The sequence below is a fragment of the Eptesicus fuscus genome, chromosome 14, assembly GCF_027574615.1.
Source record: "Eptesicus fuscus isolate TK198812 chromosome 14, DD_ASM_mEF_20220401, whole genome shotgun sequence".
Classification (NCBI taxonomy): Eukaryota; Metazoa; Chordata; class Mammalia; order Chiroptera; family Vespertilionidae; genus Eptesicus; species Eptesicus fuscus.
Genome location: NC_072486.1, coordinates 13,265,617 through 13,325,175, shown reverse-complemented (window position 1 = coordinate 13,325,175; position 59,559 = coordinate 13,265,617). Strand labels below are relative to the sequence as shown.

Genomic DNA, 59,559 nt, shown 5'->3' with positions numbered 1-59,559 from the left:
GCCTTGCAGAACATTGATGTTTCTCTTCTGCCTTCATAGGCTCAAACGTGCCATAGCCAAATACCACCAACCCCGTTTTTTAGCCCATACAACAGCATGAAGTGAACACAGACTGTGAAATATTCTCTCTCCAGCCCTTTCCTGATGGGCCCCCCACCCCGCTCCATCAGCGTTGCTAGTTCCACGGGGTCCCCGACAGCACTCCCGGCCTGCTTTGGAATACAGTCTCCCCCCAGGCCACAGCATTTGCTGATATTCCATAAACAAAACCTTCTTTTACTGGCGCTTGGTAAACTGAATGAACAAGTACTACTCAAAAGATGTAGCGAGAACTTATTGTAACCGCCAGTCTTGTTTCCAAAGGGCTTTACACACACTGCACTATTGCACTGGTAAACATTTGTTTTAAAGACTCGGTCTTACCAGAAGCAGCCTTCAAAACAGAAGCAGGAATGGTGTACAAGTTGTAGTCCCTACCTTGTAACGATTTTGCTTTTCCGAAACCTAATTTTTTTCTAGATCTGTATACATTCGTTATTCTTTATGCTGCCACAGTAGCACTTTATCTCAGCCCCAACTCCCATTTAATCAGGAGATTCAGAAGAGAGGAGTACAAAAGGAAAGTGGTTCAACGTGAAACAAAATGTCCAAGTAACGCTTGAAGCAGGAGACCAGCTGGTCTCCTTACCAAATTTAGAAGGCGGAATCCGTATGCAAGTGTTTGCTGACAGTGTGTATGGAGTGTGTCCGTCTATAGTAATGTGTGTATGTACACCTGACTCTTTTAAAGGACAGGTTCTCTAATCCCCCAAATCCCACTGTAGCCGACACTTTCCCGGGCAGCCCTATGAGAGCCAGGATCCTTCCGGGTGTCCGAGTGCGGCACATCACCACTGGAGGTACGTGAGATGACTTTAGGAGGTACGCAAGCATGGTTTTTGTGTGTGTTTCAGTCGATTTCTAATATTTATTTTACAATTGGTTATTTTTCTTTCTTTTTTCTTTTTTTTTTAAATATATTTTATTGATTTTTTACAGAGAGGAAGGGAGAGGGACAGAGAGCTAGAAACATCGATGAGAGAGAAACATCGACCAGCTGCCTCCTGCACATCCCCCACCAGGGATGTGCCCGCAACCAATGTACGTGCCCTTGACCGGAATCGAACCTGGCAGACTGACACTCTATCCACTGAGCCAAACTGGTTTAGGCACAATTGGTTATTTTTCTATAGAAACATTACAGTACATGGTTTTTTTCTGTATTTACTAGAGGCCTGATGCACGAAATTCATGCAAGAGTAGGCATTCCTTCCCTCAGCTGGTGGCACCGGCTTCCCTCTGGCACCTGGGACTCGGGCTTCCCTTGCAGCCCAGGCTTCGTCCGGAAGGACGTCTGGTCTAATTAGCATACTATGCTTTTATTATTATAGATATAAAAAAAAGTATAGCATATCAAACTCCTGAATTCACGGGCACTACTGTTTAGAATGAGATTAAAGTATCGCTAGTAGACTCGAAGATAAACATTCAGTAAAAACGATGATAAAATGGACGTGGAGCTGACCAAAACCATGAAGGTGGTACAGGAAGGACTGAAGCTGCGAAGGCCCTGCCCTCTCGCGCGCTGGTCAGGGCGTGGTGGTGCTTCCCCCGCCTCCGCCCGGATGCCTGATCCTCATCCTTTCGTCTTCCTGCCGCATTTCAAACCAGCCGCCACAGGCCGAGTGAGCTACCTCGGTGTCTGCACAACTGGTGGGCTGATCATGTTGCATTTGGGTGTAGGGCAGCGGTCGGCAAACTCATTAGTCAACAGAGCCCAATATCAACAGTACAACGACTGAAATTTCTTTGGAGAGCCGAAAACCGACTTCTGCGCACGGGCCACGAAGTTTCAATCGCACTGTACGTGCGCGCCCGCACGTGGTATTTTGTGGAAGAGCCACACTCAAGAGGCCAAAGAGCCGCATGTGGCTCGCGAGCCGCAGTTTGCCGACCACTGGTGTAGGGCATTTCTCCGTTCAGGAGACAGTGAGTTGATCTGGATTTGGCTTACTGATGAGAAAGAGGAAGAGGGCGGTCTGACCTCCCCAGGAGCCCTGGGCAGCTGACGGGATGTCATGGGGCTCGCTGGCCTGCAGGCATGTTAACAGCAGGCTCAGGCCCTGGCAGAGCAAACCCCATGACTCCATGGGGCTGCGGCGCCACCCCTCCCCCCCCACCGCCCCATTGGCACTGTTGTGCCAGAATGCCCTAGTGAATAATACTGCTTCAGTGAGCAGGTCCTGGAAAGTCTTTAGTTTATTGGGATTAGAGGGCACTTGACCTTGTAGGATTTTACTTATTTTAACAATTGTCATTTATTTCCTGAGTTATAACTTTTTTCTAGAAAGGATGTGAGAGGACTTACAAAAACACTTACAGTAAGGCCCGGCCTTAGGTGTTTCTAAGTGGTTAGAGCGTCGGCCCGCACACCGAAGGGTTTCAGGTTCCATCCCCGGCCCTGGTCGGGGCGCACGGGGGAGCCAACCCATCGATGTGTCTCTCGCGCATCCACGTTTTTCTCTCCCTCACTCTCTCTCCCCACCTCCCTCCCTTCCACTCTCTCTAAAAACCAATGGAAAACATACATACAGGAAGACAGACATTTAAAAGAATAAATGAGGTAACGGGGGCAAAAGCAAAGTGAGGGCAGGAAAAAATGGAGCCAAGAAGGAGAACCCTCCCTACAACGTCCCCGTACGAGCGCGACACTTGCTCGCGGTGGGGGCAGCGTTTGACCCTTCTTGGGGCCTCCGAGCCACGGGAAGCAGGAGCAATGGGGAAGGAGAGGGAGGCAGGTAGGAGGGCCACTGCCTTGTAACTCACACAGAAGGCTGGTCATTATCACAGGACACCTCAAGGGAGGCCACAACAACCTACTGCATTTGCAACAGCCTTCCCCTCTCCTCCCCCTTCCTGGCCAAAGTCCCCCCCCCCTCCGGGGCATTAACTCCCCGATACTTCCACCTCCTCAGCCCACCTGGTGAAGGGGTGGGCTCTGCCCTTAGTGCTCCTGTTCTGTGGTGGCTGCGTCTGTGGCCAGTGGCGGCGGCGGGGTGGCGGGGGGGGGGGGGGGGGGGGGGGGGGGACAGAGGGGGGCGGCCTTCACTCTGACCACGCAGGCTGGGAGGAGAGGGAAGCAGGGTCAACAGATCCAGGGTAGAATTGGGTGCCCTCAGTCTGTGCACAGAAAGCTCCCCACATCTGGATAAATCTGGACTTTCCAAAAGAGGTTGAGGGGACCGGGGCCGCAGGATCAGAGATTGCACTGGGGGGGCTCTGGGGTTGTGGGACAAATGCTTTTCCGTTCCCAGCTTCTCTGCCCAGACCCCTCGGCAGAAATGAAAGCATCTAAGGATCACCCCGGATTTCTGGGCTGCGTCCCAAGTTCAAGCAGCAGCCTCGCCGTTAGTGAAGCTTGGGGCTGGCACTCTTCATTGCCTACCTCAAAGCCCTTCCCTTACTCCTCGTGTTCTGATGTGTTCAAGTTTTGGGTGAAAATCTCTAGTTCTCCAGGGAGGAGGTCCAGGCCCTGGTCTGAGTGAGCACGGATCATTGATTTCGTGTCTCCTGGCCATCTGTGCCGGTTCTGGCTTTGACCACTAGGGGACGTCTGCTTCGGGGGCCTCGGGAATATTTTCCCCTCCTACAAGAGGAGGGTGCAGTAGGTCAAGTTCTTTGCCCATGTTGCTGCCAGTTCTCTGCCTTTGAATGTGGTCAGTGAGGAAACTATTGAGGAGCCGCTATACTATCTTGAAACCTTAAGCGGACAGGGGAAGAGACCTTGCCCCAGGGCCCTGAGCAGACTTCATTGAGCTGTTGAATCAATGGATTTCTTATGTGAGAATTAAAAGCCCTATCGGTCGGCTATTCTGTTAGTTGAAGCCAAACGTAGTCCTAAGTCCTTGTGATTAGCACAGCAAGGCTCTGTGTGGAGCAGTCAGAGAAATAGAAGGTACACTGGGTGTGGTTTCATCCTCAAGAGACACTCAGTCTGGTTGAGGAGCTGGCAACGTTTCTCAGCAAAAGGCTGGAGAGTGTTTTAGGCTTTGTGAGCCTTGCAACCTCTGTCACGACCGCTCAAGTCTGCAGGGGTGACAGAGCCACAGAGACAGTGCACGAGTGAGGGGATGTGACTGTATTTCAATAAAGCTTTATTTGTAGACACCAACATTTGTATTTTGTATACTCTTGTTCAGGTGTCACTAAATGTTATTTTCCCCTCCACCATTTAAAGATGTAAAAACCTTTCTTAGCGGGCTGTACAAACTGTGAGGTGGGCTGGATTTCATTCATGGAATACTGACCCTGTGCGGGCAAGGAGAAGGAAAAAAATGTTATCTTTTCTATTTACAGAAAGGAAAAAAAAGGAAGTAGGGAAAACACAGGTTTTGAAATCTCACTGTTCTTTCAGTTTTGTCCTTAAATAAAAGAAAACCTCTGGGCAGTTGCCAAGGGCTGACCCCAGTTGAGCGAGGACAGGACAACCAATGTGAATGGAAGAAATAGTCAAGGACTTTTATGCTTTTGGGGTGTAAGTGTATGTCACAGAGACATTCACCCACACTTTTCTCTATTAACCCCATCGTGCCAGCTTCCAAATGTTGGCCTTGCATGGGTCTAGAGCTCACTCTGTATGTAGCGTTATGTGGGGATCTCGTTTTATCTTTATCCACATAGTAGCAAGATTTCCCAAAACTATCTTTCGAAAACCCCTCTTTTTCCTGGGGTGTTATGGTGGATGGTTGGGGGCAACCTGAGTGTCGTCACCTGGAGAAGGGGAGGGTCACATGTAAGGATGTGCACATGGCTACCCAGCAGCAGGGAGAAGCAATGCCTGGACGTCCCCATGGCGACATGGATCCTAAGACTTTAGGGAGAACGTTACACATAACACGTGTGTAACACAGAGACACGGGCACTCACCACCACAGCACCCCTCCACACAAACCCTGGGGGCAGAGAGTCACTGCCAGCACCGGATGCAGGGGTGGGGACACGGGAGTGAGGAAAGTGAAAAAAAATAAATGAAATGTAAAGCAAGGGAACGGGCTTATGTGGAGACTAATGATGAGGATGTGCTCCAACAGAGGAATAAAGTCAACACTCTTCATCTAGGTTAACGTCGTAAAAAAATTTATTAGCATCTCGATAAACCGGATCTGTTTCATGTCGTGGCCTGGGGTTTCCTGACCATTCTTGCCTTCTGAGCGAAAGCTTGGTAATGTGTCACGCTGCAGCCAGATGACTGCCTGCCGGGAGGTGTGGCAGCCACATGATGAGGGGAACATGCCCGTGGTTGTGTCAGGTGTGGGTGGGTGTCAGGGAGGAAGAGTGTGAGAAAGGATTGGAGCAGCGTTTTGGGAAGACCAGCCGGGTTGTGAGGCGGGATCAGAGGGTCGACGATCATCCACCAGTGATGATTCCTTTTCTAGGCCGGACAGTAATCTCAGTGCTTCGCATCCTCACAACTACCCACTGGGGGCAGACACTTCAATTGTTCTGGGGTGTTTTTTTCTGATGAGGAGACTAGGGCTCAGAGAAGTGAGGTAATTTGCCCAAGGGCACACAGCCAGTAAGCAGTACTGGCACTGGGGTTGGGACCCTTGCTGTCTGGTTCCAGAACCTGCCACTGAATCCTCTCACTCGGTGCTGGCTGTGTCTGGGGAAGCTATATCACCAGCACCACTTAACTTATGCTCTTGGTATTAATGGTTTAATACTATACAGGTTGTTTGGCCTTAAAAACCTTTTTTCAAGAATATTTTCCCCATGGTTTTATTTCTCAATAAATTAATATGCCACTGACTATTTTTTAAAATATATTTTTATTAATGACTAGAGGCCCAGTGCATGAAAATTCATGCACTGGAGTGGAGGGGGTCCCTCAGCCTGGCCTGCCCCCTCTCACAGTCCAGGAGCCCAAAGGGGAGGGAGGCGACCCGGCGATCAGGGGGAGGTGACGCCCTATCACACCTCTGCTGCTGCCACTGCTGGCAGTGCAAGCCTCGGCCGGCCCTGGTTACCTGCGCCTTGGGCCAGCCCTGGGCGGCTGAGGGGCTGAGGGGAATGGGAGACTCTGGAGGCCTTGCCACACACCTGCTGTCCTGGCGGGGCTGAGGGGACTGGGCGCCACCATCTTGTGACTGTGGGCACTGCCATCTTTGAGAGCGGGGCAGTCAATTAGCATATTCCCTCTTTATTAGATAGGATTTCAGAGAGGAAGGGAGAGGGAGAAAGAGCTAGAGACATCAATGACGATAGAGAATCATTGATTAGCTGCCTCCTGCACACACCCTGCTGGGGATCCAGCCCACAACCCAGGCATGTGTCCTGACTGGGAACTGAACTGTGACCTCCTGGTTCACAGGTCAAAGCTCAAACACTGACCCACACGGGCCTGGCACCACTGATTAATTTTAAATAAAAAGTAGTGAGGGCCGTGTTCTGTGCTGTGCCATGAACTATACTGTGATGTGTCCTTCCCGGGCCTGGACACTATGAGAACAACGAAGGTGAGAAGGGGCCATTTTGATGGTGACACAACGATGACAAGTTAACTGGTTAACGCAACCTTTTCATCTCTAATTGTGTTATTTGTAACCTAGTCAATGGAAAAGACTGTGGCGTGTCTTCATTTGCCTCGAAAATAAATGGTTACATTTTACACAGCCAAACAGATTGAAACGCTGTCCGATAAAAAGAAGAGGAGAGGAAACAATGAGGATGATGTCAGTGCGCTTGTCAACGGGGAAGTTAAAGACCCGCATTCAGGGCTCTCCGGTGGCACACTGGTCTTTCAGACCAATGTGTTGGAGTGCGTTCAAGCCCAGAAGAAAGAGCAGCAGTCTTCATTAGCCGGAGACAACAGAGGCGTTTTCAGTGGGATTTAAGGCTGGGTCGAGGCTGCAGCAAGCGGGGAAATAACTACGGCTGAACTCATTGAACGGATGGGTGCTGTTCACTGATGTCCAAAATGAAAAGGCCCCATTGATTCGAGTCCTCGGCCCCCGATTCCCTTCATCAAGTGTGCAAGGAATTGGCCTGACACTCCCGGCCACAATGAAGGACACCATGAAAAAGAGACACGTGAAGGAAGTGGGCTTTCCTGGCAGGAATACCCCAGCGCCCGTCAAAGGAAACATTGACTGACCGCGGGGCCAGGCCAGGGGCCACAGCTGTCAGATGAGGCCGAGGGAACACGTGGCTTCTGCCGAGGAGTCGGTTCCGAGAGAGAATGAAGGCCGGGGCTGGGCCGAGTGGCAGCGCGCTCAGAGGGGTGAAAAAGACAGCTGGGTGGGCGCGGGGCGGGGGGGGAGGGGAGGAGCGCACAGGCCCCCTGAGAGGCAGCCCTGCGGGGGATCAGGGCCACTGTTCCCTGTCTGCAGCCCCCGGGCTCCGCCAGACCTGCCGAGGCGAGGTGGCCGTCCCTGTGGGTCAGCTCACCCTGGACTGCAGCACACATGGGCGGGAGTTTAAAGGTCTAATCCACCTTTGAAGAGGAGAGGATTATGACAATACGTTTTAACAGGTACATCCTTCAGAAAGACAGCAGGACAGAAGGGGACTCTCTCGTGAGGCACAGGAAAGCGACAATCAGGAAACAACATACAGAAGGAGGAGGAGGGGCTTCAGGACTGAACTCCTCCTCCCTACACACATACCTTTATATAATTTTTCATCCTATTATAAAAGAAGTTTAGACGCATCTAAAAACAAAACAGTGCAGGGGAGGGTGGGTGGGTGAGAGGCAATCAACCAAAGACCTCATATGCATATATGCGTAACCCATGGACACAAACAATAGGATGGGAGACAGGGGGTCCATCGGGGGGAGGAGAGGGGGACATATGTAACGCTTTCAACAATAAAGATTTAATAAATAAATAAAAACAAAATAGGACAAGCTGCTGCATGTAGAAAAGAAAGCCCAGGGTGTGAGCACACAGGCTCCCAGGAGCCGCGAAACCAGTGCCCAGCGTGGCACGTGAGTCAGAGGCACGGGCTCGCTGAGCGTGCCCCAACAGACGGCTCCTTTGATTCGCAGTCTCGGAACCTGTTACACGTGCTGATCATGAACACCAGAGTCATGATCGGACGGGCACCTGAAGGCACAGTCGGACAGGGACTAACAGGAAAAGTAATGTCACTTTTAACCTCGGGGAAGGAAGAGGTGTGATACGGTGGCTTTTGTAGACTTCGTTAGCATGTGGCTGCCCCGCTTGCTCCGAATCCGTGTTTCCCAGCATTTCCCCCCGACTGTGACTTTGGTGGGGTCTGTCCCCGCACTCTTTCCCTGCCCTCTCTGACAGGCCCGTGTGCCTTTAGGACCCAGGCATGAACATGCATGAATCAACCCGCGCAGTCCTCCCCACGGCAACGTGGAGGAATTATTATTTCTCAGGCAAAGACAAGCACCGTATGATTTCGCGTATAGGTGGAATCTAAATGAATAAGCAACACAGAAACAGACTCATAGATACAAAGATCAGACAAGGTTGCCCGAGGGGAGGGGGGCTGGTTGAAAAGCTGTGGGGATTGCAGATGGAACCTGTAACCAAGGCAGGTGCCCTTGATCGAACCGCAGGCTAACCCTCTCTCCCCTCAGCCAAATCCGCTAGGGCTCTCGGTACTCTTTAAAAATGTGGCTCCCTCTCAGGAAGGTTACGTGATGTCTGTGCCTCACGTTACATTGTATTGTACAGGGCTCCCTGTGCCCTCGCTGTGCACCCTGACAGAGCATCTGCATGCCTCCTCATCTGGCCACTGACTCCAAGTGGGCTGTGAGCCCAGTACCATGTTCTTCTTCTTCTTCTTCTTTTTTTAATATATTTTATTGGTTTTTTACAGAGAGGAAGGGAGAGGGGCAGAGAGCTAGAAACATCAATGAGAGAGAAACATCTATCAGCTGCCTCCTGCACACTCCCTACTGGGCATGTGCCTGCAACCAAGGCACACGCCCTTGACCAGAATCGAACCTGGGACCCTTGAGTCTCCAGGCCGATGCTCTATCCACTGAGCCAAACCGGTTAGGGCCCGTGTTCTTCTTTTCATCCTCACTTTCTAGCACCGTGCCCGGCATACCAGACAAAGGGTATTGCACAGTTAATCATTATGTTATTTTTTATTTTTTTAAATATATTTTTATTGATTTCAGAGAAGAAGGGAGAGGGAGAAAGAGAAACATCAATGATGAGAGAGAATCATTGATAAGCTGCCTCCTGCACGCCCCCTACTGGCAATGGAGCCTGCAAACTGGGCATGTGCCCCCAGCCGGAATTGAACCCGGGACCCTTCAGTCCACAGGCCGACATTCTATCCACTGAGCCAAACCGGCTAGGGCTTTATGTGTTTTTTTTAAATCCAGATGAAATTCTCATAACATCACATTAACCATTTTGAAGTGAGCAACTCGGTGGCATTTAGCACTTTCCCATGTTGCGGGGCCTCCATCATTACCTACTTCCCAAATGTTTCCATCGCACCAAAATAAACCCCTCACCCACCAAGCACGCTCCCCATTCTCTCCGCCCTGCGGCCCCTGCAGTCACCAATGTGTGTTCTATGGATTTGCCTACGCTGGATATTTCATTTAAATGGAGTCATACGACAAGTGGCCTTTTATGGCTGGTTTCTTTCAGTTAGCATCATGTTTTTGAGGTTCACCCACACATTAGCATGTATCAGCACATTTTTTTAATGTTCCTTCTTCTATCCAAATTATTCCTTCCCACCTGGAATGCACTCTCGCCGTGCCTCCCCTGGGCTCAATCTAATCATCAGGCTAACAATTTAACAGCCACTGGCGCTTTGTGATTGCAGAGGTGAGCGGAAAAGGACGCGCTGACCTTCGTAATCCATTTTCTCCTCTTTCCCTAAAAAGCTAGGAGAAATAGGTTGGTTGACGTATAATTTCAAACCTTAGTAACCCTGAAAACAAGGCCATTTTATTACTTATTCACGCAGAGAGCGCCCAGACAGAGACTGGAGCTCTAGACGAAAACAGAAGCCCGTGAGTCACTCGTTAATGCTTAAATCTGAAAACCGTGATGCTGATTATCACACGTTCAAAGGCCCCCGGGCGGCCAAAGCACATCACATGAGCTTTCTCTCGCTTTGAACTGATTACTGTATCTTCAGTTTATTCTTGCCTTTCTGTGCTGCCAAGTATCAAAGGCTTTGTTTCAACAAGTCTTGAAACCTTGGAGAGGTACTTCGCATCGCTGTTCTCATCACATGCTCTTCTCCACAAATAGCCTTTTTTGCTAAATCACCTGCTGTATCACTTTAATAGGCAGAATAATGGCCCCCAAAGCTGTTCCCATCCTAATCCCCGGAACCTGCGAAGATGGTAGGTGGCAAAGGGGGGGATTAAGGTTGCAGGTGGACTGAAGGTTGCTGATCAACTGATTTAAGACAAGGAAATGAATCTGGATTATCCGGGTGAGGCCCAGGTACCCACCAGGGACTTTCTAAGGGGGAGAGCAGGGAGGGAGGGTCATCATCAGGTGGGATGTGAAGAAGGCCCCAGGGGCCAGGCTGGCGTTGCAGGTGGATGGGGGCGGCGAGCCAGGACTCACAGGGAAGCCGCTGGAAAAGGCAAGGAACCAGTCCTCACTACAGCTTCCCTCTAACACGTTGATTTCGGCCCCGTGAGGCCCATGGTAGATCTGACTTCCAGAACATAAGACAATAGATCTGTGTTGTTTTAACCCTTGGAGTTCCTGCCATTTGTTACAGTAGCAATCGGGAACAAATACAGCAGCTGTTTACAAAAGTGGGGGAGAAAAGAACCTTCATTTTTATTTTATTGCTTAAAAACGCCAGTTTGAACTGAGCAATTCCTGAAATAAAAGGTGTTAACTCTCTCCCCCTCCCCCGTCCCCCCCTTTTCCAGGTGCTGCTCCTCAAGCAGGGACTTTGGCCACCACGAGGGGTGTGAGGACCCAGGAGGCTTAAAGGTAATTTAGTACATTCTCAACAGCTGACTCTTTTCTCAACATCGTTTCCAAACTGAATAATCATGTCGATGATACCAAGTAATTGAGATGGGTCTCTTCTTTCAATGAACAATTTCAAACTTAATTTACAGTATCAGTTTATCTAAAAACAAACAAACAAAAAAACTTGAGGATATTTCTTGTCCAAAATAGCCCTGTGTCTGGTCCTGTGACATAAACGACTTCACATGTTGTCAGCTGCTCAAGGCACCCGTGACCCACCTGGCAGTGCTTTGAAGGAGGAGCTGGTGTCCTCCTCACCTCATTCACCTGCCTTCCTTTTCACCCGCTGCCCTGTTCATCGCCCCTGGACGGGACAGGGAAGGAGGGAAGACCTAAAAGAAGACTTGATCCCGGGGTCTGTCTCCCTATTTGTTTAATATATTGTTTTAATTGATTTCAGAGCGGAAGGGAGAGGGAGAGAGGGGGAGAAACATCAATGATGAGGGAGACTCATGGATTGGCCGCTTCCTGCATGCCCCACACTGGGGATCGAGCCGCAACCCGGGCATATGCTCTGACCAGGAATTAAACTGTGACCTCCTGGTTCATAGGTCGACGCTCAACCACTGAGCCATGCCAGTCTGGCTCTGTCTCCCTATTAATGAAGGTTTTGTTACTTCCAATTTAGAGAGAGTTCGTCTGGCCAAAAACACAAGCCAGAACGAATTATCAGTAACAAGGGGCAATCATGCTTAAAAAATGAATCCACAGTAAGTTTGTCCTAAACTGGAGCTGTTTATTAAATTCTAAACGTCATGTTTGTTGTAAAAAGCAAACAGAATTGTATAGATTATTCATATACCGTAAGCACGTGCATTATTTATTTGTGTGTGAAGACGCTGTTGTTTCTAGCATGAACCATGTATTCCCTCTGGTGCTTTCCTTCATATTTGCCCCTCAGGCTGTCACAGGAGCACTAAAGAGCCGCGTGTGGCCTTCGGGGAGGGAGTTGGCCACGCCCGCTCTGTGGATTTCTATTCCTTGTTAGCGCAGCTGGAACACAAATCAATACCCCACATCTCACCCTCACCCCCTCAGGACGTCTGTGTCTGCTGAGCGTGGTTATGTGGCTGTGACTTGGAGATCACACGCAGGGAAGCGTTCACGTCGCCACATCTCCTGCACATTCTGCGACCTGAGCTAATCCGATCGTACACAATCCGTGTTCCAGACGAGCTTGTTTTGACAGTTAATGCCTGCGTACTGTAACGCGACGTACATATGCTGTGCCGTTTTCTGCAACTGACCCCGAGCGCTACCACAAAATACCTTGAGAGCAGTTACCAAAAAGTATGCCGGTTGTTTCCAGATTTAGATGGAATTGCACAGAGATCACAACGTGTGCCTTTGAGTAAGTTTCTCAGCCACTGGAGGTCTGAGCAGCTGTTTCAAGCACCTTCTGCACAACATGTGTTATCCATGTACCTAATTCAAGTGATCGAAGATATACAGCCCCCTCCGCCCCCCATCTTGGCAGCACTGGCCAGCACTGGGAGGAGCTGGTCGCCTCACTTAGAGCAAAGGAAGCCCAATTGTGACATTTCAGCTCGAGCTGGGTGAGTGAGTCCGTAAAGGCACAACAGCAAGTGGAGCAATCAATGAGGTTGGAGATGAAGGTTTTATTTGGCGAAGGGCCTTAAAACAGGGTCCAAAGGAGAGGAAGTTGCTAGGAACCTCTTTGGAACTGTGGAATCGCAGCCTTGAAAGAGTGCCTCTCGAAAGTGCATAAACACGCTGAGAGCGAGTGAGTCAGAAGCACATGAATTGTAAGAGGTTGAACCCAAGAGGCCACATCGGGCAACGCTGCTTAATACCATCACATGATCCGCCCCGAGGCCCATATTTAATTAAAAGAAGGAGCGGGGCGCAGGAGAGGCCAGAAGAGGCTGCTGTTCTTCGCAGATGGAGCCAGGGGAGTTGGGAGCTAAGCCGTGATTGCTGGGTCCGGAGAGGAGAGCACGGTCAGCATGGAATGTGCCTACTGCTTCCTGGGCTGTCTGCTTCTGGCTGCAGCAGTGCCCCTGGACGCCGCCAAACGTGAGCCATTCTCCGTGTCTGTGTTTAGCCCGTTCTCTGGCTAGGGGCTGGCGTGCGGGGCTGTCTGGGGTAATGCCGTCTGAGCCAGAGCTGGGCTCCACGCTCAGTCATTTCTTCTGGAAACCGCTGGGAATGTTGGAACCACAGCAAAATGCCTCCAGCTCCATTCTTTGCTTCGGGCTCATAGAAACTAATAACCGTGCAGCCTCTCTCTTATGGAGCTTTCCCTCCCCCCCACCCCCCCATCACAGTTGGGGCCTACTGTCTTGCCAGACAGGGGAGGGTGGGGGTGCAAGGGGAACAGTCTCTGGCCTGAGAACAGAGGGACGCTACCCACTGCACTTTGGTTTCGATCCGGTAGGGTAAAGCGCTCAGGGGCCCCAAATCTGGAGATGAGCTCTCTAACAATCCCAACCCAGAAGCGCACCCCGCTGAGATTTCTCCCCAGAGCTGCGTGAACGGCCCGGCCGCTTTGGTGAGGTTACTGCAAGAGAGCTGAAGGCCAGGCCTCTATTCTGGTTCGCACTGCAGGTTGGAGGCTTGTTAACAATGCCCAAGCCCAGATCCCTGAAACAAGAATCTTTGGAGGTGGGTCCGTGCACCCTTGTTTAAAAAGCTCCGCCCTAGCCGGTGTGGCTCAGTGGATAGAGCGTCGGCCTGTGGACCCAAGGGTCCCGGGTTCGATTGCAGTCAAGGGCACATACCTCGGTTGCAGGCTCCTGCCCGGGCCTGGGCCCAGGTCAGAGGCGTGCAGGAGGCAACCAATGGAGTTTGATGTTTCTCTCCATCTTTCCCTCTCTCTTCCACTCTCTCTAAAAATCAATGGAAAAATACCCTCGGGTGAGGATTTGAAAAACAACAACATAAAAAGCTCCTCCTGTGAGTGGAATGCAAAGCCGGAGTTTGAGCCGTTGAGGTCAGAGGCAGCCCCCTTGTCCAGTCCCGGGGCCCCCGGGTGGCGATGGGCCGCGCGCTCCAGCAGCCAGCGTGGAGCAGGAGTCAAGTGTGCGTCACCCAGAAGGGCCGCCCACCTGGCTCCTAAAGGCGTTCACTGGCTGAAAAGTCAGGGATCCCGGTTCTGCCCGGTGACTTCCCGGGGCCCAGGGGAGGGAGGCGCTGAGAAGGGACCGCCTCTGTGTCCCCACCGGCAGCCTGTGTGCTGGCTGCTTCCCTCCGTGGCTCAGGTCATCCCCACAGCACCTTCAGCACCTTCGTGGGGCAGCCGGTCCTGGCCCAGTTAACAGGCGGGGACACAGAGCTCGGCCTGCCGCTCCCCTGCTCGCCTCAGGGAGCAGCATCTCAGACCCTTGGCCCAGGGGCCTGCGCACACATCCTTCCCACGCCTCCTGGCGGGAGAGAAGTGTCTACAGTTATGTTGTCCTTGCAAAGTGGGAACCAGAGAGGAAGGCGCAGGAAACTGCTGGCAGCCCCGGAGGGCAGAGAGCGTGTCCCTGGGACAGGGAGGCCCAGGCGGGGCGGGGCGTGAGAAGGGGGTGCTAGGGGTACAGGAGCCCCAAAGTGGGGGCAGGGAGCGACCTTTGGGGGGAAATGGAGGGAAGTGGCCAGAGGCACGTCCAGTTCTGATCAGGGCTGGGAAGACCCTGCCCCGCCATCTCCTGGGACTGGGCGCCATCTCCTGGGACTGGGCCCGGTGTCTTTGACAAGGGACTGGGTAGGTGCCAGGGTCGGAGAGCGCGGGGGAGGCTGGCATTGTGATGATCCCGTTTCCCAGGCCAGGAAACAGGCCACAGAGAGGGCAAGAAACTGGCCCCAGGCCACACAGCGGGCAAGAGGAAGAGGGCCGCTGCCACGCCACCGTCCTTCCTGCGGCTGCACAGCCGTGGGCCCCCTGCCAGCCGTGGGCAGGAACAGTGACTTGGCTCCATGCAGCTTTCATTTCCTCCTTTGCCCAACTGGGTAAAGGGGTTCTTGCGAGATCAGCCAACGGCAGGTGCTTGGAGTGGGAGACCTACAAGGTAGCGATCGTCTTCCTCAACCAACCTCCTGGGTGACTCCCCAGGAGGCCTCGGTCCGGGAGGTGGAGGGACTGAGAACTGACAGGTCAGTGGAGGCCTGCGCCCAGTTCTAGCCTCCTTTCCACCCGCACCCCTTTGCTTTGCTCAGTAAAACGGGGTTGGATCTCTCCGTTGATTTGAGAGGAGCCCATTAGGCAACGTAACAAAACCCTGATGTTCCTGGCTCCTCCCGGCCCTAACGCAGAGCTGCTGGCCACAGGAAACGGGATGGGTAGGATTCACAGTGTTGAACACACTAAGGGATCCTTACCGCTGTCCAATCACAGCCCTGGGAGGAAGGAGGGAGAGGAAGGTGCTGACAAGCTAGTTAAGGATCAGCCTCAGCCACAGGTGGTGATGGGCGAGCAGGGAGGCCAAAGTGCCCACAGGAAAGCCGGGGCTGAGCTGGGAGTGACTTCATTGACCTTCACACGTATCTCTGCCCCCAGCACACCCCTCTTTTCCCCCTTCTAGTCTGCTTACTATTGGGTGTTGTTTTTTCCTTCTGCTTTTATTTATTTTTTTTAAAAAATGTATTTTATTGACTTTTCACAGAGAGGAAAGAAGAGGGACAGAGAGCTAGAAACATCAACCAGCTGCCTCTTGCACACCCCCCACAGGGGATGTGCCCTCAACCAATGTACATGCCCTTTGACCAGAATCGAACCTGGGACCTTTCAGTCCGCAGACCAACGCTCTATCCACTGAGCCAAACCGGTTTCGGCTCCTTCTGCTTTTAATTCAACTTTTAATTCGGCGGTCATTGTAGATTCATATACAGTTGTAAGAAATACTACAGCCCAGCCGGGTGTGGCTCAGCGGTTGAACGTCAACCCAGGAACCAAGAGGTCACTGGTTCGATTCCCGGTCAGGGCATATGCCCAGGTTGCGGGCTCGATCCCCAGTGGGGGGCGTGCAGGAGGCAGCCAATCAATGATTCTCTCTCATCATTGATGTTTCTATCTCTCTCTCCCTTTCCCTTCCTCTCTGAAATCAATAAAAGTATATTTTTAAAAATACTACAAAATGATCCCCCTGTACCCTTTACCAGGTTTCTCCCTCTGGTAGCATCTTATAAAACTAGTGTATAATATCACAACCAGGATATTGACATTGGTACAGTCAAAACACAGACTGTTCCATCGCCACAAGGATCCCTCATCCCTTTAACAGCCAAACCACCCAGCCCCAGCCCCTGGCAACCACCAATTCATTTTCTATCTTTATAATGTTATGTAAATGGCATCATTACAGAATGTCATCTTTGGGGATTGGCTTTTTTTTTTTTTTTTTAACTCAGCGTACCTTACTGAGGATGTTGCATGTATCAGTAGTTTGTTCTTTTTACTACTGAGTAGTAGTATTCCACGGCATGGATGGACCACACCTTAACCCTTCGCCCAGGGAGGGATATCTGGGTTGTCTCAGCGTGGGCTGTTTTGAATAAAGCTGCTAGGAACATTCATGCCCAAGTTTTTATGTGAACATAGGTTTCCTTTTCTCTGGGATAAATGCCCAAGAGTTCAATTGCTTGGTTGCATGGTAATTACATGTTTAGTTTTACAAGAAACTGCAAACTGTTTTCCAAATTGTGACTGTACCATTTTACAGTCCCACCAGCCATGTATGAGTGATCCGGTTTCTTCCCATCGTCACCTACATTAGCTGTGTCCCTATTTTTTATTTTAGTAATTCTGAAGGGTGTATAGTGGTATCTCATTGGGCTTGTAATGTACATGTCTCTACTGGTTGGCGATACTGAACATCTTTTCATGTGTTTCTGTCTGCACAACCTGTTTTGTGAAATGTCTGTTTAAGTCTTTTAATTGGGTTGTTTGAGTTTTAACATTGAGTATTGAAAATTCTTCATATATTCTAGATATTAGTTCTTTCTTAGAAATGTAGTTTGCTAATATTTTCTCCCTGTGTTTAATTTGCCGTTTCATCCTCTTCTCATGGTATTTCACAGAGCAGAATTTTTTTTTTTCATTTTAATGAGGTCTCATTTATCATTTTTTTTCCTCCCATGGGTCGGATTTTTGGTGTCACATCTAAGAATTCTTGTCTTGCCTGGAGCTTGAAGCCCTCTCCTGGGCGTTCCACATTTTTGTAGCGCCATTTGCTGGCCTTCCTCCATCAGATTGCTTTTGCATCTTTGTAAAAAATCGGTAGGGCGTGGGATGGGAATGGGGGGATGAGGACAAATATGTGACACCTTAATCAATTAAGAAATTTAAAAAAATAAATAAAATAAACTTTAAAAATAAAAAAAAATCGGTAGGGCATTTTTGTGTGGATCTATTTCTGGGTTCTCTATTCGGTCCCATGGACCTACGTCTATACCTTGTCACTCTCGTTTTAATTTTGTATTTTTCCTTGACTTCTGACATTTAACATCAGAAGAAAGATCTGTTTTGATGATGTTTCTGGAAACACTGCCTTTCTCTCAGGAGCTGAGGAAAAGGAAGACTCTTGAGAACAGTGGGGCAAACTGGTTCTTGGGCTCAAAAGGTGTGAATCTTCATTTCTGCTCAATTAAAGATGATCCTGAGTGGATCCCATCACTTCTCTGGGCCTGAATCTCTTCATCTATAAAACATTCTTTCCAGATTGAACATCTTGCCATTCTGTGACTCAGTTCGAGTGACTTTCCAGTTACAAACATTTATTGATAAGCATGCCATTTCCTGCCCTCACTTAGGAGTATCATTTTCCCAAATAGGAACAATCTCATAGAATCACAGGACATTTGGTTTTCGTCTGATTTGAAGGCCCAGAGAAGACATGGCCTGGGGTCACCCAGCCTGGTTAGTAGCTGAACCAAGACTAGAAACCAGATTCTGTGACTTCCAGTTCAATATTCTTTCCTATTCCATCTGCCTCCCTTATAAGAAGGGAACAACATGCCGCTCCCTCCTCCTTCCGGGAAGGAGGAATAGAAGACAGAGATTAGTGGCATCCACTCCATACGGCTTCTCTGACTACCTACCAAATACCACCCCTCACGGAAGGCCTCTTCCAGGGTTTAAGAGAAGACAGCATTTCTGGCTGTAAGAATCCACGACCACACCAAGAAATAAGACCATATGAATTGATGAGAAAACAGTTTATGATAATGTATAATCAGGGGCTGACAGAGTTTGGGGCTGTAATAGATTACTTAAATAGATTGAGTAAGACACTTAGTATCTCAATAAGTCCAAAGGTAGGCAAGACTATCGTAAGAGCTCAGCAATATCACCAAGAACTGTTCATCCTTACATTCTGAAATCCTTGAGGTGTTGGCTTGCTTCCTCAGATTTGTGACCCCATGTTAAATAGGGCTACCCCAGCTCAGGCATCACATCATAGCCCTACCATCTCCAAAATCTATTCTGAATAGAATTACCTAAACACACCAAGTAAAAGATAGAGTGGATTTTTTAAAAAAAAATCAATATGGCCGAAACCGGTTTGGCTCAGTGGATAGAGCGTCGGCCTGCGGACTCAAGGGTCCCGGGTTCAATTCCGGTCAAGGGCATGTACCTTGGTTGCGGGCACATCCCCAGAAGGGGGTGTGCAAGAGGCAGCTGATCGATGTTTCTCTCTCATCGATGTTTCTAACTCTCTATCCCTCTCTCTTCCTCTCTGTAAAAAAAATCAATAAAATATATTTTTTAAAAAAAACACCAATATGCTATCTATAAGAAATCCACTTGAAAAATAAATACATATATATATATATTTATATGTATATACACATTAGTGTGTGTGTATATATATATATATATATGTATATATATATGTGTGTATATATATACACACACACACACACACACACACACACACACATATATATGATGGAAAAGGATGTGCCAGTTCAACACTGGGCATTAATATCAAGGTATTCTCAGAACAAGGAGTATTACCAGAGATAGAAGTCAATTCCTCATGATAAAAGGATTAATTTATGAAGAAGATTAAACATTCAGAGCTTCAAAATACATAAAGCAAAACCTGATAGAACTGAAAGAAGAAACTGGCAAATCCATCATAATAGTTGAAGATTTCAACATTCCTCTCTCAGGAACTGAAAAAACAAGTACACAGAAAAGCAATAGGAACCTAGACGTCTCAAAAAACACTGCCAACCAGCCTGACATAAATAACATTAAAATAACATTTGCTCAACAACTGCAGACTATACAAGTGCCTATGGAACATTTACCCAAACAGACCATCTGCTGGGCCACAAAAAACGTAGATTGTTCAACCGTGGGCTGTCCAGTATGCATCTCGGAATCCTGGAGGCATTCCTGAGCCTAGCATTCCTTTAGCCAAGTAAACAATTCAGAATGGGAAAAGATGCAAACATTGATCTGAAGATTATTGGTATCCGTGTTTTCCTGATGACATTGTGTAAATCAAAATACTCGGAGGAGATGTGTTGAAAAAAACAAATGATGGCTAAGAAATGCTGACTTTCACATTTTTCTTTGATTCATCTAAAGTACATGAAGTGATAGTGTCTGAATACGTGTATTAAAGGCATTTCCAGTGGAGATTAAAAAGAAAACGTTACTTGTTTGACATATTGGAAATATTATGTATGTTCTTTCTAACCTTATGAAATGCAAAGTGACTTTAACCATTGTTAGGTAAGTACTAAACGAGGAATAGAGTTGACTAAATAATTGGTTTTTCAAATATTGACACAGGATTTCATGATGTGCTGAGCAATGGAAGAACTTCTGGTCATATGAGGGAGCACAACCAATTAAATGGTTGGTCTTCAGATGAAAATGATTGGAACGAAAAACTCTATCCAGTGTGGAAAAGAGGAGACCCGAGGTGGAAAAACTCCTGGAAAGGTAAGCGGAATGATTCAACCCAAACAACTGTCATTTCCTATTTAAGTTAGTCTCAGATTATAGACTTGGAAATCACGTGGCTTATGTTTCTTCTGTGAATGACAGTGCTCTAGGCATCTGGATTTGGCAATCTCTCCTTTATCTCAACATATCACTTTCTAAGTCATACACACACACACACACACACACACACAGTTTGATCTCCTTAGAATTTACAAGTTTATGGTTTTTGGAAGACTTTGGAGAGTGAGCAGGTTTGGTCTCAAACCTATTTAACTCATGTGTGAACGGTCCTCTCCAGAAGATCTGAGACTCCAGAGTAGTTTTTGACCATCTCAACACTGTGGCTTGTCAGGAAGTGAGTATCTTTCTATTCACATGAATGAATGACTTCTTCAGTCATTGGTTTTGAGTTAAAAAAATATGAACTTTTAATACTTGGCTTCTCCATCCAAGTAAGCAGATTTTAAAACTTATTTTAAGTGAATGTTCTTTCTGTGTTTAGAGAATTCTTTAACTGGTCTGACCTCCTTTTATTATTTATCTTCTAGAATGTTGTACTCTGTAAACAAAATTAGGAATCCAGAAAATAATTTATTGTAAAGAGGCATAAGGATCCTCTGGCTGATCCTTAGAATTAGATTTGACTTGATGTCATTCATCAGTGAAAGGAAAGAGATGCCTAATCATGGAGCTCCGTTTTTCTTTGCTCTAGGAGGCCAGGTGCAGGCGGTTCTGACCAGTGATTCCCCAGCCCTGGTGGGCTCAAATATAACATTTGTGGTGAGCCTGGTGTTCCCCAGATGCCAAAAGGAAGATGCCAGTGGCAACATAGTCTATGAGAAGAACTGCAGAGATGGTAAGGAATGTTATTCACATCACAGGAACACGCTAGTTCTCCGAACTACTGGAGACCCATCTCAGAAACCTCGATCCTAGCAGGAGCTTCTCCCATGAATGCAAGATGCTGCTATCATCCCAAGTCACCCTCTCAAGTTGATGATGGGGAGGGTGAGAGTGTGATTCCACTCAGTCTCTTCGCCAACATTAGCCAATGACCCTTCAGCAAACGGATGGCTCTCTGCTACTTGGAACCCTCTTTCAAAGCTGCATTGTCAAGCTCAGTTTTTTCTTAGTGTCCAGGTGATTGGACAGAGAATACCTTTTTGATTCTCAAATTTTGGTTTTATGACTTGGAATTCTTTTGGCTACTCAAGGAATAGCCAATTTGACAGATGTTTGTTGCTTAGAGTAATTCTGCTCACAGGTATTTCTTAAGCAAGTGCTGTGTAGCTAGCACAAATGACAAAATATATTTTGGATTTGTCTTGCTCTTAGTTAAAGCAGGTAAGTTCTTTGTTAAAGAGTAAAATTACAAATACATTAAGGAAAATTATCTTGTTGGAACTGTACATTCTTAAAAATGCCTAGCTAATTACTGAAATTCTTCAATCAGTGACAAGGCTATTAAATGCACCTAATGATCTAATTTTATTATTTAGAACTTCAATTAAACTGTCAACAGGTTCATTCCTTATTAATTTATCATATTCCTATGAGGAAAACACTAGATGCTGTAGAGAACGGGTTTGATAGTTCAGAAGTGTTGTATTTAAATTCTGTAGCATTTTTCTCTTTTTTTCCAAAAAAAATTTTTTTTAAAAGCTGCCCTAACTGGTTTGGCTCAGTGGATAGAGCATCGGCCTACGGACTGAAGAGTCCCAGGTTCAATTCTGGTCAAGGGCATGTACCTTGGTTGCGGGCACATCCCCAGTGCGGGGTGTGCAGGAGGCAGCTGATTGATGTTTCTAACTCTCTATCCCTCTCCCTTCCTCTCTGTAAAAAATCAATAAAATATATTTTAAAATTTTTTTCAAAAAAGCTGATTTTTATGAATGTTTCAAATGATAATCTGAAACATTTTTTGTATGAAAGAGATCTTGTGACTTATGAAAATTCTAAGAAAATTTTGATCACCACTACAAAGACCTGGGGATCGTTGAAGAAATGACTCCGGGTGTAGGGCAGGGTTGCAGGTGAGTTGGGGTATCTCCCAGCATGGGGGGTGCTCAGAGACTGATGGGGACCTGTCACAAGGACACAGAAGCCAGCTTGAAGGGGCTCTCACGGGCCGTGTCTGAGTCTATTGAAGAATAAAAATACTAATGGCTGTAATAGATTGATAAATAAAAAGCTCAATAAATGTCAGTGACGTAAAATGCCAAGAGTTGTTCTAGATAGAAAAAAAAAATACTGATTGTGACTTATTTAAAACGAAAAATGTCATACGTACAGAAAAGTAGAAAGTAGGGTACATTGAGCAGCCAAACACCCTACCTAGCTTCAGCAATTTAAACATTCTGGATATTTGTTCTCTCTCTCTCTCCCTCCCTCCCTCCTTTCTTCCCTCTTTCTCCTTTCTCCTCCCTCCCTCCCTTCCTTCTTTCCTTTCTTCCTTTCTTTCTAAAACAATATAGCCAAATGTAGGATGTGACCCTGGATTACTGTGGTAGGGTGGTAATGCATTGTGCCTGTGTAAGAGAATACCCTTCTTCTAAGGAAACGTGTGCTGAAGTCTTTAGGAGTGGGCATTCATGATGTGCAAGGAGTCGGGAGGAAAGGCTACCGATAGAGTGTATCCAAATAAGAAGACAAAACTACCCTCGGTTTGGTTTGAATACAGTTGTGATTTGGAGACTCGGTGTGAAGATAAAGTATGTTAAGCGAGATCTCTAGATCAAGCAGGTCAAACTCAAAGGCTAACATGGGCCAAATAAACGAGGCATGTGGCCCACGGGCCGCGAGTGTGACATGCTTGCTCTAGACTGAACGTTCCTGAGTGTTTGTTCTACATAAAACTTACTGAAATTGAACATGTATAACACACCTACAGAAAAATGCACAGATCATAAATGCACCATTGGATGAATTCTAAATATTAGGGCTGTAGTTGTTCAACTATATTGAAAAAAATATGAAAAGTGTCTAATTCAACGATGAGCATTGAGCAGTCTGATCCGGACGACGATCACGGTTTTTCTTTCTCTGCTTAGGAACAGGCCCCTCTGCTGACCCGTATGTTTACAACTGGACAGCGTGGGCCGAGGACGCTGACTGGGGAAATGACACCAACCAAAGCTACCGCGTGTTCCCCGACGGCCGGCCTTTCCCGCACCACCACCGGGGGAGGAAGTGGGGCTTCGTCTACGTGTTTCACACGCTTGGTTGGACTTTTACAAACCCCTTTAGCTTCTCCTTTATCTTTCCTTAAAATTTAAAATTTTTCTCTCTTCTTATTCTATAACCAAGAATTAATAACACTGAGTTTAATCATAGTTAATCTGTTAACTTTCCTTAGCCGGGATGTATATTGCTTAGTCTTGCCAAATTTCCAGGACACCAAAGAATTAAAAGGTAGGCGGGAAACCCCTGATTCAGCTTTCTTTGTTAAAACAAAACTCCTTTTTTTCTGGTCTAAAACAGTAATCTAAAAAAATACTAATATTTATTTATTTGAATGGCACACAGATGGGCATTTGTTGATTTATTCTTTAATTTTTTATATTGTCAAATGAATTTTTAAGAATTAAAGAAACGTGTTCTTTTTAGGAAATTTGGAAAATGCAGAAATGTACAAATGAAAAATCAGCCACCCATAATTAACACCAGAGGTTATCACTGTTAACACAATGGTGTTTTCTTTACTAATATTTCTTGATTAGGATTATACACATTTTTTTTCTTAATGTCACGAGTATTTGACTATATCATTAAAATTCTTTATATACATTATTTTAATGATTATATCACATTCCATTGTGTAGAAATAACATAATCTAACCACAGCTCTTCTTGGGCATAGCCAACCTTGTTTTCTTTTTTCACCCACAAATGGTATCCACTTTGCTTTATTGCTGGTGAAGTGATTACAGTTAGGAGGAGCAGATGTAGGTAGGTTATTTCTAGCAAAGCTGCTAAGTCCTTAGTTAAAATTGTCACCAGATGCCACCTGGCTCTGCGGATTTGACAATTGCTACCGATAGTGCAGCCTCCAAATTCCTAAATGCTTTGTCTTTCATTTCGTAAATGTGAGAAAGCTGCTCTTTCTCCAATTAACTATTTGCAAATCAAAACCAAGTATTAATAATGCCTTCTGATTGAACAAAGTACAAAATACATGTCAAATATTATGCCATCTATTTAAATGAGTTGATTTACAGCTGACTTTTTTCAATGCATGTCTGGCCCTTTGTCTGTCACCTCACCCCGTGTCATGATTTCTTTGACCTGACATGGAGTTTTCACGGAGTCTCTTACGCTTACTGACACTCAAGAGTCTGTTTAGCCTAGTTAACATCCATTAACTTAACTAGTTACAATGTCTTTATTTGCAATCAGCTTTTAGCCAGGAATTTTTGTTTTTCTCACAAGACTACTTTGAATTCCCATCTTCTGCTGAGGTCTTAGCGTTAACTGATATTGTCCCGCAACTAAGCATTGCCCCTGAGGTCTCTCTCTCAGTGCCAGAACTAACATTTTCCTCGCATATAACGAACCCCCTCAGGGACTCCATCAGAACTGTCTCTGAATGCCCAAATTACACATCCCTGAGAAGTCTAGTGTATTTTCCTAACACCTTTGAACAGGTGATAAACATGGTCTTTCAACATCCCCATCTCACAAGCATCCATCTTACAATACCTGTTGTTCCAATGACACATCTATACCAGGCGACTCAAAAGGATGAGAAACATCCTCGTGCCCTGAAGGAGAGGAGTCACTTTCACTGCTAGACAGCGGCAGCTAGATTTTAGGATAGGGTTCAAAAAGAAAAAGAATGGCTCAAGGGTGTCCTAGAATGCTTTTATAGAACCACCCCGTTCCTTTTTATACCCACCATACCATCCATCACTTACTGCCTGTTTGTACGCAAACACTATTAGAAAGTGGAGGATTCTAGTCCCCTTAAAAAAAAAAAATCTTCTTCTTAATGATATAGCCAGAATAGTAATATTATTACAAAAATAAGGTTGATTCTTGGGTACATTTTTTAAAATGCCATTGGCCACTTCACCATTACATTAAATGTATTTTCTATGGGAGATATATCTATTTCAAGTGCCAAGTCACTTACTTATAAGAAGTGTTTATTTATGAACTAATGACTGCATTATCCCACCAAACAGCTCTGTTGGTTTTACCCACGCAGTTACGTCTATTCAACTGTAGGTTTGTTTTTATAAGGTTTCATGTCACATCCCTTTCTGGTGCTCCCTCCTCAGAGCAATCTCAAAATGACCGTGGCTTGTCGTGAAGAAACAGCTTCCTATAATGGTCATGGAATAGTAACCAACACCTAACCATTTCCACCCTCTCACAGGTCAGTATTACCAGAAATTGGGACGGTGTTCAGCAAGCATTTCTATCAACACAACCAACGTGACGCTTGGCCCTCAAGTCATGGAAGTAACTGTCTATAGAAGAGACCGCAGGGCGTACGCTCCCGTCGCAAAAGTGAAAGATGTGTACCTGGTAACAGGTGAGCGGCGTGAAGGCTCCAGTGACTGAGGGGGAGGCCCTTAGGTCCGATGATGTTAGTGGGCTGAGAAGGAGTGAGAGCCGAGGGTTCTGGTTTGTGTTACCGTTCATCTGGACTCCTCCCCTCACACTTCTGTCCAAGGATGTACTCCCTCTGTTTTCCAGATTAACGTGGGGAAACTCTAGAAAAAACTTACACAGGAAAAAGAAAAACGATGCTGAATTATCCCTAATTTAAATGTTCGACTTAAAAAGTCTTATTGAATTCGTCCACTTAAAACCAAGCAATCCCGCATTCTTTCTATACATCTATGTCTTTCAGATCAGATTCTTGTGTTTGTGAATATGTCCCAGAAGAATGATCGAAATTCCTCGGATGAAACCTTCCTTAGGGACATTCCCATTCTGTTCAATGTCCTGATTCATGATCCCAGCCACTTCCTGCGCGAGTCTGCCATTAACTACAAGTGGAACTTCGGGGACAATACTGGCCTGTTTGTTTCCAACAATCGCACTTTGAATCACACGTATGTGCTCAACGGGACTTTCAGCCTTAACCTCACTGTGCAAGCGGCAGTGCCTGGACCTTGCCCTTCACCGACACCCAGACCTCCAAAGCCCACTCCTTCTCTCCGTAAGTGTTTTCCAGGTGATCTTTGGGGGTGGGGAGGTCCTTAACTGCTAAAAAACGGCATGTAAGTTAGAGTGTAACAGCCCTAGTTAAAAGGGTTGTGTACAGACTGCAAAAATCTGTTGGTTTTTAAAGCCATTTTATCACTATTTTAAGCTATTAGAATATGTTTAAAGACTTTGCAGGTAAACGTTGGTGACTTGTAAACCGCTCTTTGACCTTCCTGGTTTTCACTGGCCTCTGTCACGTGTACAGGTGCTTCCCCCTTCCAGCTCACACATTCTTGTTCGTCTCACGGTGTTTGTCGCTATGAGAAGACACGCTGGCGCCTTGTACCAAAACATTCAGGCCCTCCCACTTTCCTTCCTCCCACACACTCTTCTCTCCACTTCCATTCTCCTCCCTGCACTGCCCACATCCACTCAGTGTCCCATGAAGACACAGCCACACCTAAAAGCACTTTCTAAATGGCCCCAAAGGAATGTACCTTGAGAATATTTCTTGGCCAGCAAGCTGGAAAGACTACAGACATTAAAAATGTTCCGGATATAAAGCTTAATTAATTAAATCCCACCCTCTACTAATAGTATATGAGGACATTCAAGAAGTTCTTAAGCATCTACCTTAGCTTCCCTTCCCCACACAGCCATTAGCACATCTTAGCACCCCAGGATCCAGGGGGTTGTAATAGGTTGACATCCTCTCATTGGACACAAGAGGGCGCCATCACCAAGCCCAGAGGGACCATGCCATCATGATGTCTAACCTTGTCATTGTTTTTACCAAAAACCTGTTTGTTATAAATAATAAACTATCATAATAGTGTTATTAATAAAATGAGATATTATTAAACCAAACATATATAAATAAAGACACTATAATTTATTACTAATTTTATTCTTTAAAATATATGTTTTTAATTGTTATTAGAGAGAAGCGAGGAAGGGGGGAAGAGAGAGAGAGAGAGGTGAAGAAACATCCATTTGTTGTTCCACTTATGTATGCATTCATTGGTTGAATCTTGCATGTGCCCTGACCAAGGATGGGGCCCACACCCTTGACAAATCGGCATGATGCTCTAACCAACTGAGCTATCTGGCCAGGGCCCATCTGTCTGTTAAAGTGTTAGTTTTTCTCCATTAGCCCTTTAATCATACCTTGACTTTATAAATATAGACCCAGAGATATAAACTTGACTTTAGGTATGTCTGCAAAGCAACATGTGCATTTTTATAAGCATTCTACCAATGATAAAAGCGACTTTTATTATTTGGTCATTTTTTAAAGTTTTATTTTGAAATATAGCAGAGTCACCATTCCATGCTCTAACTTGACAGCTAAATTCTGCCTGCCAAGTACTCTAAAAGAAGTTCTCCAGTTTCCTGGAAACAGCCAGCCATCTTTAATACCCTGTACACACAAATCTATTGCTACAGAACACAGCGGTTAAATCTCAGGACTAAATGAGTAGGGATTATCCTGTAACTCCCGCAGGACCACTGCGAGACTCAGGGGGCATCCCCAAGAGTCTGCCACAGACAATCCTGCTGGTAACCCGCTGCATTTGAACCCAACATGGCATCGGAACCTTCCAGGCTTTACCCAAGTGGCATTTCCCAAAGTGTGTGCCATGGAACACTTGCTTCCAGAGATGCTCTGAGAAGGCCCCTCAGAGCAAAGGAGCTTCACGCTCAGTCCCCACTCACGGCTCCGAGGAGGCCTGGAGAGCTCTCCCACAGGGCTTCGTGCCTACGGGTCCCTGTGGTAAAAAGGGGGCCTTCTGAATGAAGCTTCGGTGCCCTTCCCGCAAAACTGGGTCCATTTCATGCCTTCTTAAATTTTAGAGAAAGTAGTGTTGCATTTTTACTATCATACTTTCTTTCCAGTCTTTTTGTCTTGTTAAAGGAATACCAACACCTTAATTAGAGCCTTTGAAATTATAACTAATTATCTTTTTACTGGGGTAAAATTGATGTATCACATTATATTAGTTTCAGGTGTACAGAGCATTACATTCATTGTTTTAATCCTACTCAAAGGGTTATTTTACAAAAGCATCTTGTGCCCACTCCTTTTCTTCCCCACATCTCTGCTCGCCAATAACTGAGGACGCTTAGAGTGTAAGGTTAGCAGCTATGAGACAGCCAAACAAGGGAAAAATTGCCTCCTTCCATGTTGCTTGTTTCTTAATCTATGATGCACCTACCTTACTATTTAAAATTATGTATCTTATATATGCTGTAGCATACCGTATTTCATCATGACTGTTGTATCACATATTTAAAATGGCTTCTACCTTTGATTTGCTTCCTATGTTTAAGCAAAATATGAGATTGCGTTTACTTACATAACCTAACAATTATAATGCCTTGCAGCTCTCACATCTATATGCATCATTACACGTTTAGTTCACATTTCGACAGCAATTTAAAAGTATAGGGTTCTTGATGTTTTTCTAAAGAGCAGGCAGACAGGTGTCTAGATTTTTGGTTCTATCATGTACATCTTTTACATCCTCAGCAACTAACCTAAACTCTCTTATTCAAACTCTGCAGCACCCGCGGGGGACAGCCTGCTGGAGCTGAGGGAGGCTCCCGACGAAGACTGCCGGATTAACAGATACGGCCACTTCAGAGCCATCATCACAATTGTAGGTAAGACCAGCAGGTGAAGGATGTTGGCGTCTACCGCAGGCCACCCACTCACTTCATTGACTCTGGTGGGTGCGGGTGGGGAGCAGGGGCACCCACTCTCTGTCCAAGGTGATGCCGCGCATACACGAGCCAAGACTCTACTGGTGTCTAGATTCCCACCTGCCTACCCCAGCCTTCCCACCACATCCTAGTGGACATGAGCTTCCGTGAGGCCCACAGACTGAGGAGCCTGCCCAGGCCCTGAATCTCCGGCCCTGTGCATCCTGGGAACCTGAATGAATGAGCCTTGAAAGAAGGCCAGTGACAAGTTCCCACAACTTCCGCTTTCTTCCCTCGCTGATTTCACAGTCACACTTCTTGTATGTAAGAAGCGTGTGTGAACAGGGCCACCACACACATTTGTGCATGTCAGGCACAGCCCACAAGCACCCAAACAGAGAAGACAGGTGGGGTCTGCAGCCAGGCCATGCACCCTGGACCTGGGGGTGGAGGTAAAACCCACGCTGTGTGCCCTGGGGCTGAGCCCCTCACGAGAGAAGCTGGCCAAGGCCTGCCCCTGGGGCAGCATCCCCCCCGGGACACCTTTTCCTGGAACACCTGCCCAGAGCGAGTACTACCTTCTAACACGGACACGGGATCAGAAATGAAGAGCGAGGGTGGGCTGAAGAGCCGTTCAGTTTGACTTTGAAAATGCTGCAGGGGCACGTATGCGAGGCGATGGGGTGGATTCCCGGATCGGGGTGTGTGTGGTGTCGGGTGGTGAGAAGGCTGTCTCCGTTTTGCTGGGCCTCCTGATTTGTAGTTTGATTCGGGTTGGTTTCCATTGTGTGTTGATGTGTTTTCCCCTGGGGGGTCGTTTTGTCAGAGGGAATCCTAGAGGTGAACATCGTGGACATGACAGAAGTCCTGACGCCCCTGCCACAGCCCGAGGACCCCTCGATGGATTTCCTCGTGACCTGCGAAGGGACGTGAGTACATCGTCTCCCTCAGAGGGCGGCCAAGTGAGGACCCCAGCCCTGAGCAGAGGCCTGACTCCAGTCTCCCCGACGAAATGGACTCATAGTCCTAGCTCATCAGTAAGCCAGGACAAGGGAGGACCCTGCGAGGCCTTCTCAAGGATGCATTTGTTACCTAAAGTAGAGCAATGCTCATTACCTTTAACTGTAGGTGACGTTGAATAATCACTATTGATCGAACAGTTACTATGTTCTTACCATTGCCCATCTGTGTTCACATAATCCTGTGAGTCCCCTCATTTTACAGATAGGGCCACGGTAATTATAGAACCTGCCCCCATAGACAGTGGGTCCCTGACAGCACAGTCCACAGGTGAAGATCTGGCTCAGAAACCCACTCTTTTTTTTCCAATGTTTTTATTGATTTTAGAGAGGGAGGAAGGGAGAGGGGGGAGAGAGAGAAAAACATTGATGTAAGAGAGAATCATGGATAGGCTGCCTCCTGCATGCCCCCTACTGGAGATCAAGCCTGCAACCCAGGCATGTGCCCCGACCTGGAATCAAACCTGCGACCTTTTGGTGCACAGGACGATGCTCAACCAACTGAGCCACACTGGCCAGGGCAGAGCCCCACTCTTAAGCTCCCCGAGGCTCCTCCAGAGTGGCAAGAGGCCGATGTGGAATAGCTGGGTCCCAGCATTAATTAACAGCAATGCCTGATAATCCTGCCTCTTTTTATAACTTACAAAGCTCCTCTAGTGCATTTTATAATTTGGCTTCCTACGGTTTGATTATAACTATATATAATAGACTAACTAGATATCAGTGAATATATGTACTACATCAATTAAACGTTCATGAATTAACTGATTCACATACACGTAAACCCAGTGATTAAAATGTATGTGTGTGTAAATGTATAAATGAACAAGAGCATGGGACGGTATAAAAACGGTAGCTAAGAAGCTCTCCAGCTTGGGGACTGAGGATTGACAGGAACTAGAGAAAAAGCCGACTGAAGAGTGAGGCTGTGGCAGAGGCCAGGGCATGCCTCCATCGCACCCCGCGCCCCCATGGGAGCCAGCATCAGAGCCCTGTTTCTCCCTCCAGGAAGTCGACTCAGAAGTGAAACCGTGGCTAAAACAGTCCTGCCTGGCCGGGTAGCCTAGTGGTCACCAGGACAGCTATCAAACATCTCTAGTTCAAGTCCCAGCTCCGCCTCTGACTGCTGTGTGATCTTGGGCCAATTGTCCTCTGTCCTGAGTGCTTCGTCCCTTGCTACGCTGGGATAATGTGACTTTCCTCATAAAGTCATCGAGAGGAATAGGCAGACCATGTCCTCTATCCAAAATGCAGGCCTCACACACGGTCAACACCATATACTCAGCTGTCGTCGCTGCTGTTGCTGTATTTTCCTCTGCAGGAACCTAGGCAGGGCCGGCTCTGGCATCTAGTAACGCATTTGCCTAAGACCTACGCCACCCGCCGTCTGCATCCTGGAGGGTCAGAAGGTAGAGGGAATGGCTTGGGCTTCACACAGGGCCCAACAGCCCCTGGCCTGCCTTGGTGGCACATAACGTCTTCCTGTCCCATCCCCAGGCCTCACCTTCCAGACAATAGGGAGGAAACAGTAGCTCATTCCCAGGCTTGTTGAAGGATGAATTATGTGACGATTCGACGTCAGATAGTTTGAGGGGAATTAAGGAGGATTTCAAGTTTATAGAAATGATTTTTCCTTTAAAGCTGCTTCATCCCCCTCTCTCCCTCCCGGTGCTGTGCACGCCCTCAGCATTCCCACCGAGGTCTGTACCGTCGTGTCTGACCCCTCCTGCCAGCTCGCCCAGAACACGGTCTGCAGCCCCGTGGAGGTGGCCATGGGCGACGCGTGCTTGCTGACCGTGAGGCGGGCCTTCAACGGCTCCGGGACCTACTGCGTGAACCTCACTCTGGGTGACGACGCGAGCCTGGCCCTCACGAGCACCCTCGTCTCTGTCCCGGGCAGACGTGAGTTTTGTGCTTTGGTTGTGGGGGCATTTCATAGTGCAGATAAAGGGCATCGTGTTTCATACTAAAGAGCTGTGTTAGCGATGTTTAATTTTATTTCAACGCAAAATTTATTGAACTCTTGTTAATGTGGGTTTGAGGCCTGGCATTAAAATCCAACAGCAAATCTATTTAGGGAAGGGATGAGAGAGAGAGAGAGACCGAGTGAAATCATGGCCAAAGAAAGCCTTTTGATGAAAAAAACTCAGCTCTGGTCATGGAGCAGTAATCACAGGATCTGATCACTGAATGCTCCAATAGATTCCTATTCCCAGGGGGAAGTGTGAACCAACATCAACAAATAATGATGTTCTCCAGTTAAACCATGGCGGGGAGGGGGGGCGAGGGGGGCTGGGATCAAGTTGTCATAGAAGCCACTTGGCAAAGATCTGAAGCCAAGAAGAGGAATAAGAAATCAAGCGGGGTGCTCGCTTCGGCAGCACATATACTAAAATTGGAACGATACAGAGAAAATTAGCATGGCCCCTGCGCAAGGGTGACACGCAAATTTGTGAAGCATTCCATTATTTAAAAAGAGAGAGAGAAAGAAGGAAGGAAGAAAGAAGGAAGGAAGGAAGGAAGGAAGGAAGGAAGGAAGGAAGGAAGGAAGGAAGAGAAAAGAAATCAAGTGGGCTCCTCGCTCCCTTCTAACTTGCCACTCTCTCCTTCCCTTCCCAAATTCAACTGAGCATCCCACGGAGACTATAGGAAACCAACTTACCTATTCCTCGGATGGTCACCAGAAAAACCCATCTTTACCCTCCCAGTGCTTGGAGAGGCAAATGTTTACAAAATGGGCTAAGAAATTTCCCTGAGAAATGTTCATTTTCTGGTGGCTTCCAATGTTTCCCAACCTCAAATTAAGGTCTCTACCTGGTGACCCTCACTGAATTTCATTTATCACCAGTTTTGTAGTGAAGTTACGGCTTTATCTCTTAGAAGGAGTGCTACGTGGTGGAATGGAAGGAAGAAGTTGTGTGCACATTACACTTGGTTTGCCTCTCGAGTACCGTCAGGTACAACCTAATGACTAACTCCCAAGTCACCCCTTCGGGCTTGGAGCCTGTCTCATAAGGTAACAGGTGCTCAGACATAGTCAGTCGTTAGTATAAAAGGCAGCTTTAGCCTCACTGAAAGAAAAATTGTAGTAACCACACATGTAATTATGTGTATGAGGGCTCATTGTTCGTAAGATCCAAGGTATAGATTTGAAAATACACACACACAAAAAAAACAAGAATACAAAGGAAGGAATTCTCCTTCCTGGGGGGCGGGTGCTTTGGGCCCTGGGGTGAAGAGCCACGAGGTAGGGGCTGAAAGGCAGCTGGAGCCTCCACACTGTCACCTCCAGGCTTTGTGCTGCCCCATTGGGGGCAGGGGGGGGGGGCAGGGAGGGTTGCCTTTAAAGTCATAACCTAGGCCATTGATGGGCAACCTTTTGAGCTTGGTGTGTCAAACTTCACCAAAAACCTGAGCATAACTCGGGTAGTGTGTCACTTTGAGGAAAAAACTAACTCCAAGACTCTAGTCGCAAATGTTTCATCCTCAGGAGCAGCAAATGTTTCATCCTCGGCATGCAGCCGCGTGTCATCAGAAAGGGCTACACGTGTCAGTGCTGACACGCGTGTCATAGGTTCGCCATCACTGAGTCCTAGGCTGTGAAGCTTCCTCGGTGCCGGCAAACCACTGTTCTCTTAACTGGATTGGATGCTAGATGCATGTCTAATGCTTCTTAGAGTGAGCGATAACTTTAGGGGTGACCCGAGCCAGCTCTCCGAATCTACATTAAGGACGTTCAGGAGAGCTTTGAATCCAGTGGGGCCGTCCCTTGGTGACTCAGGTATCAAAATCAGAATTCAGAAAAATAGATCATTGCTCAAAGGCAAATCCACAGACTCTCAGCTTTTACGCATTGATCCAATGAACACGCACAAAGCTGCTGCAGTTCTTCCAACAGATACTCAGTGAGCATCTGCTCCGTCCCCAGCACGGCTCTAGGCACAGGATCTACGGTTCTTTTGTGAGCAGAAACAGAGCACAAACAGATAAGAAGGCTTGTGAAGAAAACAGAACAAGGGCAGGGCAGGGAGAGCGACTAGCATGGGAGAGAGGCGACAAATACTGGCTTTTCAGATGGGGAGGTCGGGAGACTTCCTGCCGACCCGACCCGACCCGGCAGCACCCACTTGGTGAGGGGCCTCTGCTGAACGGAGACCCGAATTTGAATTGTGAGAAGATCTGAAGCCAAGAAGATCTGAAGCCAAGAAGAGGCCACCTGCAGGGTTAGGGTTTTATTCTGTGTGTGTAAGGGGAACCCCTGGTGGGTTTGAAGCTTGATCCTAATGGATGCTTTCAGAAGGTCCTACTGACTGCTGAGGGCAGCAAGGATCATTGGAGGAAAGAGATCTTCTCAGGGGCGAGGGCTGGTGGCTGGGACTGCAATGGTGGTGGCGGAGGAGAAGGAGGAAAAATAGATCAACCCCAGTTATACTTCGGCGGTAGAGACAAGATTTGCTGGGTTCCTGGAGTAAAGAGAAGACATAACCCTTGCTTCGTGGTTCTCACAACTTAATAGGAGAGAAATATGTGTAAGGAAGTAATTGCAACACAACGTGACTGAGGCAGAGGAAGAGAGGCGAGCAGTGACCAAGGAAGGGGTGACCGCCCCCTCATGAATGCCTGGAAGGCGCCCCAAAAGGGTAGGCACTTGAGATAAGCTGGGGAAGGACATTCCCAGCAGAGGGCGTGGAGATTTGAGAGTGTGGGGAGGATGGCCAACCCCCGGGTTTTCAGCACAGCTGGCAGGTACGTAGGTAGGGGTGTAGGTAGGGGGCGATGAGGCCGGAGCAGTGGGCGGGAGGGTCACGGAGCCCTCCGTCACGTGGGCGCGGCTGGGTCGCCTGAGACCGGAGCAGGTGTCTTCAGGACGTGACACCTCTCCCCTGAGCCCTTAACACAGTGGTCCAGACATGCTAACTCATTCTCTCAATGGAAGATAAGCTGGCCCGAAGGCCGCGTGTGATGTAATGGAAAAGATCACCGACAAGCCAGAGGGAGCCGTGTATCTTCTGAGAGCTCCTTTGTCATTTATGTGATTGCACTCCAAGCTGCATGTCCTCGAGGCGGAAGCTGTCACTCACCTGGTCTTCCTTCTGTTTTAAGGCGCAGGCTCCCCGGTGAGAATGGCAAGCGGTGCCCTGGCCTCCGTGGGCTGCTTGGCCGTATTTGTCACTGTCATCGCCCTCGTGGTGTACAAGTAAGTTGCTGGTGGTTCTAACACTTTAAATCACTGTGGTACGTTGTTGAAAACAAGTAGCAATGTGCTGCACAAATGGGCCATTTTCCCTTTTCGGTTTTTAACCATTTTGTGTGTGGGAGGAAAATCTTCCCATTGAATGATGAATACCAAACCAGCCTGTTGATTTTGCTGTGGGTTTTTTTTTTTTTTTCTTTTTTTTTTTTTAAATTCAAACAACGCTACCAGATGTCAGGAACTTAACAAAATTGTGTCAGCTCAATAGTTAACACGTAAGCTCAAATTATAGTAAACAGGCACATGTCTTGCACGAAGAAGAGGAAATAAATATATTTCCGAAAGACATCCGTGTCTTAAAAGCCATAGACGAGGTGAAATGGGATGAACCTTTTTGTACTTGGGCGGGTAAAAGCTTGGGGAAAGGAATTATCTCCCAGCTGGGGATGTTTTTAAAAATCTTCCTAACACATTGCTTTTCAGAAAACGCAAGGAATACAAACCGATAGAAAACAGTGCTGGGATCAAAGGCAAAGGCCTGGATGTTTTCCTGGAGCGCGCCAAGGTCAAGTTCTTCCCCGGCAGCCAGGAGAAGGACCCGCTGCTCAAGAACCCACCGGGAATCCTTTAACTCTCCAGCCTGGTTTCTGACCAACAGCTTGCTCTTCAGTGCCGTATGTGTGAGCTGTGCTAGCGTAGGGGACTGTCAACTTTTTTTCCTAAACGTTGCTGTAAAATATATGTACTGTGGTTTAGGGAGGTGCAATTTTTTTTATATAGGTTAAATGACATTTTAGAGAAGCGGAGAGGAATCATATGGCACGCAGCCTCGGCCATGTTATACAACTGATGGAGTCGGTCAGCCGTGCTTTCTTTCATTATGATTTATGTTTCGCTTATAATGCCTTCACAGGATTAGTAGGATAGACATACCGTATCTAAAGAGTAGGGGGAGAAGGTACTATTCATCAGAGTGACCAGGTTGCTTGGAAGGCGAGGATGGACTCTTTCCAGCTTCCCATACACACACATGCGTACAAGCAACGCACTGTACTCCTGTCCCTAAGACCATGCTCCCAGGAAACTGAAGCCTATTGCGAGGAGCATGCATGAGCTCCCAACAGGTCAACAGGCCAAGCCTCTGCTCTGATGCAGATGCTTGTTATACTAAAACAGCAATAAATCTAATCGGTGGGTGTGACTATTTTTGTGACAACCTGCCCCGCCCAGCTGTGTAAAGAAATGGTATCCGTTCGCTTATCGCACGGACATTTAGCGCTTTCTGTGTGTCAGGCATGTTGCTGCACAGATGGGCCGGCACTCGGTCTTGTGTGTGTGTGTGTCTGAGTTTCTATGCACTCCAGCGCATTTATTTGAAATTACAGATTGTGATTTTCCAAAGGAGACCCCTGGTTGTCCTACTACTTTCTCTATTTAAATGGTATAGAGACTTACCCTTGCCAGGTGGCTCAGTAGGTGGGAGTATCGTTCCATATACCAAAAGGTGACAGGTATGATTCCCGGTCAGAGCATATACCCAGATTTCGGGTTCGATACCCAGATTTCGGGTTCGATCCCCAGTCGGGGCAAGTACAGGAGGAAACCGATCAATGTTTCTCTCTCATATCAATGTTTTTCTCTCTCTACCTTCCTCTCTCTCTAAAAATCAATGGAAACATATCCTCGGGTGAGGGTTAAAAAAAAAAAGTTACAGAAATTTGATCAGTAAGGGTTTAACTTCCATTTGTAACTAAAACTATTTACCATATGTCAGACATGACATTTTTTTCCTCTCTTCCCTGCAAAATAAAGTATGAAAAGAGACAAGATCCTGGAATTGTAATTATTTTTTAATTTGTTGTTTGCCTTTTGGTTTCATTTATAATTTTGACACATAGAAAGTTGTTTAATGTGGAGCAAGAGAATTTCATAAGCATTTTATACTTTTAAATATATATTTAAAATTTCACAGTGTTTGAAATGTCAATAAATTTAATATGTAAGTGTATATAATCAGGCCAATCTAAAAGAAGAGGTTTTCCAAAAACAATTGTTCCGGACTCCTGAAACAGTCAGTAGTATATTAAAAATGAAGGCGAGAGGCTAGTTCTAAATCCTAGATCAGCAAACTTCTTCTGTAAAGGGCCAGATAGTAAATATTGTAGGTTTTGTGCGTCATACAGCTTCTGTCGCAACTACTCAACTCGGCTACCACATACATAAATAACAAACAAGTTCCAGCAAACGCCTTCTTACAAAAGCAGCTGGGCCCTAGCCGGTTTTGCTCAGTGGATAGAGTGTCGGCCTGCGAACTGAAAGGTCCCAGGTTCGATTCTGGTCAAGGACACATGCCTGCGTTGTGGGCTCGATCCCCAGTGGGGGGCTTGCAGAAGGCAGCCAATCAATGATTCTCTCTCATCATTGATGTTTCCAACTCTCTCTCCCTCTTCCTTTCTCTCTGAAATCAATAAAAATATATTTAATAAAAATAAAAGCAGGTGGGAAGTCAGATACGCCCTCGGCCACCGTTTGTTGACCCCTGTTCTAGACCAGAAGAGACTAGAGAGACACAGCAACTGAAAGCAGCTTAGCAGTCTGAATCGGAGCCTGCGTGGAGAATCAAAAGGCTATGAAACATATTCTTGGGACAACTAAGGGAAATTTAAGTGCATACATACTGGGTGCCAGATGATCTAATGGAATTATTGTTAACTTTCTTAAGAATGGTGAAGAATTCTCAAGGAGCTGGTGGAGATCAACATTAATCTTGTGCATTCACTTCATAGATGGCCTAGATGCCAAAAATTAAGCTATTAGTTCTGAAACCATCTCCGAAGTATAAAGAAAGTGCAGAACATGAATTGCGATATTTCTCCCCATTTACGTGTTGGCTGCAGGTCTCTGTTCTCAGCCATGGGTTACTCTGCCCCTTGGGAGTCATTGATAATATTAGGAGGCATTTTGGGTTGTCACTACCAGGGTGAGGTGCTGCTGACATCTAGTTGGTAGAGGCTAGGAATGCTGCTACACATCCTACAAACTACAGGACAGCACCCCACAACAAAGCACCCCATGTGATCTGGCCAAAACGTTAGAAACCCTGTCATGGATTAATTGAAGAAACCCTTGACCTGGATGTAAAGACAGAAGACTTGGATTCAAGTCCAGCCCTGCCACTTAAAGGTGAGTAACCGGGGCAAGTTATTTTTGACCTTCCTTGAGCCTCGGTCTCCTCATCTGTAAAATGGATATGTGGTCCCCCCTTTGCTTATTTCACAGGGCTGCGACAGACCCCCCTGAGAGAATGAATGGGCATGAAGGCCTCTGTAGATGGCACTGTGGTGTGTACCACTATGTGAGGCCTGAGGACAGAGCAGTGGAAAGATGCTTGGTCATTTTTATGACGATTAGGAGGCCAGGACATTAGTACCTACACAGAAAAGTATTATCAAGTTGCAGCAGAATCACTCGGAGGTTAAAACACAGACTCCTGAGCCCCACACCCAGAGTTTCTAATTCAGTGTTCAGGGGTGGGCCCATAATTTGGATTTCTCACCCGTTCCCGGTGATGCTGATAATGCTGCTCCCAGCACCTAATTTTGAGAACTATGGTCTTGAGATCCAAACTTTCCTTCTATCAACAGAGGGTAGCAGAGAGCAGCAAATATGCAGTCTGTCACCAAGGAAGCAAGTCAGAGGCTGGATGAAATCCTTATCGAGCCCCCCAACATTTCAATCTAACAAATAGCGGAAGAGAGAGCTGAAATCATGAATTATTTAGATTTATATTCTCTATGTGACCTTGGCAACTACTCATTTAACTTTTGCTGAATGGCTATCTATAAAATGGGGGAGTGACGATTAATGTTTGCTGAGAATTAGAACTTCCCATGAAAATTGAAATGTGTAGGTAATAAAGTATTCTGGGAATTTCTTATTCTTAGGACTTTTTATAAATGTTTGCATTTTAAACACTTCTGATTCACTCATAAACATTAGTTTCCCTCATTGAATTTTCAATTGTTTAACAATTTAGAGGCAGTTCTCTCTCTCTCTCTCTCTCTCTTCTTTTAAAGTCTACCAATAGACCATTAAGTAATCATACTTAGTGGCCTCTTTTTTTAAAATATATTTTTATTGGTTTCAGAGAGGAAGGGAGAGGAAAAGAGAGATAAAAACCTCAGTGATGAGAGATAATTATTGATTGGCTGCCTCCTACATGCCCCTCACTGGGGATCGAGCCCGCAACCCAGGTCTGTGCCCCAACCGGGAATCAAACAGAGGAGGCCTCCTGGTTCATAGTTCAACCACTGGGCCACACTGGCCGGGCTAGAGGCAGTACTCTCCATTCATTCATTGCATCCGGAATGTATAATAATTCCAAAAGTTAGTGGCAAGCCAAGGATAGATGAAAAGATAGTCATCCAGGGGTGACTGCCTTCTGATGGGGCTCCTGGTTGGGGAAACATCCTTTAAGAATTTTTTTTAAACAATGGTCTCACAGATGCTGGAACTGGTACCCTAATTCAGAGGTCAGTTCCCGGGACTCACCTCTTGCAGACTGATTTTCATCCTTCAGCCATCCTTGACTGAGCACCAGGATGGCCCCGGCTCTGGTCTGGAGAGGACACAACCAATGAACAAGAGAAAAGGACTCCGCTTGGAGCTTGGGTTCCAGACGTTAGTGCAGTGAGAGCACCAACCTCTGGCCTGCAGCCCCATCCTGGCCCACCCCACTGACCCCAGCCTCATCTGCAGAAGCAATTCCTCTGCTATTTGTAACCGAACCGCCATTCCTTCTGTCCTCGAAATTCTGGAATAAAATTTGCTTTGGAGAGCTTCCATAGGCTTTGGGAGAATTTGGGTGCCTTAATGGTATTTTAGTATTTAACCAATTTTTAATTCCCTGTATAATTTTCCCATAGATATCATCATGTCACCTCACTAATCAAAATTTCTCTCAAATCTACAATGCAACTCTCACTGTAAATTGCATTGAACAGGTTTTAATGATGAAAATTAGATATTAAGACTTTAGCTTAGTGAGTCCTTAATTTTAAGGTGTTTATTAGAATAAATTCCTTTAGTATATTTTCCACATTAAAAAAGATTAACGGCTAATGAGAATGTGGCAGAAGAATTTTGTGGCTGTGGATAGTTTAAAATTTTTGTTTTTGGAAATGAGTCAAGGAGGTAGTTAGGACTTAAGCCAGGCATCTTCCCTTTAAGCACTGGAATCTCCTCATCTATAAAATGGAGGAAAGGAGAAGAAGAGGGAAACTAGACTGGAAGAACTCTAAGTCTCTTTGAGTTCTAATGCTTGTGCAAAATGGGGAGGATATTCCCCAGTTTCCTGACAGTGATGTCGGGAGGACTGTATCCTAAATTCATAGTTGGCAGTACAGTGTATGGGCCATATCTGGCTCTCTGCCTGTTCTTCTATGCTCTATGAGCAAAAGTTGGCATATCTATAATAATAAAAGTGTAATATGCTAATTGGACCGGACGAAGCTGGGGCTGCGAGGGAAGCCTGGGTCCCAGGTGCTGGAGGGAAGCCAGTGCCGGCAACCGGGGGAAGGAAGGCCTACTCTTGCACGAATTTCATGCATCAGGCTTCTAGTCTATATATATAAAAGGCTAAGAGACTGTCTGACCGGTTGCTATGGCATGCAATGACCACCAGGGGGCAGATGCTCAATGCAGGACTGCCGAGTTGTGGTGACTTGGCAGCGGCGGTTCTCAGGTGACGCACTCCGGAACCAGAGAGGAGGGAGCCTGATTCCGGGGTGCATCACCCGAGAACCACCCTCTCACAATCTGGGACCCCTCAGGGGATGTCAGAAAGCCAGTTTTGGCCCAATCCCCGCAGGCCAGGCTGAGGGACCTCACCTGCTGGAGGGACCCTGCTCACTCCACAGATGATGCTCTTTGAGCCCCAGCACTGCCCCAGGTGTGGCCGGCTGTGGAGAGACCGAAGGAGGTTGGCTCCAGGGCATGTCCGGCTGTCTTGCTCAGTCCCGCCCTGCCAGCCACCTTCTAATTAATTTCCTTTCAATGTGCACAAATCCGTGCACTGGGGCACTAGTATATACATAAATTGATTTTTTTAAAGAGAGAGGGAGGGAGAGAGAAACATCAATGTGAGAGCACAACAGTGATTGGCTGCTTCCTGCATGCCCCCACACTGGCCAGGGCTTTTTTTTTTTTTTAATATATTTCTTTATTGATTTCAGAGAGGAAGGGAGAAGGAGAGAGAGAGATAGAAACATCAATGATGAGAGAGAATCATTGACCAGCTGCCCCCTGCACACCCTGCACTGGGGATCGAGCCTGCAATCCAGGCATGTGCCCTTGGCCGGAATCGAACCCGGGACCCCTCAGTCTGCAGGCTGATGCTCTATCCACTGAGCGAAGCCGGCCAGGGCATGGCCAGGGCTTTTTTTATTTTATTGTTGGTACTATTACAGATGTCTCCCCTATCCCCCCTCTCCCCGACACCCCACATTTGCCCACCTCCACCCAGCCCCCGTCCTGCCCCCCTCTGGCCTCACCACGCTGTTATCTGTGTCCATGGGCTATGCATATATGTTCTTTGGCTACTCTCTTCACCTTCTCTCATTCTGTCCCCTCCCTACACTTTCTCTCTCTTCTGACAGCTGTCAGTCTGTTCCATGTATCCATGCCTCTGGTTCTATTTTGTTCGTCAGTTTATTGTGTTCATTAGATTCCACATATAAGCGAAATCATATAGTGTATGCCTTTCTCTGACAGGCTTATTTCATTTAGCATAATAATCTCTAGGACCATTCATGCTGTCACAAAAGGTAAGATTTTCTTCTTTTTTGCAGTTGCTTAGTATTCCATCGTGTAAATGTACTACAGCTTTTTTATCCACTCATCTACTGATGGGCCCTTGGGCTGTATCCAGATCTGGTAAATGGATAAACTTCTTTGAACGTAGGGGTGCATATATTCTTTCTGTTTGATGTTTTGGGATCAGGGAAACCATTCTTGACGTGGTCACCTAGCAGAGGGGAGAAGACCCAGAGTGAAAGCAAAAGCAAAAGCAAAGCAGAGTTCAAGTCATTTATATCTTCAACAAGGGAAAGGCCTGCGTGTGGGTTCTTCGGGACGCTGAAAGCACGTTTTGTGGAATGTTTGCCTGTGCAGCCTAGAGCCTGAACTTTTCAGGAGAAAGGAAGTGGAGGCAGGAGGTGTCTCTGATTTGCCCATTAGGATGTGTCATCATAGCTGTTGCTGCTATACATTTTTGCAATGTGTCTCAAGAGAACCATTTGGATCTTAATTTGATCATAACCATGTTATTTCAGAACCCTAAAAAGAACAATGGGAGCAAAAAGAAGGAAGCAAAATCCCCAGTGTGGTTCAAGTCAGGAATTACTTCTGGTATTTCATTGATGGACAAGAACAATGGGCAGAGCTGGCTTAAAACCTTCCGCTAAAGAAGTTACAGGCACGGGGTGTGACTACCCACCATGACCTGCCCAGTTAGGAATTTATGATCAGATCACCCTGTGAGGTTGCTTTCCTTAGAACTCCCTTTTTCTTCCACATTTTCAAAAATAATTTGAAGCAATTGTAAATATTTGGGGGTAGTACCCACAGGTGCTTATATTAGTTTCTGTAGTTTTTGGTTTCCCCTAAATTAGTGCTTGGAGTTATTCCTTCAAAATAAATAAATAATGTATCAAGCATTTGGAGAACCTACTATGTGCTTGGCACTGTTCCAGGCATTTGGAATATTTGTCCCTTTCTACTGCCCTCTTCCTCTCAGAAACAGCATCTGGTTCCAGGATGGCCACAGGCAAGTCACTTTTCCTCCCTGGATCTCTCAACTCTCAGATCCCATGATCTGATACTATAAATGCACCTCGGCATTCCTTATGCTCACAGAGGTGGACCCCACAGTGCAATCCATTGGCATAAACAAGTCCAAATGGAGAGTGTACATACCTAAATGGCTGACCTACTAAAAACGTTTTCCAAATGGTCCCTTACACCTCTGCCTCCCACCCCAGCCCAGTCCAGGATACAGACTTTCCTCATGGGATTTCCAATTTGCAAAGGGAATCTTGATAATTTTTGGTAATGAGCGACGAGTGGAACATTGTATGTCCTAATTACAGTCTAATCAACAGCAGCAACGTCTGCTCATTCACGACCAGCTATTTTAGGCGCTGTGGAGAGAACAGTTAAACACAAAATAAAAATTCCTGCCTTCATGGCACAGCAGGGTGGGCAATTAACTACTAGTCCTCCGACTCCGGCAACACCTGAGCCCGAGTCAGTTCATCCCGGCCGCGGCGGCTTCCCCAGGGCTTCAGACTCCGCCCGCGGCCCCGCCTTCGGGCTCTGGCCCCGCCCACGATCTGACGTCAAATTTCCAGGCCGCGCCGCATGGACCTGGCCAATCGGAGGCCGCAGAAACTGCTGGGGCTCCCTTAAGCCCCGCCCCGTGAGTCGACGCGCGGCGACTGCGATGGGGCCCGGAGGGTGCGCGGCTCGGCGGCTTTGGTCGCTGCTGGGCCTCAGGGCCCTTTCCCCGGGAGCGGGGCCGGTGGCGGGCGCTGGGGCCCGGCTGCGGCTGCTGGCCCCGGGGCGGCCTCCTGCGGGACCAGCGCTCGGCCGGGTCTGCCTGACCGCCGACCGTGCGCGCGGCCTGCACGGCGGGCCCGGCCTGGAGGAGCGGACAGAGTGGGCGGCCGGCGCGGAGGAGGCGGCCGGCGAGGGGCGCCGGGAACCCGACGCCGCAGGTACGGGCGTGGGGGAGGGAGGCGGCCCCCTGCGGCCGCGGGACGCGGGACGCGGGTCCCGGCTGCGGAGGCTCTGGGTAACCCTTGGAGTCACGCACTCCCGCGGATCCGGAGTTGGAAGGGACTTGCAAGGCTGTTGGCGCCAACTTGGCCATTTCGCAGTGAAGAAACCGTGAGGCGCAGGGACGGCCCCAAACCCCAGGTGTCCTGGGCATCGCCACCTCAGCCCCTCGCCCCCTTGCACACTCTTCCCGGTCCGGAGAGATGGCCTTGCCCTCTAGAGTGTCGGGGCGGGAGACGCTGAGGAGGAGCCAGGGGCTGGGGCTGGGGCTGAGAAGCGCTGGTGGGAGACGGGCCGATGGAGGTCCTCTGCTCTGGAGGTTTTTAGAGACGTGAGCGGTGGTCAGTGGAGCGCAGCTGCGGAGGGGGGGGCGGCTAGGGGAGGTGCGGGTGAACCGGCCGCGGGCCCTCGGCAGTCCGTTGTGGACCATAAGGGAGTTATAAATGTACAGGCTCTCATGCTCCAAGGTAAAGACCCGAATATCTAAATCTCTGCAGGGGAAAAAAAAAGATTTTCACAAGATAACAGTTGTTCCATAACCCAAGTGGCTTTATAAGAAAAAACTTGAGGGTTCAAAAATAAGAGCTGTTTTAAATATATATATATATTTTTTATTGATTTTTTACAGAGAGGAAGGGGGAGGGATAGAGAGTTAGAAACATCGATGAGAGAGAAACATCAATCAGCTGCCTCCTGCACACCCCCCAATGGGGATGTGCCCGCAACCAAGGTACATGCCCTCGACTGGAATCGAACCCGGAACTCTTCAGTCCGAAGGCCGATGCTCTATCCACTGAGCCAAACCGGTCAGGGCAAAAATAAGAGCTGTTTTAAAATGTGTAGCTCCCTCCTTGGTTGATTTGAGGCCTGAGTTTCTTCAGCTCGGATGAAGGTTGTGGACCAGACACCAAGAGCCCTTCCAGCTCACGATTTCCGTGACCCTTTGTGTCTGGTATCCAATAGACTATGCCCCAGGCCAGCCATCGGCAAACTCCTTAGTCCACAGAGCCAAATAGCAACAGCACAACGATTGAAATTTCTTTTTGAGAGCCAAATTTTTTAAACTTAAACTTCTTCTAACGCCACTTCTTCAAAATAGACTCGCCCAGGCCGTGGTATTTTGTGGAAGAGCCACACTCAAGGGGCCCAAGAGCCGCATGTGGCTCGCGAGCCGCAGTTTGCCCACCACGGCCCCAGGCTAGCACCACCTCCCCAAACGTGTGCTGTTTTCCTTTCTTTCTCCAATTCTGTATCTGGGATTTATTGCTCGTTTCCTCTAGTCCTAGTAACTGAAAGGCATTTGTGGCTGGTGTGCGGTTCTGTTGGCACACGTAATAGCCGAGGATGTGTGGCGGCTCCGTGTGACCTGAGCATCCTTCCTGCAAAAGCAGAGCCGTGCTGTACGAAACCCCTGCCCGCGTTCGGCGTCTGGGGGCCTGGGCCCTGGGCCCTGCCAACTTGGAAAACATTTTAGACCTCAGTGCCCTCGGGGATGCCTGTGACTCTGGGTGCATCCCGTATTTGACTCCACCTGGGCCACCTGACACGAGCAAAACTTTTTGCATTTCAGATCATACAGGTTCCAAGTTTGACATTGACATGTTGGTTTCGCTTCTGAGGCAAGAAAATGCGAGAGACATTTGTGTGATCCAGGTTCCTCCAGAACTGAAATACACAGATTACTTTGTGATTGGTAGTGGAACTTCCACCCGACACTTACATGCCATGGCCTACTACATCGTGAAAATGGTAGGACGCTTTCTTTTCCCTTTGGAACCCTGAACTGAATGAAACAGTGTCAGTTCGTTAGGCCGAGGAGAAACACGAGAAAAGTAAATCTGTCAGTGAGATTATAGAAGCCCACATTCTCAGAATTTGCTTGAGTGTTTTATGTGCTTTGATAGTGAAAATTATGGGGGCGGGGCGGGCGCAGGCTGGAAGAGGGTTAATGGGAGGAAAAGGAGGACCTATGTAATACTTTCAACAATAAAGATTTTTTTTAAAAAGGAAATTATGGGGACAAATATCCAACCCTCATGAATCAGGGTATTTCTAATTCTTGTCTTTTAAAAAAATACTAAAAAATAACCTGAGACAGACTAGAGACAGTATAACCCAGAGGGATTTCTAGAGCAGCGCTGTCTGATATGGTAGCCATTAGCTACATGTGGCTATTTAATTATAAATTAAAATTTAAAATTCAGTTCTTCATTTGTACTAGGCCAAATTTCAGGTGCTCAGTAGCCACATGTGACTAATGGCTACCATGTTGGATAGTACAATAAAACATTTCTATAATTGCAAAAGGTTCTATAGGAAGGACAGTGCTGACATAGAGTTAACTCAAGTGTTTGAGCATGTCCTGTGTTCCCAAGCACTGTCCTGGGTATTGGGAAGGTAAAATGAAGAAGATTTAGTCCTTACCCTCTGAATTAACAGCTGAAGAAAGGGAAGGCAGTTCATTTTCCAGCTGCACTGACTATAAATCAGAATGAGGAAGAAAATGTACTTGGCAGCCTTTCCCTGATTCTGACACCACTTTACAAGGAAACATACCTCTCTGACCTTGTTGAAAATTGGACAATTAAGACCAAAAGAATAGCTGGGATTGCCTAAAGAAGGGTGGTAAAATAAGAAGGGGGCTGAAAACAGAGCTCTGGTGCCTGTACACATTAAACAGTAACTTCCCATTCTCCCTTCCCCCAGTCCCCTACAGCCACCATTCTGCATTCTGTCTCTATAAATTTGACTATTCTAAGCACCTCATATGAGGGGAATAATACCCAACTTGTTTTTTTGTTTGTTTGGTTTTTTTGTGGCTGGCTTATACCACTTAGCATAATGTTTTCAAGGTTCATCCATGTTGTAGCATGTGTCATATTTTATTGTATGTACAACCAGATTTTATCTGTTCATCCAGTGATGAACATTTGGGTTGCTTCCCCCTTTGGGCTATTATGAATAATGCTGCTATAAACATGAGTGTAGAAATATCTGTTCATGTCCCAGCATTTTAAAAAATTTATTTTTTAATTATAGTTGATATATAAGTTTCAGGTATATAATGTAGTGATTAGACATTTATATATCTTAAGTAATGATTACTATGATAAGTGTAGCACTCTTCTGGCACCATACATAATTATTACAATATTATTGACTATACTAGAGGCCCGGTGCATGAAATTCGTGCACTGGGGGGAGGGGATTGGTGTCCCTCAGCCCAGCCTGCACCCTCTCCAATCTGGGACCTCTTGGGGGATGTCCAACTGGCAGTCGGACATCCCTCTCACAATCCAGGACTGTTGGCTCCCAACCGCTCGCCTGCCTGCCAGCCCGATCACCCCCTAACCACTCCCCTGCCAGCATGATCGATGCCTAACTGCTCCCCTGCCAGCCCGATCTCCCCCAAATGCCCTCCCCTGCCGGCCCGGTCGCCCCCAACTGCCCTCCCCTGCCGGCCCGGTCATCCCCACCTGCCTTCCCCTGCCGGCCTGGTTGCCCCCAACTGCCCTCCCCTGCAGGTCTGGTCCCCCCAACTGCCCTCCCCTGCTGACCCGTTCACCCCCAACTGCCCTCCCCTACCGGCCCGGTAGCCCCCAACTGCCCTCCCCTGCAGGCCCAGGCCCCCCCAACTGCCCTCCCCTGCCGGCCCAGTCCCCCCCAACTGCCCTCCCCTGCCGGCCCGATCTCCCCCAAATGCCCTCCCCTGCCGGCCCGGTCCCCCCCCAACTGTCCTCCCCTACCAGCCCGGTAACCCCCAACTGCCCTCCCCTGCCGACCCAGTCACCCCCAACTGCCCTCCCCTGCTGGCCTGGTCACCCCCAACTGCCCTCCCCTGCTGGCCTGGTCACCCCCAACTGCCCTCCCCTGCTGGCCTGATCACCCACAACTACCCTTCCCAGCCGGCCATCTTGTGGTGGCCATCTTTGACCACATGCGGGCAGCCATCTTGTGCAATGGTGTGAGGGTCGATTTGCATGTTACCTCTTTAATATATAGGATTCCCTATACTGTACTTTACATCCCTGTGACTAATTTTATAACTGGCAGGTTGTACTTCTTAATTCCCTTTATCTTTTTGCCTATCTCCCTAACCTCCATCACTTCTGGCAACCATCAGTTCTGTTTCTTTAACTTCTTGCATTTTTTGTTGTTTTGGGAGGGGTGTCACCAAGTTACTTTATTTTATTTAAATCATTTTTATTTTTCAAATACAGTTGATATACAGTATTGAAACGTGGGGTTCGGGGTACAGACTTTTCTTCCCGTGAGTTCTTGTCCTCACGAAGTTTGAAGAATTAACTCGCAGACAAAAAGACTTCTTTAATAAAAAATGTAGAAGTTGTCCTAGCTGGTTTGGCTCAATGGATAGAGCATCGGCCTTCGGACTGAAGGGTCCCAGGTTCGATTCCAGCCAAGGGCACATGCCTGGGTTGCGGGCTCGATCCCCACTAGGGGGCATGCAGGAGACAGCCAAATCAATGATTCTCTCTCATCATTGATGTTTCTCTCTCTCCCTCTCCCTTCCTCTCTAAAATCAATAAAATATATTTTTTAAAAATGTAGAAGTTTATTGGAAGCAGTTACAAACTCCATCTGGGCAGGGGTGTCCCCAAAAGGGACCCCATGGGGAGGGACCGCCACCCCCCCCATGGGAAAAGCCTGCTCTCTTTATAATGGAAAAAAAGTTTAAAAATCCTGCCTCGTGGCCCTTTGTCTCCAGTTTATATATGCTGCAGTTCTTAGTTTGAATCTGACCTTTTCTTATTGGTCCCTTTCCTTAATTTAGGACCCCTATGTTTTCCTTATTGGTCATTTTGCTACATAGAATTAGTTTCAAAGCTCAAAGCCCACGTGTTGCCCCCCCTCCCCCATTTTCTCTCCCCCTTACCTTGCTGGTTGGAGTCACTTTTGATTTATCTTATGGTTTTCTTCCAGTTGTGCTGGCAGAGAAAGCCTTATCTTATAGCTCTCCCAGCTACTCAGGTCAGGGCTACTTTTGGTCTAACTTATGGTCACTTTAATTGCTCAGGCCAGAGATACCCCTGTCTGTCCTTGGTTTATGGCTGTTTTAATTGCTTAGGCCAGAAATATTTCTAGCTGGGTATGGCACTTTTCTTTTCTTTTCTTTTAAATATATTTTATTGATATTTTACAGAGAGGAAGAGAGGGATAGAGTTAGAAACATTGATGAGAGAGAGAAACATCGACCAGCTGCCTCCTGCACACCCCCCACCGGGGATGTGCCTGCAACCAAGGTACATGCCCTGACCAGAATCGAACCTGGAACCCTTGAGTCCGCAGGCCGACGCTCTATCCACTGAGCCAAACCGGTTTCGACTGGGTGTGGCACTTTTCTATCCTCTGTACAAGTAAGATAAGCACACACTGGCATCTTTACTAGTAAGTCTCCATCTGTGCATTCCTCTCCTATGGACCCTCCTCATTCCCTAAACCTCCCTAAACAAGCTAACCCTTTCAGTATTATATTAGTTTCAGGTGTACACCCCAGTGATTCACTGTAACTTACTAAGGGATCATCCTGATAAATCTTGTACTCATTTGATAGCATACATAGTTGTTAGAATATTATTGACTGTATTTCCTATTCTGTACTTTACAATCCCATGACTATTCTGTAACAAATTTGTTTTTCTTAATCCCTTCACCTCTTTCACCCATCTCCCAACCCCCTCCCATCTGGCAGCCATCAAAATGTTCTCTGTATCTATGAGTCTGTTTCTGTTTTGCTTGTTCATTTATTTTGATTTTTAGATTTAATTGTTGATATGTGTTTATTGCCATTTTATTGTTTATATTTTTTTATCTTTTTTTTCTTCTTAAAGAAGACCCTTTAACATTTCATGCAATACTGGTTTGGTGGTGATAAACTTCTTTAGCTTTTACTTGTCTGGGAAGCTCTTTATCCTTCTATTCTAAATGATACCTTTACTGGATAGAGTAATTTTTGTTGTAGGTCCTTGCTTTTCATTACTTTACCATAGTGTAAATGTCCCACAGCTTTTTATCCAGTCATCTACTGATGGGCACTTGAGCTGTTTCCAAATCTTAGCTATTGTAAATAATGCTGCTATGAACATAGGATTATACATATTCTTTCTGAAACTCCATACTGTTTTCCATAGTGGCTGCATCAGTCTGCGTTCCCTTTTCTCCACATCCTTGCCAGCACTTACTGTTTGTTGATTGCTTTATGATAGCCATTCTGACAGGTGTGAGGTGCTATCTCATTGTGGTTTTAATTTGCATTTCTCTGATGATATGTGACTTTGAGCGGTTTTTCATATATCTCTTGGCCATTTGTATGTCCTCTTTGGAGAAATGTCTGTTCGGGTCTTCTGTCCATTTTTAAATTGGATTGTCTTCCTTTTGTTGAGTTATATGAGTACTTTATATATTTTGGATATTAACCCCTTATCAAATGTATCATTAGCAAATATATTCTCCCATACAGTAGGATTTCCTTCTCATTTTGATGGTGGTTTATTTTGTGCAGAAGCTTTTATTTTGATGTCCCATTTGTTTATTTTCTCCTTAGTTTCCTTTGCCCTAGGATATGTATTCGTAAACATATTGCTACATGAGATGTCTGAGAGTTTACTGCCTACGTTCTCCTTTAAGATTTTTATGGTTTCATGCCTTACACTTAAGTCTTTTATCCACCTTGAGTTTATTCTTGTGTATAAGTGGGTGGTCTAGTTTCATCTTTTTGCATGTCTGTCCAGTTTTCCCAGCACCATTTGTTGAAGAGACTGTCTTTACTCCATTGTATGTTCTGGCCTCCTTTGTCAAATGTTAATTGACTGTAATGGTGTGGGTCAATTTCTGGGGTCTCTGTTCAGATCCTTTGGTCAATATGCCTATTCTTGTGCCAATACCAGGCTGTTTTGGTTATAATGGCTTTGTAGTATAGTTTGATATCTGGTATCGTGATCCCTCCCACTTCGTTCTTCTTTCTCAAGATTACTGCAGTTATTCTTTTGCAAGTTCTTTTATAGTTCCATGTAAATTTTTGGAGTATTTGTTCTAGCTCTGTGAAGTATGCCATTGTCCATGTCCTTTTTAATGCTGTTGAAGTAAATTTTCATTAAGTTCATTAAGCATCCTTATAACCAGTGTTTTGAACTCTGCATCTAGTAGATTGTTTGTTCCCATTTTGTTTAGGTTTTTTTCTGGAGTTTAGTTCTCTTCTTTCATTTGGGTCATATTTCTTTGTCTCCTCATTTTGGCAGCCTCCCTGTGTTTTTTCTATGTATCAGATGGAGCTGCTGCATCTCCCGGGCTTTGTCGAGTAGCCTTAAATAGTAGGTGTTTTGTAGGATCCAGTGGCACAGCCTCCCTGATCACCCAAGATATGCCCTCAAAATACGCACTCCCCACCCCCAATGTGGGCTGTGTATATCCTCCTCTTCTAGTTGAGCCTTGATTGCTGTTGACATGTCAGTGGGAGGGATTTACCCCCAGGCCAATTGGCTATAAGGACTGCAACCATGTACTACTGACCACTGTGGAAGATCAGCTGTGCAGGGGCTCATGACACAGAGCAGGACTTCATTCAGCAGGGCTCTGATGTCTGCTGAGTTCACCCCTTGAGTGTGTTGCTTGTGGAATTGGTTGGGTGGTGCTTTGTGGTCTGAAACTGTCCATTGGGTGCACTAGCTCTGGAGCCTTTTGGGAGGCCAAGGTCAGCTGCCACCTGTATTCTGCTGGGGGCCACCTGGTATGAGCTACAAAGCAATCTACAGATGGGTATGCTGGGTTTAGGTTGCCTAGGCAAGGCCGATTGCTGCTTGTGTCAGGCCTGGACCCACTTGGTGATAGGTATTGGGGCACACTGTTGTGTGGGGGCTGATCCTGTGGAACAGGAGTTGTTTTAGTGGCACTCTGGTACCAGTTGAGGCCAGCCACTGGTTGTGTAGGGTCTGGAGCCTCTTGGGAGAGGGTATAATGTGAGCCAAAGCCAGCCACCACTTGTGCCAGGCTTGTGGCCACCTGGTAGGAACTACAACACAAGCCAAGGTGGTTGGTTGCCACTTATGCTAGGCTTAAGGGTTTTGGGGAGATGCTGCAGTGCAAGGCGAGGCAGCCACAACTTGTGCTGAGCTTAAGGATATTTGGGACAGATAATAGTGTAAAGTGAGTGATTACATACAGCTGAGCTCGAGGGTGTTTGGGAGAGGTTACAGTGCACATTGAGGCTAGCTGCTTGTGTGGAGGGTCTGGAGACTGTGGAAGAGAGTCCAGCCAGGAGAGCAGGTTGGGTGGGGCAGGGTCTCGGGGAAATGCCAGGGCCAGGTGAATGGAGAGAGACAGATTTTGCCAATTAAGTGGGAGGAGAACTTAACAAAGGAACAGTGGCACCTGCCAGGTCTTTTATCCCTGAGAGAGTTCCCATGATCCCTGCCTCTCCAGCCCTCACTGTAAGGTTAGTCAGTATAATGCCTCCCCAAATGACCCAGTTGCTGTCTCTGCACTGGAGCTTAGAGCAAGTGAGTTTGTGCATGAACTCTTTAAGAACAGTGTCGTGGTCTCCTGCTGTCTTTTGACTCTCAGATGTAATCCCTGCTGGTGTTCGAAGCCAGATGTTATGGGACTCCTCTTACCATCATAGTTGCCCCAGGCTGGGGAGTTCTATGTGAGGCTTGGACCCCTCTCTCATCTCAGGGGCAACCTGAGATGTTCCTCCCATTTATTAATTGCCACACTGTGGGTGGGACCTGCCCGTACCATGCCTCTGCCCCTCCTCTCCATCTTGATGTGACTGCTTCTTTATATCCTTAGTTATAGGAATTCTGTTCAGCTAGTCCTCAGGTGGTTCTCAGTATGATGGTTCTATAATTTAACAGTAATTTTGATTTGTTCATGGGAGTTCAGGATTTATCTACTCCACCATCTTGACTCCATCATGTCCCTGCTTTTAATATCAAAAGTGGAATGGCCAGATCGTGGTAATTCTATTTTTAATTTTTTGAGGAACCAGTAAACTCTTTTCCATAGTGGCTACACCACTTTACATTCCCACCAGCAGTTCACAAGGGTTTCAGGTTCTCCACATCTTTGCCAATATTTGTTATTTTCTGGCTTGTAAATAATAGTAATCCTAATAGATGTGAAATGGTATCTTATTGTGGTTTTGATTTGCATAAAGATTAGTGTGGAACATCTTTTCATGTGCTTATTGTCCATATGTATGTCTTTAGAGAAATGCCTGTTCAAGTCCTGTGCCCATGTTTTAATTCAGTTGGGAAGTGTGGGAAGTTCTCTCTATATTCTGGATATTAATCTCATATCAAATAAGATTTGCAATATTTTCTCCCATTCTGTAGGTTGCCTTTTTGCCCTGTTGATAGTGTCCTTTAATGCACAAAAGTTTTTAATTTTGGTAAAGTCCAGTTTATCTGTCTTTGTTGTTGCCTGTGGTGTCATATCCAAATCATTGCCAGATCCAGTGTCACAAAGCTTTTCCATTGTGTTTTCTTCTAAGAATTGTATAGTTTTAGGTCTTATATTTAGGTCTTTGATCCATTTTGAGGTCATTTTTGTAGATGGTGTAAGGTAGGGATCCAACTTTATTCACTTGCATGTAGATATCTAGTTTTACCAGCACCGTTTGTTGAAAAAACTGCCCTTTCCCTACCCTGGCCAGTGTGTTCAGTGGTTAGAGCATCGGCCCATGCATCAAAGGGTCACGTGTTCAATTCCCAGTCAAGGGCAGGTACCTGGGTTGCAGGTTCGATCCCCGAGTGCGGGAGGCAACCAATCAATGTGTCTTTCTCACATCAATGTTTCTCTCTCTGATATTGATGCTTCCCTCTCTCTCACTGTCACTCTCTCTCTCCCTACCCTTCCATTCTCTCTCTCTAAAAAAAACACACAACTATGTAAAAAATATCATCTGGTGTGGATTAACAACAACAAAAACACACACAAAAAACTGTTCTTTCCCCATTGAAGAGATTTAAAATCATTGGACATAAAGGTTCTCTTACTCCATTCTTCTATATGGCTACCTTGATGCTGGTTTTTGTTTTCTTAATTTCATTATTGATTTCAGAGAGAGAAATATCAATTTGTTGTTCCACTTATTTGTGCGTTCATTGGTTCTTCTTGTGTGTGCCCTGACCAGGATTGTACCTGCAACCTTAGCATATGGGGCTAGCCCTCCGACCAGTTGAGCTCCTGGCCAGGGCATGTGGTAAGTTTTGAAATCGGGAAGTTTGAGACCTCCAACTGTTTGCTTTCTTTTCTTTTCTTTCTTTCTTAACCATTTTAAGTCTTTCAATATATGAAATCAGCGTCTTTCCACTTCATTGGTGTCTTTAATTTCTTTTAGCAACATTTTGTAATTTTCAGTGTATAAGTCTTTGGCTTTTATGGTTAAATTTGTTTCTAAGTATTTATTCTTTTGATTCTGGTGTAAATGGAATTTTCTTAATTTCCTTTTCAGGTTTCTCATTGTTAATGTATAGAAATGCAAGTGATTTTTGTGTGTTGATTTTGTATCCTACAATGTTGCTAAATTCATTTACTAATTCTAATGGTTCTTTTTCTTGCTTCTGTAAGGTTTTCTACATATGAGATCATGTGATCATGTCTCTGAAAATAGAGATAACTTTATTTTTTCCTTTCTAATTTGGTTACCTTGCTTTATTTTTTTCTTGCTCTAATCATCTGGCTAAAATACAAATACTGTGTTGAATAGGAGTGAAAGTGGACATTCTTGTCTTGTTTCTAACCTTAGAGAAAAAATGTAGTCTTTCGCCATTGAGCATGACAATAGCTGTGGACTTTTATTATCATGAGTTTCTTGTTGAATGTATCATAAAAGGATGCTGAATTTGTCAAGTGCTTTTTTTTTTGCATAAATTTGTGATGGTCCTGTGGTTTTGTCCCTCATTTTACTTAAGTGGTTTATTACATTCATTTTCATGTGGAACTATCTTGACATTCCAGGAGTAAATCCCACTTGGTTGTGTATATATTTTTCAATATGTTATTGAATTGGTTTACTGGGATTCTGACCTGTAGTTTTCTAATAGTCTTTGTTTGGCTTTGATGTCATGGTAATGCTAATCTCATTGAATGTATTAGGAAGTGTTCCCTTTTCTTAAATTTTGTTGGAAGAGTTTGAGAAGAATTGGTGTTGGCTTTTTAAAAAATAGTTGGTAGAACTCATCAGTGAAGCTTTCTGGTCCAGGGCTTTTCTTTGTTGGGAGTTCCCCCCCCCTTTGTTCATAAGCTGATAAACAAAATAGATCCAGAGACATAGAAGCATGGAACAGACTATTGAATCTCAGAGGGAAGGGGGTGGTGGGTGAGTGGGAAGAGATTAATCAAAGAATTTATATGCATACTAGAGGCCCAGTGCATGACTAAATCATGCACGTGTAGGGTCCCCTACACGCTTTCACTTTTGATCGCAGGGGAGCTGGGTGCCTGTCCACTGGTGCACCAGGCCTTTCAGAAGCCTCCGGCGCCGTGAAGGCTTCTGAAAGGCCTGGTGCCAGAGCGGACAGGCACCCAGCTCCCCCGCTTTTGATGGTCTGCGGCGGGACATGAGCTCACTGCCCCAGAGACCCCTTCAGTACCGCAGCACAGCCATGGCTCAGCATCCCGCTGGCCCAATTGGCCACCCCGCCCCCCTTGCCTCCTGGCCAATCGTGGGCGTAGCGAAGGTATGGTCAATTTGCATATTTGTCTATTATTAGGTAGGATAGGCATAACCCATGGACACAGACATGGGTGTGGTGAAGGCCTAGAGCACGGGGTGGGTGCAGGCTATAGGGGTCAATGGGGTGGGGGGAAAGGGACATCTGTAACACTTTCAACAATAATGATTTTTAAAAGTTTTAAGAGGTTTTTGATTACTGATTCAGTCCTGTTACTATTATTGAATAGGTCTATTCAGACTTTCTATTTCTTCATAATTCAATCTTGGTAGGTTTTGTTTCTAGGAATGTATTCATTTCTTGGAGGTTATCCAATTTGTTGGTATGCAATCATTCATAGTAGTCTTCCTTCTCTAAAATTGATAGTAATGTCTCCTGAATTGTTTCTGATTTTAGTTATTTGGGTCTTCTATTTATTTCTGTTAATCCACCTAAAGATTTGCCAATTTTATTGATCTTTTTAAAAAACAAATCTTGGTTTCGTTTTATTCTCTCTCATCATTGTTTCCTTCTTTCTGCTAGCTTTGTTTTTCATTTCCTAGTTTTTCTAAGTGTAAGTTTAAGTTTTTGATTTGGGGACTTTTCTCCTATAAGCATTTATAGCTATAAATTTCCATCTTGACACTGTTTCATTGCATCCCATAAGTTTTGGAATGTTATGTTTTGTCTCAACGTATTTTCTCATTTCCCTTGTGATTTGTTCTCTAAACACTTTCTTAAAGTGTTCATTTCTACATATTTGTGGATAGTTTGTTTTCATTCTGATTTCTAGTTTCTTTTCATTGTGACCAGAAAATATACTTTATATATTCAGTTTTTTTAAAAATTTATTAAGACTTGCACGGTGGGTGTGACTCGATGGTTAAGCGTGCATCCATGAACGCGTGATCCATGACCAGGTTTGATTCCTGGTCAGGGCATATGCCCAGGTTGCAGGCTCGATCCCCAGCAGAGGGGTGAGCAGGCTGCAGCAGATGGATAGTTTCTGTCCCTCTCTCTTCCCCCGTCTCTAAAAAAATCAATTTTAAAATTTATTAAGAGTTGTTTTGTGGCCTTACATGATCTATCCTGGAAAATGCTTCATGTACTTTTAAAAAGAATATGTATTCTGTTGTTGGGTGCAGTGTTCTTATTTAATGTCTGTTAAGTCCGATGGTTTTGTAGTGTTGTCTTTTTTATTCTTCATTGATCTTTTGTCTGGTTGTTCTGTCCATTATTGAAAATGGGGTAGCGAGTCTCCTGTATTACTGTTGCCATCTATTTCTTTCTTCAATCCTATTTCAGTGTTTTGTGAGTTTAGGAGCTCTGACTTTTGATACATATGTTTATAGTTGTTCTGTCATCTTGGTTAGTTGCCCCTTTTATCATTAATGTCCTTTGTGACATAAATATATCTGTTGGGAATAGATGTGGGATGATGAAAGTCCCATTAACATTGCCTCCCCTGAGAATGAAGGGAAGCTGGGGTGGGCAGAAGGGATGATGTAGGTGAGGACCAGATATTGAATGAGCTTATGACTCTGTGCACCAGAGACACTGTGTGAATGTGTAGGGTGGCCCTATCCGAAGGGTTTTGGGCAGGAGTATTCAGTTAGAGAGGTACAGAAATTGGGAAGGATTGAGGGGGGAACTAGTTTTCCTAAGTTGTTAATTATGGGGCAAACAGGAATGAGTAAGCTAGGTTCCAAATTAAGACCAAGAAAAAAGACCACCAGAACCTCAGTAAGAGGAAAGATTTCCCCCTCCTCTTCTCCCTTTAATATATGATCTCTCCTTTTTCAGTACAAATTCCTAAAAAGTAAAAATGAGCCTCATGTGAAAATTGAAGGGAAGGACACTGATGACTGGCTCTGTGTGGACTTTGGTAAGTTATTTTGACGCATTGAACTATTTTCAGTTGCAGAAGGATTGAGATCAAATTGCTATTTTTCCATATAAAATTTTCAAAATCTTTTCATTGTAACCCAGGTGATCTTATTCACCTGTGAAATGCTCACCTAACCTGGTATGTATGTAATGAGTCAAAGAGGTCAGAAAGATGATAGAGAACAGGATGGGTAACATGGTAGAGATGGGAGAGATCCCTTAGTGGACTAGAAGGCTTGGGGTACACATAACCACCTTGGCCTTAAATAACTTGGCTGAGGTGAAGGGCACTCCAGATTTAGGACTGGAATTTGAAAAGACCGAACAAATCTGGGTATTAATAGTGTCCAAGTATTTCCCCACAAGGTACTTACTTCAAAGGGAAAAACAGTAACTGTCAAGAACTGTGAGGAGCCTGAGATTTTATCTTCCTTGTAAGCGAACAGGTCAGCTGGCCAGTCTCTGGATATTGGCAGAAGACTCAGGGCTGTTACTGATAAGAGCAGCAGCCAACAGCAGCACTTTTGGAGCAGGTTCCCTAAGCCCCAGCTTCTGTAGAGCAACATGGGGCCTGTACACACAGTTCTAAGGGAGGAACCTGACATTACGGTATTGCACATCATTTATGATGGGCAGGAAGCAGGTCGCTTTTGCTCTGGTGGAAGACACTTTTTCTGGCAAGGTTTCTCAGCTTTATCACTTAACATTTTAGACCAGGTAACTTTAGTAGGAGTTGGTAGGAATAGCTTGTGTATTGTAGGATGTTTAGCAGTGTCCCTCCCCTTCTTTCCCATCGTGCAAATCAAAAATGTCCTTGATTGAGAACCACTGGTGTAAGCAAAGCTGCCCTTGGCTCCAGAGAGAGAATATCTCAAAAAAGATAGCCAAGTACAAAAGGTAGTTAGTGTAGAAATGTGACACATTTGGAGAATTCTCTCTCAAGAGAAAGCTGACTGGCTAGTCACTTGGATACAATTAATTTGTATATATTGGCATCATGTACCTCCTGTGTGATGCACTGAGACAAAAACACAGCAGCATTTCAGTGGTATTTTACGGATGGGGCCCACAGTTTTCTAAAAAGTTTTCAGACAATGCTCTTCTGTGGTCCACACTTTGAGAACTATTATTTGAGTTCCTATAGTTACACTGTGAGTAATAAACTATTAAAGCATAACAGCAAACAAACTGCTGCTTCTTTGTAACTCTTACCTGTCCTTGATAGGCAGCATGGTGATTCATTTGATGCTTCCGGAGACCAGAGAAATGTATGAACTAGAGAAGTTATGGACCCTGCGTTCTTATGATGACCAGTTAGCTCAGATAGCACCTGAGACATTACCTGAAGACTTCATTCTTGGAATAGAAGATGACCCGTCATCCCTGACTCCAATGGAGTTCAAATGTGAATAAAATACTGGTTTACTCATTTCAGACTGAGTCACTTCTCAAAAATATAGCTCCTAACCCCCACCTAATTGGGTAAGTTATTGTCAAAACAAGTCTTATCTGACTCTGGGCATCATGCTAACTGACACCAGGATGTGGAGATTGCAAGTAAAGGAGCTTCAACTGCAGTTTTAATGTTGTCTTTGTTCCTGAGATCCCAGGAGGATTTCCTGGAGTTATCACTGGTCCCCATGTTTCAATTGAACTCTCTACTCAGATTTTTAATTAATTTTGCTTAAGTATTACTATGTAGAATGGAATAGACATTTAAAAAAATAAAGCAAAAACACATAACTAGCCCTATAATTCCAGTTCATATGCAAACAGTATTATCAAGGTCCACATTAAGTACCATGGAATAAAGGACATAACTAATAGATATTGGTTGCTTAACTTGAGAATGACTTCAGCATTACTAACAATCTGTTTAAATTTATAACTTATATTCATATTTATTTGAAAAATCAAAAAACATACTACACATCAAGCTGCACCTAATGATGAAAAACTTTATTCTGCATCAAGGTGTCTGGAAAATGAAGCTGCATTTGGGCACATTACAAATGAGGAATGATCCATATGCGGTGAGTGCAAACTCAGTCACAGAGTTATTTTCTAGCTATTGCCAGATACTCCATTACCAACGCTTAATTCAAAGTAACACATGATTTGCCACACTAAAAGGCTAGAAGTGAAA

General features: G+C 46.0%; 2 protein-coding genes and 1 non-coding gene across 4 annotated transcripts; all 3 read left to right on the top strand.

Moving 5' to 3' along the window:
- Positions 1–12,892: 12,892 nt before the first annotated feature.
- On the top strand, positions 12,893–36,848 carry GPNMB (glycoprotein nmb). 2 transcript variants are annotated; one of them, XM_054725951.1, is made up of 11 exons: positions 12,893–13,079; positions 19,792–19,944; positions 20,660–20,803; positions 22,998–23,168; positions 25,325–25,483; positions 25,805–26,116; positions 28,669–28,767; positions 29,633–29,735; positions 31,513–31,727; positions 34,935–35,022; positions 35,503–36,848. In XM_054725951.1, exons 1-11 carry the CDS (start codon positions 13,010–13,012, stop codon positions 35,648–35,650), a joined length of 1,662 nt encoding a protein of 553 aa, XP_054581926.1. In that variant the 5' UTR covers positions 12,893–13,009; the 3' UTR covers positions 35,651–36,848. The 2 variants fall into 2 exon arrangements, with proteins under 2 accessions (XP_054581926.1, XP_008146361.2); XM_008148139.3 differs by having other exon boundaries at positions 34,929–35,022.
- On the top strand, positions 32,191–32,297 carry LOC114235011 (U6 spliceosomal RNA). The gene has a single exon (XR_003621194.1). It is a non-coding gene; the product is annotated as a U6 spliceosomal RNA (small nuclear RNA).
- Positions 36,849–43,494: 6,646 nt separating the features above from the next.
- On the top strand, positions 43,495–58,847 carry MALSU1 (mitochondrial assembly of ribosomal large subunit 1). The gene is made up of 4 exons (XM_054726509.1): positions 43,495–43,793; positions 45,425–45,603; positions 57,330–57,411; positions 58,639–58,847. The coding sequence occupies exons 1-4, from the start codon at positions 43,520–43,522 to the stop codon at positions 58,824–58,826; spliced, it is 723 nt and encodes a 240-aa protein (XP_054582484.1). The 5' UTR covers positions 43,495–43,519; the 3' UTR covers positions 58,827–58,847.
- Positions 58,848–59,559: the final 712 nt, after the last annotated feature.

Coding starts and splice junctions, on each gene's coding strand:
- GPNMB (XM_008148139.3), top strand. CDS start 13,010: ATGGAATGTGCCTACTGCTTCCTGGGCTGTCTGCTTCTGGCTGCAGCA. Junction 19,945..20,659: donor GTGGAAAAACTCCTGGAAAG/GTAAGCGGAATG, acceptor TCTTTGCTCTAG/GAGGCCAGGTGCAGGCGGTT. Junction 31,728..34,928: donor CGTCTCTGTCCCGGGCAGAC/GTGAGTTTTGTG, acceptor TTCTGTTTTAAG/GCGCAGGCTCCCCGGTGAGA.
- MALSU1 (XM_054726509.1), top strand. CDS start 43,520: ATGGGGCCCGGAGGGTGCGCGGCTCGGCGGCTTTGGTCGCTGCTGGGC. Junction 43,794..45,424: donor CCGGGAACCCGACGCCGCAG/GTACGGGCGTGG, acceptor TTTGCATTTCAG/ATCATACAGGTTCCAAGTTT. Junction 57,412..58,638: donor CTGGCTCTGTGTGGACTTTG/GTAAGTTATTTT, acceptor TGTCCTTGATAG/GCAGCATGGTGATTCATTTG.